Below are 71,140 nucleotides of genomic sequence, written 5' to 3' on the forward strand. Positions count from 1 at the left end.
GTCAGAGGTATGGGTTGCGCAGCAAGACCGTTTCCGAGGGCCAGGAGACAGTGATGCTGAGGGATACGCGGCGAGGCTACATGTAAGGTTGCATAGCAAGACCGTTTCCGAGAGCCAGGAAACAGAGATGTTGTGGGATACGCGGCGAGGCTACAGGTAAGGTTGCATAGCAAGACCGTTTCCGAGAGCCAGGAAACAGAGATGTTGTGGTAGTAGGTAGCAGATCCGTTGTCGGGATGACCTTCTTGCTGGAGAGTAACCTCACTATAGCAGGTTGTAATGTGGATAATACTTCATCGATCGTCCAAGCACAAGAGAACCATGATGACTGTGATAGAGGAAACACCGAGATCACGGTGTTAGACGTGGAATGCTCTTGTGATGCGCGACTTATGGTGCGCGACGATGCACGACTTAGGAGAATAGCTTGGGCTTAGTAGCCAACGATCATGGAGATGTTACGCAGGAGAGCATCGCGCGGAATGGATCGGGCTTGGCTGCCAGCGATCGTAGATACATCACACGGGAGAGCATCGCGTGGAATGGATCGGGCTTGGCTGCCAGCGATCGTAAGTACATCACGCGGGAAAGCATCGCATGGATTCATATAGGAAAAGGTTGGTATCCTTTGAGCCTCGTTGGCGGAGCATGCTGCTATAATGGAGTCGAGTTGAGAAGTCAGGCGACTCAAGGCAAGGGTGTTGAACCTTGCATGCGGAGCGTGCCGCTATAATGGAGTCGGGTTGAGAAGCCCGATGACTCAAGGTGGGGGTATTGAACCTCATATGCGGAGCTTGCCGCTATAATGGAGTCGGGCTGAGAAGCCAGGTGACTCGAGGCGAGGGTACTGAACCTCGCATGCGGAGCTTGCCGCTATAATGGAGTCGAGCTAAGAAGCCAGGCGACTCAAGGCGAGGGTACTGAACCTCGCATGCGGAGCTTGCCGCTATAATGGAGTCGGGCTGAGAAGCCAGGCGACTCGAGGCGAGGGTACCGAACCTCGCATGCGGAGCTTGCCGCTATGGTGGAGTCGGGCTGAGAAGCCAGGCGACTCGAGGCGAGGGTACTGAACCTCGCATGCGGAGCTTGCCGCTATGGTGGAGTCGGGCTGAGAAGCTAGGCGACTCGAGGCGAGGGTATTGAGCCTCGCATGATTGGGCGTAGCACCCTACAATTTATGTGTCTAGCTCGTGTGATCAGTCTGGGTTAACGCGGAATGGTACCTGATGCTTTGCTGCATCGCTAGTCGTACTAATAGTTGATGCCTCGGTGTCATACCCATGGGTATAAGGCACCAAGGCCGACCCATTATGTGATTATGTTGATGTGATTTGTTATGCTATGTGATTATGTGTTATTGCATGGAAGACCCCCGGGGGAGCCCGTGGCATTGGATGTAAGACCATGTGGGGTAGCCCATGACATTCCTAGGTAAAGACCATGTGGGGTAGCCCATGGCATTGAATGTAAGACCATGTAGGGTAGCCCATGGCAATCCTAGCTAAAGACCATGTGGGGTAGCCCATGAAACGAAGGTGTAAGACCCTGGGGGGACCCCACGGCATCCTTACAGGTTTATGTATGCATGGCTTATGTGTTATATGTAGCTTTTATAGCTAACAGGATATGTGATATGTGTACTGTGTGTGGTATGCTCTGGGAAACTCACTAAGCATTAGCTTACAGGTTGTGAATTTGTTTCAGGTACTTCAGATCCCAAGGGCAAGGGCAAGGCGTGATGGCGCAGCGTACAGTCTCTCTCAGGCATTTTCACGGGACACTCTAATGTTTGGAATAAAAGTTGTATTTGACTTATGTTTTGAAAAAATTATAATTGGATTTTCTTAATGTTGGAATTGTGTTGGTTATTCTAAAATGAAAAAAATTTCTTTGAAAAATTGGGTCGTTACAATTATCTTATGGTCAGTTACTTTGAACAACTGTGTTTTGTCATTTATCCACCGTTTTGTTGTACGTCGGTCAGTGTTGTGTCGGCTTGGGTACACCATCAAGCCCCCCAGTCTGAAGGGTAAATAATGGCGTGATAATTGTTTACCATTTAGACTTTATAATATTCCTTGGTCTACGAAACGTCGTGCATGGTGGAGGTGCCGACTTCATTGAATGTTCTACTGCCAGTTAGTTACGTCGGTTATTTGATTGGATCGCTTAATTAATGCTTAACCGATTTCTGCCTTTATATATCGAATAATCGTCATTTTAGAATGTTCAATCTCTTGTAGTTTTCTCTCTTTTTGTACGTCGCAATCTGTCATGTCTTCTGACAGGTCAATTGTTCTTTCCCATACTGAAAACTTTATGTTAGATCGACATGTGCATGAGTATCAACTCTCTTCTATGCATGGCGTTGCTCTTCCTTCTTTGTCTTCACATATTCTTGATGCCCCTGCTGGTAAGGTCGGGTTTTACCTTAGGCATCTTGTTTGTGGATTGAGGCTTCCTCCTACTTTGTTCTTTTTTGGAAGTGTTGTTGTTTTTATGGAATCCATTTGATTTATCTTTGTCCTAATGGTGTTTCGAAAGTCATTGCTTTTAAGGCTTTCTGTGTGTCCTCTCGCATTCATTTGTGTGTGTTGTTGTTTTGATATTTTTATCGTTTGAATAAATATGGCGATTGGTTCTCCTTCAGTAACCGTCATTTTCCCTTTTCTCATGATCTTCCTGGTACCAGTAGTGGTTGGAAAAGTAAGTTTTGCTGGGTAGATTCAAGCACCGTTTGTCTTCCTCCGTTTCTTGGGTTTGTATGATGAAGTCTTGCTGGTGGTAGACTTGTGTAAATACATTTCTTTGTTTTCTCATTATTGCATAAAAATATCTTTCTTCCCGGAGGTAGTGCTTGCTTTGTGTCATATGAGTCCAATTTGGAAGGCTCAAAATCAAGTGTCGATTTTATCAGTCAATCAACCAAGTTAGTAATAAATGCTTTTATTTCTTGATCTGGTAGCCTTGTTTTTTCTGTTTTGATTTCATATGATATAAGTGTCCTCAGTTTCCCTTATTCTTTGCATTTATGGTTACAGGTGAGAACAAATGCACCTTTAATTTATCGGCCTATATGTCTGGTGAAATATCCCCTTGGGATATTATGTTGGAGAACGTGATTTCCAACAAAGTGTCTGATCTGCCCTTACTATGTATGTTATATGTAAGTGATCTATATAATGGTAGAGTTGTGTATGCTCACTAAACGTTTCGCTTACCCGTTATTATTTAACATTTTTCAAGATCGTCATGTACTAATAAGAGAAAGAGACAGGTGTGACTGCAGGCGACATTCTCATGAAGTTTTATGAATTACTAAATTATATTTTAAACCTGAGATGTTTTTTGCTCCCGCAATGTTTTTAGAAATATTGTTTTATAAAAGTGGTTGAATGTTTTTGAAAAACTTTAATTATATTTTTAAAAGGGTAACGACCGACTTTACATTGTTTATATATATATTTTTTAAAAAATTTGGGCCGTTACAAAATAGCTCTAAAACTTATGACTTATGTGCTGTTTGTTTTTGCGTGACCACTTCTGTCTGCGCCGTGTAGACCATGCACAAATATATGCCCTCGTAGATTGTTTATTTTTTGGAAGTGCACAGACCTAAAAACGTTTGCGCAAGGTCTTCTTTGCGCAGACATGGAACGATATCTTCTAAGGTCTTCACAAGTCCTTTAAACCTAAAAAAAACATACACTTTCTTTTTTCTTTTCTTTCAGGGCCTCCGACATCCATCGACACCTCCTCTGGTTTTCTTCAACCTCCCATCTCCTTCTCGTGCTACTGTCACCCATACAAAAACCACCATCTTTCTCCGGTTCGATCACACCACCAGACGCACTCCAAAGTAGTGCCAATTTTTCCCCTGAAAACGAAAATAGGTTTGCACTTTTGTAATCTCCTCCAACGAATCCCACCTCCGAACAGCTTCGCCAACGTGGTTTCTAGGGGTTGGATGTTCTTATAAAATGATTACTGCATTTTAATTGTTTGTGAAAGAGTGATTTCGAGATAAGACTCTAACTTTCTGATTATATAGTTTGAAACTAATTATTCACAATAACTCACAAGAATCACTTTATGAACAGTGAAACACACATCCACATACTCATGGCTTCAGTTAAGTAGATGATTAACATGTAGAAGACACTGGAATGTTCTTACTTTTTCCTGTTCATTGAATTCAATTGTAACAGAGGAGGAGAATGTCTACACCTGCAAGGAAGAGGCTAATAATGGGACTATAAGAGGTTGCAGCAGATCCTCCATTTGATATCAGTGACGTACATATAGATAACACTATAATACTATGTAATGTTGTCATTTTTGGGTATGTGGGAGTGTAAATTCATCTCTCTCTCTCTCTCTCTCTCTCTCTCTCTTTAACATCATATGATATTTTTTTTTCTTGAAAACAAATGATAATTCCTTGATGACTTCTATTTTCTTTGCACACCGGATGGCACTCCTTGGGATGGAGGTAAGTTTGGACTTCATATTTCACAAAATACTAAGGTGCTAGTTTGTGTAAATGGGATGTAATTTTTTTTTTCTGATGTGATTCTATATGCTTGAAAATGGTATATTATAATTGGTTATAATTTATGTAAATACTGAGATTGTGAAATGGCAGCTTATCATCTTTTTGAAATGGAACCAATGAACACTAGTAATTATAATGCTTTGTGTAGCTTGTAGGATTCTTGTGGTTTGTATGCTAATTTTCTCATTGTAGCTTTGGATCTTATGTAATGATTGTCCCTTCTGCTCTTCCTCGAAAATGATTATAGCCCTCTTCAACTGGTTCAATTGTTTGTTGTAATATTCATTTGACAAAAACATTCACCATAATTGATGTAATTCTTTCTCCAAGTATGTGTAAAAAAGTTCTAGTTAAATCAAGGGAAAATGACTTATCAATGTAATTAACTTTTCGGTATGTTTACATCTGGATAACTATCTTTTGTTTGTACACATCTAGGTAACAAACTTGTTGGAAGTGTTCACATATGACCATTATGACCTGCTGTAGCAGGTTACATCCTAGATGTGAACACTTTTGACAAGTTCGTTACCTAGATGTGTACAAAAAAAGTAGTTACCCAAATATGAACAAAACGAAAAGTAAGAGTAAATTACACGAATGGTCCCTGTGGTTTGAGGGAGTTTGTGTTTTTGGTCCCTAACTTATATTTTTAACTCGGATGGTCCCTAATGTTTATTTTTGTTGCACGTTTGGTCCCTGTCTTACCTAAAAAGACTATTGTGCCCTTATTAATTTATCTTTTAATTAATTTTCTTATTTATGTATTTATTTTTTATATATTTTAAAAAATTAATAGACCCCACATATCTGTATCTCCTCACCGTAAATCTGAAACCACATTTTAGAAATTTAATTTGGGTCTCACCGGTCACCATCCTGTCTCTCATCCTCCTCAACTTCTATTTCTTTTCCATCTTTAGTGACATCGACGTTTTCACCATGCTTCTTTTTTTGGTCATTCAACTCTAGCGAACCAACACCATAACCCACTGTCTCTTCATCTTTAGTGGGTTCACTAGGTTGTGGTGTTAATTCGACGGATTTGAAGGACCGAAAAAATAAGGGATGATGAAGACGTCGATATCACCAAAGATGGAAAATAAATAGAAGTTGAGGAGGATGAGAAATGTGATGGTGAGGAGATACATATATGTAGGGTCTATTAATTTTTTTAAATATATAAAGAATAAATACATATATAAGAAAATTAATTAAAAATTTTAATTAATAAGGGCACAATAGTCTTTTTAGGTAAGACAGAGACCAAACTCATAACAAAAATAAACAGTAGGGATTATCCGAGTTAAAAAAATAAATTAATTAAAAAATAAACAGTAGTAATCATCCGAGGAGATACATATATGTGGGGTCTATTAATTTTTTTTAATATATAAAAAATAAATACATAAATAAGAAAATTAATTAAAAAATAAATTAATAAGGGCACAATAGTCTTTTTAGGTACGACAGAGACCAAACGCGCAACAAAAATAAATAGTAGGGACCATCCGAGTTAAAAAAATAAGTTAGGGACCAAAAACACAAATTCCTCCAAACCACAGGGACCATTCTTGTAATTTACTCTTACTTTTCGTTTTTTTTCATATTTGGATAACTATTTTTTGTACACATCTAGGTAACGAACTTGTCAAAAGTGTTCACATCTAGGATGTAACCTGCTACAACAGGTCATAATGGTCATATGTGAACACTTCCAACAAGTTTGTTACCTAGATGTGTACAAAAAAAAGATAGTTACCCAGATGTGAACATACCGGAAAGTTAATTACCTTGATAAGTCATTTTCCCTTAAATCAATGGTTTTACTGTACACATGCTTGGTTTATTTTTAATACAACCCAACAATAGCAATAATGTTTTAATAAGAAAATTTTTGGAGATACAATGTTACGATTGTATAGAATTGTGGTTGTCTGAATTTAATTTTTAAGTATTGTAAAACTATAATTAATGAAATAGACTTTTATCTTTTGGAAAAATTAAAATTTTATATAGATGTTTAGGATTTCATCTAAAAACTCTTTTTTAACTTATTGACTTCTACAGTAAATTAAAAAAATGTTTGATTACCTAATAAGGAACTTTTAAAACAACTTTTGGTTTAGTCTTTGAAAATAAATTTTGAAGAAGTTACAGTTTGTGACTTCTTGGAATGACTTATGACTTATTAGAATAAAAAACAAACAAATGTTAATAAGTTAGCCAAACACTTTTCAACTTATTAACTTATTGACTTTTGCTACTAAAAAACTAATCTAAACACTTTTTTAAAATCTCATTTCATAAATCCTTTTGAGTAAAAGTCTTTTAATTTCAAAATAAAATCCCATACATTCTTATAGTTTATAGACTTTAAAAAACAAACAGTCTACTTGTTACATACTGCAGACGTTTGGTCCACCTCTACCTCTTCTACGCAATATAGTCTACATACTGTAGAATTCACCTCCCATTGTCTTCTCTCTCGTGCGACTTCACCAAGTGCTGCTTTTTCACCCTCGGGCCTCAACTCACAAAAACTAATTCTTTTTAGGGTAAATTACACCATTCGTCCCTCGTGCACATGCCAGAAAGCGTGTTTAGTCCCTATTTTCAAAAATTAACTCGGACCGTCCCTCATTTGGTTAATAGTTGCACGCTACATCCCTCATTAGTTTTAATTTGCTAGCTACATCCCTTGCGAGAACTAAAATGACTATTATGCCCTTTTATATTTCTTTTCCATTTTATTTAATGTTATAATTATTATTTTTTAATTTAAAAATAAAAGAAAAAACAATATGGCCCCATTTCATGCCCCCACCCCAACAAATCATCGGATGAACACCACCTGCGTCTCTCAAACACCATACATCCATCGCCAACTTCCCAATTCAACCCTTCTTCGTCAAACATATACCTTATAACACCTTAAAACCCATCACCAACTTCCTACCTCCTCCTTTTTCGGGTTACATCACCATCGGACACCCTTGTTGCACCCCTGTTCATCATCACAAACCGCAACCAACACCCAATTTAAACCATACCTTCAAAATTGGAAAACCCGCCACAGTCGGAACCACCTTCGTACAACCTTCACCATTCGAACAAGGTATGATAAGAATGAAAATTCTGATTTGCACCAATTGTGTTTAGATTTTTTTGGTTCGATCAGAACCCGCTTCTCATATCTGAATCTCCATCATCTTCGATTTATAAGTTTAGGGTTTAGTTTGGTTTCATTTGCAGGTTCAGGTTTCATTTTTTGAGGTTTGAGTAATGACCGGTGGTGATTGCAGGAGGTGTTGGCAGTCTATGAGACAGAGTGAGAGAGATGACCGATTAAATTCTAAGAAGTAGAAAGGAAATTGGGGAAAGGATAAATCGCAACTTACTTCTCTCTTTTCGATCTTCTAATTTGCTGCAAATTGAGAACAATTAAAACGAGAGGCAACTTAGGGTTAAGTGGAGATATGAGATGGTGGTGGTGATTGTGGTGTTGTTGATGATTCCACCGGCGATGGTGGTGCTGTTGATGATTCCATGTACAGTTCCTTCTTGAGTTCTAGGGTTTGACAGAGGCGATTGGAGGAGGATGAAGATCGACTGGTCCGATTTTGGTTTATCACATTTGGGTGAAGGTGAAGGTGGGGCTGATGGGGCTTCGTCGGCGTTGGGAGTGGCCGAGAATGGGGGACAAAGGTAGAGGAATACGTAGGAGGGGGAAGCGGTGAGGGGTGGTTCATGTATGTTTATTTATTGTTTTTTTTTTTTAATCTAAAAATAATAAACAAATAAGAAGAAAATTAAAAAAGAAATAAATAAGGGCAAAATGGTATTTTTATGTCTAGAGGGACGAAATGTGCAAGTTTTAAACGAATGAGGAACGGTCCGAGTTAATTTTTGAAAATAAAGACTAAACACGCTTTCTGGCATGTACACGAGGGACGAATGGTGTAATTTACCCTTCTTTTTACTTAAAAGTAATTATAAAAGATGTTTGTGAATAAAGAATTATTAAAGAGTTGATTAAAAACAAATCATCTCGCACAAGTCACAACCACAATAAAAGGGGCACAACTTAAAATACATACGTTTTTTTTTTTTTTTTTTTTTTTTTTTTTTTTTTGTTTTGTTTTGTCTAGCAGCATCGTCTTATTCTAAAAAATATTAACAAAACCCTTCAACTGACAACTAACATTATTATTATTATACAACCTATAACATACAACTTTCAACAAATATAACAACAGATGAACAATTTTATTTACAAATATGGGTCGTTTTTGTCTTCATTTCCCAATTCCAATACCATTCAACCAGGTACATAATAATCCATGCGTTCCACAGGCAGATTTAAAACCGATGTTTCCGCCTATAAAAAAAATAAATAATAAAAATAACAAGCAACATAAACATATAAAAAAAACAAATTTGAGGTGATATATTAAAATATATATACCTCTTCAAATGGAACAAAGACAAAAGGTGTTAGGCCTCTTGTATGAGAAATAGCAGGAACATCTGCATTGTGTGTTTCATCATCTTCCCAGCCTTCAACCACTGCAAGAATGTCTCCATCGGGTCCCGTTGGAACCTCATTCTCGTGGACCCCACTTGTCACAATTGATAGAAGATCCATCCGATTGTTTGCCCCTGCTATTGTACCTCGTAACCTTTCCAAACAAAAAACACCTTAAAATTTAAATCTATCTTTCTCATATTCCAATTATACCCTTCAGCTACCATACCTCAATCGGATCCTCCAAATCGTGGGACGCATTCCAGGATACAAAAGAGCCCCTTCCACCTGCAAAACACACACATTCCATTCATATTATATTTATATGCAACAACAAATGATGAAAAAAAAAAAAAATATATTGTGAAGTAAAACCTTATCTTCAGACATTGTGTAGCGCCCACTATGACAAATCTCAGCTTTAGTAGAACGCAATTTCATGAATTTCACAACATCCTTTATTTTCTCAGAAGAATTCTAATCATTTCATAACAGAATAACATGGTCAAATACATACACTACCTAAAATAATATTTTTATAAGAAAACTGGCTAACCTTGTACAAAAACCTTCCAGAAGGATAAAATCTGAGGTATCGATAATAGCATACCTACAAATAAAAAAATAACAAAAAACATAACATTTTATAATATATTTCCATGCTAATTGTGCTTGATTTAAGTAGCAAACATACCACATGAACTGGATTTGTGACTTTCCACTCTGCAACTCCAGCACGAATATACGTGTTCCTACTCACATAGATACCTGCATCAAAAGTCAAAAATCAAAAATCAAAATAAATAAGTTTACAATCTTATTTATTAGTATGCAAATATAATGTTATATGATATGATAGTAGTGCTGAATCAACCAACAAACATTCACAATTTACCATCCATGCGGACTCTTGGCCTTGAAAGCCACATCTTCCTCCATGAGGAATCATAATTGCATTGCATAAGCTTATAGTTTTCCACAACACCAGAGATCTTGAAAGAATTTGATACACATACACATATTTTAGAGTATTATTATCTCAAATGAAAATTTAAAAATGTAGAATAACAAAAATACCTGCCAGGCTTTTAAGCATGCATTGCGCCAAAACACAGGGTTACGAACGGTATTTCTCCATTTTCGACAAACACAGGCTGCTTTTCCCAAATTATATGGAGTCATTCTTGCAAAAATCTACATAAAATTGTTTTACGATTAAATAATCATGGTTTATTATTCATGTACTACTATGTTGTCCAAACAAGATATTACTAAATGGTTAACATTTACATACCTCAAACAGTAGTTCATCTGGCAAGCTTCTATGGATGAGTGACAAATCAACCACTGGTTTATTACATGTGCTACCAAAAGGAGCAACTGGTCTTACATTAACCCCATATAGATCTGTAGTCATTCACATGTAAAAAACAAGTGTGAAAAACTAGGGTTTTTTTTCTTCACTTGAATTATCTTTTAGACAAAACCGCCTACATATGGAAACTTAATTGACATTGATTGATTTTGTTTCCGCCTTGAAGTTAGAAAACCTAAATTGAAACGTAAGGTCCACAATTTTTATGCTAACTAACGAAACGGAAAATTGTCGAGAAAAAGCAAAAACGACTAGGAATAAGCAATCATAACATTATAATGACATGGAACGATGGGACTAAGGTTTAAGGTTTACCAAGCCATGGTCTTCGTGTTATGAAGAACCCTGCCGCCCTTAACTGCGACGCAGATTCGAGTTCAGCGACAATATTCTTAGCAAAATCTGCAATTTGATTAATATCTCTTAATAACAATCATAACACACCAATTTCAAATGTCAGGATGCGTCTTCAATTAAACAGGGTAACCCACGATTTCAATTTTCAAACGAAAGATATTTATGTGTCGTGTCATAAAAATCCTGGTTTCGGTGCAATTATTTGAAAATCTTAGATTATAAGTGTACCTGAAGCCATGATCAATGATGATCTTAAAGTCGATGAAGAAATGAAGCATCGAGTTGGAGAAATTGGAAAGGCTTCGTCATTGGGTATGCAACAGCCTGATATACGGGATTCGTGTGGTTGGTACTTGGTAGACCGACTTCATATATATATCTCAGCGGGTTGACCCGGTTCCAATTGTCGACATGCTCCGTATAATAATACTTTCCTACGTTTCTATAAGGGATATATACACTAAAGTCCCAATATTTTCATCGATTTGACAAAAAAGTCCTAAACTTTATTTTTTTGACAGTAAAGTCCAAATTACCGGCAGTTTTTGACACTTTTACCATTTTTTTCCGGTTAGTCGGTAATTAGGACTTTTTTGTCAAAAAAATAAAGTTTAGGACTTTCTTGTCAAATCGTCAATTAGGACTTTACTGTAAAAAAAATAAAGTTTAGGACATTCTTGTCAAATCGTTGAAAATATTGGGACTTTAGTGTATTTTCGTAACCCAAAAACTTTTAATTGTGACTTTTGTTGCAGCACCACTGTTTTTCTTACCATCATCATTTTTACACTGACACAATCACGATCAGGAGAAACATATGCAAAAGAGAGAGCGAGAAAGGGTGAAAAGACTTGTAAAACTTTATTCTTGCTTCGCCGTCAAATCTTGAACTATAAAGTGGGGACAAATTATACAAACATAAACAACACATGCCTAGTCAAAAAGGTGTGAATGTGGAGAAGGGAAAGAAAGGCAATTTCGTTTTTTTTTCGGTTTCTTATTTCTCCATTTTTGGGACTGCAAAAAGCCAACACAACCGTTGTTCTTTCTTTCTTTCTTTCTTGATTATCTCCTTTTTTTTTCAAAATCGGTTTGTTGAGATTAAAAAACGATTTAACAAGAAGCAAACATTAATGATTTCAATAGGATCTACCTGACTAGAGAAGATTTCAATAACTCTTATGTTTAAAGAGTATCATACCATTAAATTTCTAACAAAAAAAATGGATATATATAAACTAAAGTCCCAATATTTTCAACGATTTGACAAAAAGTCCTAAACTTTATTTTTTTGACAGTAAAGTCCTAATTAACAATTTGACAAGAAAGTCCTAAATTTTTTTTTTGTCACAAAAAAGTCCTAATTACCGGCTAACCGGAAAAAAAGTGTAAAAGTGTCAAAAACTGCCGGTAATTTGGACTTCACTGTCAAAAAAATAAAGTTTAGGACTTTTTTTGTCAAATCAATGAAAATATTGGGACTTTAGTGTATATATCCCTTTCTATAAACAATAAACTTTCTTTCAATAGAAATAGATAGGGCAATCTATACGTTATTTGATTTAATTTATCGACTTCAATTGACTGTTTTATATTGAGGGGTGCCGGAATATGTTAGTAAGTTTATTATATCTTATTCTAATTTTATAAAAGTATCACAAACACAAGACGTGTATGTTAATCATTCACAAAAAAAAATCTATTTTAAGTAATAAAATAGTTGTATTTGTAAACTCTTTCAATTTGTTAATTTGAATAATGAATTTATTAAAATCTAATGAATTCATACACACATATATATATATATATATATATATATATATATATATATATATATATATATATATATATATATATATATATATATATATATATATATATATAGGAGTAGATCAAATGAGAACGCCTAAAAGGTTGAGAACGCGAGAACAAATCTGGACCATCTAAATACTAAGATCTATGGTTAATATTAAACGGGCGATTTATGAAAAACTCTAAAACTACTGGCATTTAAGTGTAACTTTTAAATGGTCAGAAGGGTATTATAGGAATTGCAACTTACCTATTTCTTATAATTTCTCACCCTCTCACCTCTCTCTCACCTCTTACCTTTCTAATTCTCGTATCTATATCCTCTCTATATCTCTCTCTAGGGTTTCATAAGACGCATCGACTGAACAATTGACATTCACTCCCCATTTCCCCTTTATACGCATCATCGCTTCCATCGCCGAAGATCCCATCGGCTGGACGACTTCTACTCACCGGCGGACGGCATCATCTACTCACCAGCGCAAGGCAGCGAACAGTGGCATACCCCAACGATGAATTTCGTTCTTCATCGTCATCGTCGCATACAGAGTGAGACTTACAGCCGACGACTCTTTTTCTTAACCTTGTTGGCAATCTGGTGAACTCGACCGCTACTCATCGGCGGTAGCAAGCAGCGGTACACTACCAGACTTCGATCCTCCACTCCGAAGCAGCAGGGTAGCGACGAAGTACTCTGAATCAGGTAACATTATGTTTTTTTTCCTTGCAAATGTTGTTCGAAATCCACCTCTTCTCTTGATTTGAGACTTACAATGCTATATACTATTCGAATCTATACATGGAATCTGTTTGTGCAGGCTATGTGAATCTATCGATAAATATTCAGTTGTAATCTTATATGAATAAAATGTCAGATATCTCATTTGCAGTTAATCATCAATGAATACTCCATGAGGCTGGTCCGAGAGGAGCAAGGCAAGCAGCCACAACAATGCAGGTTAAGGGAAAAAGCCAAGGGGTTGCTGCCTCTTTTGATTTCATCAGAAACACAACCCCATCCTGGTGGTTATTCTTGGCATGTAACGAAGAAGAAGAAAGGGAAAAAAGGAGCAGAATTCAGTTCATCAATTTCAACAGCAAAAAGTGGGTTCAATGGAGGTTTTTTGGGTCTTGATTTACTCGAAATTCAACAACTAACGATGACTAGAAAGGTAATTTCTTGTAGTTGTTCTTGGTCTTTGATTTCACCAGCAAATTAAGCATTAAAAGGGTACTTTTGGTGTGGTAATACTTGATAAAAAGGAATGAGAAAATAGATGAATTGAGGGCTGAAACGAAATGGCAACAACTATTTTCTTATATTCATTTGTGAATATCAGTATATTTATGTGTGAATTTATGTTTGAATGACTGTATTTATTTATGAATAGCAGGGTATTCATGTGTGATGAATAAGTGTATTTATTTATGATCAGGGGTATTCTTTTTACACTATTTTTATTTTGTATTTATTTATGAATAGCAGTGTATTTATTTGTGAATATCAGTGTATTTATGTGTGAATGACTATATAATTATACATAATTGTTTCTTTAACATTTTTGCAGATACAATGAATAAACATGTATATAGTGGGACGTGGGAGATTTACCAAATGAAACACCGATACCAATACCTCTTTCGGAAGGAGCGCAAATGTGTTTTATTCATTTATGATTGTAATTGTATTACTAGTTTCTGTGTCAAAAATATATATATATTGTAACTTATTCATTTACTATTATAATTATATTCTTATATGAATAGAAATATGTTTTATTTATTTATATATTAGTACCATTTTAGTTGATTTTATAATCTTTTTTCGGGTTTTATTTATTTATGATTTTACAAGTGTATTCATAAATACAGCTGAGTTAATTCATTTATAATTTACAATTTTATTCATTTGAAAATGAAATGTATAAATCATTATTTATGAAGATATTTGTTTAAAAAAAATAAATAAGGCAAACCGATAAATTATTCATTCTCTTGATATTTGATTGCTAAAAATGAAACATAAAAATAAAAAATGAACTGAAAAAAAAAACGTTTTCTTAGATAGACATTAAATCATGATTTTATTAATTATTGGTTCATTAAAAGAATAGAATCTAAAAAATGAGATATTTTGGGTAATTGTCATCATAATCACTAAAATTTAGGAAATCATGGTAAAATTCTATTCATGCCCTCATAAAATGATTGGTCTACAACTGTTCTCGCGTTCTCAACCTTTTAGGTGTTCTAATTTGATTCTCTCCCCTATATATATATATATATATATATATATATATATATATATATATATATATATATATATATATAGAGCGTCAGATAATTTTAGTTTCTTCAAAAGAACTTTTTACACAAAAATCAAACGAAAAACATTTATATCATTTATATTTGTTCGGGAAAATATCATGATACTATTATATTTTCATATTTTTATTGAAAAAATCATTGCTTTTTTTTTTAAAGATAAGTTACTATTTTAATTAGAAATAAAAAAATAACTTTAGATCCATATTTAAATTCATAGAAAGATACTATTTTATTTTGCATAAATATTTTCGGCCAATGTTGTCGAGTTCTGGGTCTAAGTAAGATTATTTTTGGGTTTGTAAGATCGGGATCCTAAGATCCCACAAAATAAAACATAATTTTATCTTATAATTTGAAAACATGAAAATTATATCCAAGGTTGTAAAAATCGTTCGGCGGTAGCTCGGGGGTCGACTGACGATAAGCGATTAATCGGACTAGGCGGTGATTAATCGGAGATTAATCGGGGACCCTTAATTATTAATAAAATTATTTAAAAAATAAATATTCCCTAAAAAACTAAGTATTTGAAAATTTAAAATTTTAAAATTTTAAAATTTTGAAAATTTTTGTTTAATATTTTAAAATTTGAAAGTTTAAAATTTTGAAAATTTAAAATTTTGGTGTAATATTTGAAAATTAAATTTTTTTGAATTTTTTTAAAAATTCCCGCCTATGACCGCCGAGACCGCCAAGGCCGACTTTGACCGATTTTGACCAATTTCCGCCAAACACCCTAATCGTAATCGGTTTAAGGCCGCCAAGCGATTAATCGGCCGCCAAGGCCGATTTCTGCAACACTGATTATATCAAATATTTAGTTTTCCGTTCAAAAGGTATAAACACTTCAAAACATTAATCACAACTCACAACACAAAATGATAAACGGTAAATTGGTAAATGGTAAAAGACATAAAATTGTAATTTTTTTCATTTAAAGAAAAAAAAAAGGTAGGATCAGATCGGATCTCGATTCTCTGATCCTACAATCGGATCAGATTGCAATTTTGACAACTTTGATTTCAGAGATTGATTTTGTTTGATCGTCCACTTAAATATTTATATTATATATATGTTATAAAATAAGAAATTTCTAAAAGTAACATGTATAAGAACATAGAAACATATTCTTAAAAATGGAAAAGTTAATATGTAAAATATTCAAAAATATCAATGATTAATCTATAAAATTTTCAAAATGATTCTTTAAAAAAAAAACATAAATAAAAAGTTGGGAAATATTGTGTAAATTGTTTTTTCTTTAATAAAAGATAAACTCATATTAAAAGTTTTAATTTTAAATTGAAAATTATATTACATCACACCCATGCCGCTTTTCTTTTTTCCACTTCTGCTTACTACTCCGCAGCATTGCTTCTCTCTCGTCACGTCGACTCCCTCCCCTGCTCGCGCCCTGTGAAGCCACCGGCTGGAGACCTTCGATAGCCATAGCTACTCCTTCACATTCCACCCAGGTTCAATTTTCTTCCTTTTATTTTCTGCTTTCTTTCTTCCATTTTTTCTTGCTTTCTTTAGAAATCGCCAATCTTCATATCAATTGATAGTTTGATACCGATTTCAAGGTTATCAATTGATGCCGGTATTATTATCAATTGATTTTGGTCGATTTCTTCCTTTTTTTTTCTGCCTTCGATAGCCACAGCTACTTGTTTGCTGCTACTGATTTGCGACTTGTTTGTTGTTCATATATGATATCTGTAAAAAAAGGAATGTGTTTGCTGTTCGTATATGATATCTATGTCTCTTGAATTAGATGTTTGAATATGTGTTCTTAAGGCTTGTATGTATGATGGTTTTTTATCTGAGTTGGGATGGTTGGCCTTGCACGCAAGCTGTTTGATCAAATGCCTGAGAGGGATTTATATAGTACTTTCTTAATATGCATTTTTTCACTTGTTGCACCTCATCTTCCATAGGCTGATCCTTAACATCCATGCCTTTAGTAGTTGAAGATGGGTAAGACAAGAGACTTTGAAAGTGAATAGATTTTTCATTGAGTAAAAGCTTGATGCATTAATTTTATCGCTAATTTCTCCCTCTTAAATCCAGGATGTAGCTGCTGCTGGTAGACATACATGTATATGCAACATGTGGTCTGGATGTCTACCAATGATTTGCAGGAGGAAACTTATAAACAGGACCACAAATGTTCATCTATGTTTTCATCTCATTTCTGCCAATCTATTAACAGGTAATCTCTCTTTTCCTTTTCTAGCTCTTCACTCAATAATAATCCACTACAGGCATCCATAACTTGGATTCTTGTGTGTCCTTGCAGGAAAAAGATATATCAGTCATTCAATTGATTCATCTCTAAAATCCAGTAACAATCGAAACAACAGTAACATTGACACAACGTCATTAGCAAGCAACTTAGCTTGTTTGGTTGAAGAGTCTTCTTTGGTTAATGAAAGGAAACCAAGAACCCGTTTAGAGCTGAAAAGGTTTCTAGAATCCCGCATAAAGAAATCTGTAAAAGATCACTTCAAAGATGGAAAATTTCATAATCTAATTGAGAAAGTAATTGCTAATCCATATACCCTTCAAGATGCTTATGACATTATTAGGGTCAACTCAAACATCAGTTTACTATCAGAATCTGATAATATACACTTTGACTCTCTAGCACAAGAATTATCTTCCGGAAATTTTGATATCAATTCCAATGTCTATTCCATTTCAACAAAAGGAGCAAAAAAAGAAAAACAAAAAGAAAAACTCGTGCTTCCAAATCTCAAATTAACCATCATTCAAGAAGCCATTAGAATAGCTTTAGAAGTTGTTTACAAGCCTCATTATTCCAAGATTTCACACGGGTGTCGAAGTGGAAGAGGACACTCATCAGCTCTGAAGTACATCCGTAAACAAGTCTCCAATTCCAATTGGTGGTTCACGGTGATAGTCAACAAAAAAATTGACAATTCTACCCTTTCTAAGCTCATATCAACAATGGAAACCAAGATCCAAGATCCCAAATTGTATTCTTTGATTCACACCATGTTTGATGTTGGAGTCTTGAATATGGAATTTGGAGGCTTTGCAAAAGGCCATGGTCTTCCACAAGAGGGTTTGCTATCACCAATTTTAATGAATATTTACCTTGACCTCTTTGACCATGAAATTCTTAACTTGTCAATGAAATACGAAGCTCTTGATAGTCAACACGACGGGTCAAAGACAAAGTCAAAGTCAAAGCTACGTGGCTGGTTTAGAAGACAAATGAGTCAACAAAACGAAGGAAATAATACATCAGGAGTTAGGATACATTGTTGTAGATTAATGGATGAAATTCTCATTGTTGTAAAGGGTTCCAAAGAAGTGAGTTTGACTTTAAAGTCAGAGATTGAAAACTTCATTCAGGAATTTCTACACTTAGAAGTCGACAATAAGTCGGATATTTTTCCATGTAATGATCCTCGAGGGGTTAGATTCAGTGGCAATATTGTAAAAAAGACAACGAGAGAAAATCCTGCAGTTAGAGCAGTTCACAAGTTAAAGGAAAAAGTCGAGTTATTTGCATTACAAAAACAAGAAGCATGGGATGAATGTATGATTAGAATCGGGAAAAAATGCTTAGGTCATGGATTCAAGAAAGTCAAAGAATCAGAAATCAAACATCTTGCTGACTGTAATTCAGTTTTGAGCCAGGTGTCACGCTTTCGTAAACCCGGAATGGAAACCGATCATTGGTATAAAGTCTTACTAAAGATCCGTATGCAAGACATGGACTTGAAATATACCGACACCGAAGAATCCATCTTATCAAAGTTAATTACCGAAAACGCCCTTCCCCAAGACCTAAAAGACTCGTTTTACACTTTCCAAAATCACGTTAAAAACTACGTTTCTTCCGAGACCTCATCTGTTCTTACCCTTCTCCCGGAATCGGAATCGGAATCGGTTTCCATTACCGAAGTTCTTGCCCCGATAAAGGCTATAAGAATGTGTCTCCAAAGGTACGGAATCACCAATTCCGAAGGAATCCCACGCGCGTGTCGTATGCTTATTTTACTAGACCACGATCATATAATCGATTGGTTTTCCGGTTTAGTGTCACGTTGGGTTAAATGGTATCATTTATGTGACAATTTCAATGAAGTGAAACATATTATTAGTATACAAATTAGGAAATCTTGCATTCGTACATTGGCTACAAAGTATAGATTACATGAGACTGAAATTGACAAGAAATTTGATTCCGATTTGAGTGGAATCCCGTCAACCGAAGAGATTGAAAATGAGAGATTGGAATGTGATGAGGGATTGATGTATGGGATTCCTTATAGTGGTTTGTGTTTAGTGTCTTTAGCAAGAATTGTGAGTGAATCTAGACCTTGTGGTTGTTTTGTGTTGGGGTGTAGGGTGGATGCACCATGTGTTTATACAATCCATGTAATGCAAAGACAAAAGTTTCCTGTTTGGAAAACGGGATTTTCGACTTGTATTCATCCGAGTATAAACGGGAGGCGAATTGGGTTATGTAAGCAGCATTTGAAGGATTTGTTTATTGGTCGAATATCTCTTCAATCTGTTTCTTTTGGTGCATGGAAATGAATTAGTTCATCCTAATTGTATTTTCAATTTTGTTGTTATTGGGACATTATGCATATGAAAGTTTGTCAAATTATAGCAGTGAAAATTGATTTGTCATATGATTCAATGTAATTGTTATAAGGACATAGATATTTGAAGAGTCAATTCATTATTAATAAGGATGTTGATATATGAAGAGACAATTCACTATTACTAATTCACTATTACTAAGGACATCTCTACAATTCACTATTACTAAATACATCTCTTCAATTTAAAGACAAAAAATAATTTACATAAATGGTCCCTAAAGTTAAAGATAATTTATATAAATGGTCCTTAACGTTAAAGTCATTGTTATTAACAAAATTACATAAACTAATGAACATCATGTTTGAACACATGATGACATTAATAACTCGTGGTCGAATGCATTCAGTCAACAACAAAATTGTCAAAGACGAAGATAATAACTCATAAAATTTAAAATAAAAGACAAAAGACAAAAGACAAAAACAATAATAATTGAAATGGTCTGTAGTACGCCGATGTTTTATAATCGTAGATAAAAAAAATATATGGTTAGTCCGAACCAAAAAATAATACATTATAGTTTGAACGAAAAAGTAACGTATGAATAGTCCAAACGAAAAAAAATAAAAAAATAACACATGGATAGTCGGTACGAGAAAATAATACATGGATAGTCCATGTTAATTATCAAACGACAAGAATTATTACCAAGGGGTTGTTTGTTTTTTAAGAAAACCACTTCTGGCTACGATGTACAACACAAACGCAACAATTGGTCTTTCGCAACTGTTTGTTTTTTTAAAAGACTTCTGACTTAAAAATGGTTGCGTGTGTGTTGCATGGCGTAGCACTGGAAACTCCTCTTAAAACCACTTTCCACTTTACTTTAAATTATATTATTCAACATTGATTTGTTTTAATTTTTTTCAACAATATGTTTATTATTTTAATAATGTTATGAAGGATATTATGAACAATTCAAGTCTATTTTATATAATTTCAAAACCATTAGTGTAAATTTCATATAAATATTTTTTTATGTTACATTGTCTGTAACCAAATATTAATAAACTATAAAGTTAATCACTAAAATTACCAAATTTATTGAAGCTAACCAGAAAAACAATCATCGCCTTCGAAAATTTAACAAAATAAACACGTTATTCGTTAAATTAACAATTTTATTTATTGTTATTTAGCAAGTATTATGTTTAATTATTTTATATAAACATCTTTAAAAATCATATCATCACAAATGATCTTTATATTTAATTTGCATATGATTAAGCTAAATAAAAATTTGATTTAGAATTATTTTTAACTATTGTATAGTTAATTTCAGTTTATTGTAGCAACCTACAGACGGTAAAAAACAAACAAACTTCTTATTACATGTTTCAACCGTTTGGTCAACATCTTCTTGTTTGATTTAAACCAAAATGATTTTATTTAAATCAAATCAGTAGATTTTAGTATTTAAGTCGAATCAAAGGGTATGTACAACAACATCTGATATGAACGGCCAAAAAATATCATATGAAGAAGGTATAAAGATTTATATCAAATCAATGATAGCAATCAAGGTTATAAAAAACTCACCATAACATGTCATGGTTCTAAGGTTTATATCTGTCATCATGCTTTAACAAAATACCATCTTAGATCATATATGTATATACTACATAAAAATGAATTATATTAGAATATATATATATATATATATATATATATATATAATTATAAATTATATACAAAATTATCGTGTTAAGTCACACTTTACAAACAACATGACTGATTATCGTAAAAGGTTGAGGCTTAATATTGTTGTTAAGTCACGTTTAATGTTATTTAGAACATTGATAACAATATAACATGAAAAGTCATTTCATTTTGTTTCTCAAAAGTCAATGAATTTGTTTTTGAAATAAAACATATGCGACCAGATTACTTTCATCGGAACAATCAAAAAATGACTAAAATCACTTTCCATGACAGACTTCTTGGTTTCCTTATTCTTTTTTTATATATTTTAGCAAATAAAGGCTTAATTTGCACCAAATATAGTTAGAAAAACTACACTTGTAACCCTAGAAGAAATGAATAACTTGACTCTAATTATTAGAATATATCTAAGGACCCATTTGTTATGCACTACATATTATAACAAAACACATTAAACTACACTTGTCATGCATTAGACTTAGACTTGGATTGACATTAATGTTAATGAGGCAGAAAGTGAAAGTTTTTAACACCCAAAAAAGTTGGAACATTGCACAACAGAGACTCATTTTCAATCTAAATGAGTCTATCATCGATACAAAAGACATAAATACCCTCATAAAAAATAACCCCTAATCAAGAAATTTAAGTATGAAATATCTATGATGCTCAAACATATAATGACTTCAATTTTGAAAAAAAAAAAACAATATAAGAGTCTAAAGAGGTAGAGTCTAAAAACCTTTCAATAAACTCACATTTTCACTAAACACAATTTAATCCACAATTATTACACACTAAATATGTTCTTACTTCTTACCCTTGATGACTTTCACCTTGAACTCCATTCTTACTCCTCAAAAACAGCTTTTCAAAACTGTTGTTACTTTTAGAATGACCAGATGAAGTTGAAGAAGAAGAAGAAGAAGATCCTGGTGACTCATCATCCATTGAAGGACTGCAATTGCTTTCATCTTCTTTTGCAGGAAGTAAAGTCTTTTTAGGCATAAAAGTATCATTTGAATGCAATTTCCATAGCTCAACTCCAGTTTTTGTGACAGATGATCCATTAGAAAAACCAGGGAGATTTGCAGTGTCAATCAAAAAGTCTTCAAGTGTCGCTAAAGATTCCAACTGTCGTGCAAGTGATGATATTGTTTTTTGGCATTCAGATAGTCTATCAGCTGCTGCTACTTCAAGATCCTGTAAAAAAAGAATCTTTTTTGTAAGTTTTATATAACTTGCCATCAACCAACTTCAAGAACATGCAAAAAAAAGTTTTCTTTTAGATATAATTTATCATCAACCAAGTTGTAGATAATGTAAAACAAATATAACTTGTAAACAACCAACTTCAAGATCATGTAAAAAAACAACTTTTACTTATTTTCAATATAATTGGCCATTAAACAACTTCAAGATGATGTATAAAAAACATCTTTATCCTATTTTCAATATAATTTGTCATCAAATAATTTCAAGATCATGTAAAAAAGGCATCTTTTTCTTATTTTTAAGATAATTTGTCATCAACCTCTTTCAAGATCATGTAAAAAAAACATCTCTTATCTTCAATATAATTTGTCACCAATAAACTTCAAGACCATGTAAAAAAAGCATCTCTTATTTACAATATAATCTGTCACCAATTAACTTCAAGATCATGTAAAAAAACATCTCTTACTTAAAGAGAAAAAGAAACAGGCATAAGAAAGCTTACTTGTTTCACTTTTAATTCACCATTTGAAATGGCAGATTGCTGAAGCTTAAACTCCTCACTTTTCTTCATAACTTCCTTCTCTAATCTCTGACATTTAATTGTCATTTCAGATGACAAAATTCTTTCCTTTTTAATATCTTCCTTAATTGAATCATTTTCTGAAGACATGATTCGGGTCTCCATTTCCACATCAACAAGTCTAGATTCAACCGACTTCTTTGACTCATTCACCATCATCAGCTCCTTTTGCAGGTCAACCATTTGACTTTTTGTTTCATCAAGAGTTTCTTTACTTGCATTCAAAGCATTCTCAAGTTCACCTTTTTCAGCCTCTAACTCTTCTAATTTCTCTTCCAATTCACACACCCTCATTCTCAATACTTCAACTTCACTTTTCATATCTTCAGTTTCAGAATTGCAACGCGATGTTTCATTCTGAGCCTCTGATAAAGAAGCAATTCGCTCCATTTCCAAGAAATCATCCATAATATTACTAATTTCAACGCTTTTTGCCACAGATTTTCCACTTTTGAATTGATCCAGCTCAGCAATGAGTGCCAATGCCCATGAATCATCACTTTCATTATGCTCAGATTTGTTGACTTTGAATGAGTCAACATCTAACTTTTCTGATCTGTCTGATTGACTGTCTGTGAGAGAGTCAACATAAAAAGAAGAAATCGAAACAGCTTTATGATTATTATTATTATCATTAACAGAAGGTAATTTTCGAGTCAATGAAGTCAACTTCCTGCATTCTGCTTCAAGTTTTGCCACTTTCTTTATGCTTTCTAGCTGCTGTTTACTAGCAGTTTCTGCTGCTTGTGTGCTCAAATCCCTTTCTATGGTCCGGATTTCTAGCTCTTCTGATTGGATGATGATCTCAGACTTTAGGGCAGAATTCTCTTTCTCTAAAGTTTCAAGCTTTAGGATGATTTTTGGGTCAACAGGGGAGTATTCGGATTTGTTGACCTGTGATTTTGCTTTGAGATTACAAATTTGCATTTCAAGATTCTTTTTTGTTAGTTCCCATTCGTGTTTTTTCTCCTCTAAAGCCTCGTTGATCCTTTGTTCTTGCTCTTCTCTTGCTTGCCTTAATTGTTTCACACATTCTTTAAGAGCACCATCAAGATGATTTGTTCGAACCTCAAGAGCTAAATTTTGCTGCAAAGCTGCTTCAAGTTGTTGTTTTAATGTTGTAACTTCATTTTCTGCTTTTTCCCAACCTAAAATTATTCATAAATTAGCATAACAAGTTAAGATAAGTGAATATATACATCGATTCATAGGCATAGCCACATAAGTTTAGTATGTAGACATTAATTAATACCTGCAACAGCTTCTTCTGCAACTTTGGCATGTTGTTTGACTAAATCTTCTTTAGCACCAACATTAACAAGAGCAGCAGATAGCTTTTCTGTCAGATTTTTGAAACTGTCATTAGTCTCTGTGTTGGGGGTTGAAACTCTTGAGGTGACTTCAGATGATTGTGATTTCTGTAAGCTGTCATGGTCCACCTGAAAATGGAGATGATAAAATGAAGCAAAACCATTCGATTGTGTAAATGGTAGATGGATTTGAAGGGTTTCTTTACCTTTTCATCGGAGTTACTCTCGGAATGTGAAGATATTGAAGTGGAACTTTCTGTCTCACCAGGACTCCGGTCAGAGGACTTCCGCTTCCACCAACTCTTCTTCTCCATCTCACTCGACCTCTAAATTTCAAACCAGAATCGCATTTGCTTCTGCACTACTAGAATCACGGGTATATTCCGATTACCAGAAGTAGTGAATACAGCTTTTAAAACGAGTAAGATCTAACCTAACATAAACAAATCGCTTGTAACTTGTAATGAAAGCAAATATCAGATTAAGAGATTGGAAAGAGAAAAACGAATCTCTAATTCAAAATCAACTATACAGAGTAAGTATAGATCAGATTTATCAATCAATTAATCAATAGAACAGTGTTTAGTAACAAGGAAAGGGGGATTTAGCTGAAAATCATGAAATACCCAATCCGCGAACGTTTAACCGATGGTCAAACGGAAGAAGAAGGAACTGTGCTTCTAAAGTTACGAAAAGTACCCAAAAAATAAACTAAATTCTCCGAGTATCATCTTATTATATCTGGGTAATTCGTTGAAGTTAATTTAAGAAGAAGAAGAAGGATTGAAGGCAACACCATAGATTTACCCTATAGAATAAGAAAACAATAAGAAATTGAGAAGAAAACAAATCTGAATCGATATAATACCTTTGACCGGAGACCAGATAAATTGAAACTAATGTCGAAGCTTGAAACCCAATAGGAAGCAGCAGTGCAAAGATCTGAGGAATGTCAGAGGCTCAGAGCAATATCTGATGTAAAGAAAACAACCCCACAAGTTTGACAGAATAATTAATGGTTTCTATTTTATGAAGGTTGTGGTACTAGCTAGTGCTACCATGGCAGGTATAACATGAGCTAAAGACAGGGAGCATGTGATGGTGAGTGAGTATCGAGAGAGACTTTATGAAACCCTATTTTTATAGAAAAAATATAATCAATTTCAAATGTTTAAGTTTTGAAATGAAGATAGCGACTTCATTCCCGCCCATGGGTGTTGAAATTGAGCATTTAAGCTACCATTTTTGGTGTTAGTTGCAGTGCAGACGCTCCCACCTGTGTTTCGGGCTTTTGGGCTCATATTGTCTGACATTTAAGACATAGGATTCGTTTCAGCTCCACCATCAACTATGGAGTTTGACCTTAGTCAAATATCCATTTTTTATTAATAAATAATAATTTAACACAACTTACATTTAAAATAATAACTATTATTATTTTTTAAGTGGAGGATAATGCATACGAAATCCTTCGGATGCATGTATACAAAAGGGGGACCATGGGTGGAGTGTGAGGTGGTGAAATGTTTATGTGAATAGTACAATGAAGTCCTTTTAACACAACAAATTGAATTTTATTATCAATTTAATAATTTATGTAGTCATATTTTAGTAAATTATCAAGTTTATATAACAAATTTATGTGTTCATAGATTGGTAAAAATTGGATAAGAAATCAAAATATTAGTAAGGTGCTGTTTATTTTTTGGAAAAAACCTTTTCAGACCTCTTATTGCTGCGCGGCGCAACACTTTTCATCTCGCAGCTGTTTGTTTTTTAGAAGTCTTCGGATTAAAAAACCTTTGCGCGTGCTCTTCTTGGCGCAGCACTTGTTTTGTCTCTTCCTACCTCTTCCAACCTCTTCTTCTTCTTTTTTTTCTTGATAAAATATTGATTATATATTATTGAAATCTTATTTCACAATTTTTTTTTCGTTTTTTTTTTTGTTTATTCTTGTTGATTTTTTTTCTTTTTTTTATATTGAATAATAATAATTTGTTGATGAAATATCATTATTTTATGCTAAAATATCTTTATTTTTTGTTAAAATATCATTATTTTTTGCTGAAATATCATAAATTATTGCCGAAATGTCATACATTATTAAATTTTCGGTATTAAAAAACCATATTCGGATTATAAAATCAGTTTATTTTAATTTTTTAATATCTGCAACAGTATGCAGATGTTAAAAAAATAAACACGCTTCTTATTACAGTTTGCAGCCGTTTGGTCCACCTCTTCTACTGCAGAGGGCTGCAGAGGTGGTCCGCAGACTTTATGGATTTTTGCTTCAAAAAAACAAACAGCACCTAAATGAATTAGTAAGTAATTCACTTTGTTATATAAATTGCTAAAAACATACACCTTTGTTATATATATATATATATATATATATATATATATATATATATATATATATATATATATATATATATATAAATGTAAAAAATCTACTAGCGGTTTTTTTTCCTTTAAAAAATGTAAAGTATTATTACCATTTGAATAAAATGTCAAGTTTGTTAGATTAGATAATCATGAACAAAGATAATATATATATATATATATATATATATATATATATATATATATATATATATATAAAGAGTGAGAGACAATTTTGCAAGATTTGAAAATTTAATAAATTTTCAAAATTAAATTTAAAATTTAAAATATCATGGAATAAGACTTTTGACCATACAAGTTGAACATAAATCATCCAATTTTCCTACTCCCACTATCTCCACCAAACATATCTCAACGTTTACATAGAAATGAAAGAAACCAATGTCAAGAAAATAGAGCAAAAGACTCAAACGCCCTCCACATCTCGAAAGTTTGCCTCAAAATTCTTGAAAACGAGTCATGTCATGTGTTTTCATAGTAATGTATTAAGAAAATGTTGGGACACCACTCATTAAATACGATATATCAACCATATGCAACAATCACCAAAATTTAGCAACATTTTTTTTTAAATCCTTGAAAAGGTAAAACCTAACCTATATATTCAAATCTAACTCCCACCCCACCAACACAAATTCTCAACATATCCTCCAAAGTCTGAATCGTCTGTATAGCTAGTTTCCATTGGGATCGTCTTGTGGATTAACACGCAATGTTGTTCCATCAGACAAAACCTCAAACACAGATCTTAGAATCTCCTCGGGCATTTGCATTTGTTCTCCTCCAACATTCACTCCTACTCTTATTCCTGGCTCACTGGAATTGGAATTGGAATTGGGAAATGGATTTCCCATTCCACCCTGAGCCATGTTCCTAAACATGTTTGCCATGTCAAAAGGTTGACCATTCACATTCACATTAAATGGCATGGATGGAAAAGGTGGAATTGGCACACTCCCCCTTGCAAAACCACCACCACCAGAATTATCTTCATTTGAATGACTTGTTGAATTTGAATTCTGTTTTTTTATAAAATAAAACTTACAATCAAACTCACGTTTCTCAAAAAATGTAATTTTCTTTTTCTATTTTATTTTTTTTCATACCTGACCACGATTGGCTCTTTGTTCTTCTTCTCTGAGTTTCTGTTCTGCTGCCTGAAAATATCAACAGTGAAATAAATATTATATGAGAATGTTGAAAAAAACATCACACAAAATAAAAAAAAAATGAACTCACCTGAATATTTCCTCTTACAGATTCATTATTTGGATCCAATTGCAAAGCTGCATCAAGCCCAAAATAAATAAGGCATTTTTCTTTCTTATTAAGGCATTTACTTTATAATTACAAACCTTTTAGAAATCCTTTATCAATAGCATCCCTGTAGTTCCCTTGAGCATAATAAGCAAACCCTAAACGACTATAAGCCTTGCTGTAATTTGGATCAATTTCAATTGCTTTATAGCAATCATGAATTGCTTCTGTATGCTGGTTCGTTTGGGTGTAAGCTGCTGCCCTGGTTTTATATTTAAAAAAAAAAAAAAAAGTTTTTATAATCCCAAAAACTTAATATGTAAACTCCAATTATTATAGTAAAGTAAATAAATCACCTGTTGCAATAATAAACAGCATTATCATCACAAAGTGCTATAGCAATGGTGTAAAGCTCAATTGCACCAGAATACAACTTTGATTGCATAGCCTTGTTACCTATGCATAAATAAATAAATATCCAGTCAGCATTTATATATATATATGATTAAAAGTAATAGTGATAATAAGGTTTGAGTAAAACTTTACCTTGTAATTTGAAGGTATCAGCTAATTTTTTAAGATCAAATTCTTCAGATCCAGAATTTTTCATTTCCTTGTATCAAACAAGTGTCAGAAAATGAACATGATATTGAGATGAGAAAAAAGATTTGATTTTTTTTTTTAAGTTAATATATTATTATATACCGTTAAAGCATTATGAAACAAATGTGTAGCTCTATCGAGTGCTTGTTCATCATCTCCATTTGGTGTAGTCCCAAAATAATGAACCTTTTCAAGTGAGCTAAAGAATTGACCAAAAAGTTCATCCTCACGTTCACGTACACCTAACAATAATGCAATATGAATTAAGTTATGGAGTAAGCCTATAAAAAGATCTACATAAAGATAAACGTAAAAAAAAATAGATGTTTTTTTTTCCCAAAAAAGAAATGAAATAGATGATGTTAAGCTAATGTTTGTTTCCTATGGTGATTGCTTATAGATACCTCATAGATATCAAGTACTTCCATAATATCATTCAATTTTACCCTAAATTATCATCTTGTATCACATAATTGCAGGTCTACATAAATGCAAAATATAAGGTATGCACATAACTCAAAAATATATATATTAAAAAATAAACAGAGGATTTACCTATGGTTCCAGTATCCCCTTTGTTGGTGTCATTCTACATAAGAAGTAAAGCATCAAAAAGGGAAAAAAAATGAATATCCATCACCACTTAATAATAGTTTTAAAGTATAAAGACATTAAAAAAAGATCATTAAAGCAGCATCAAAAGCATTTGGCAACCAAACACAAACTTATATATAATATTCCAAACTTATAATTAGTTCATAAGTTGTAACATGCTTATGTAACTCATACATTTTTTTTTATTTAACAATAGTGGTGGTGATAACATTAAAAACAATCAATACATAATCAACTAATTTAACAAGCAAATTTGTGATCATGAAAAAAGAATGAAGTTATAAACCAAAAAGATTCATCCTTTTATGGATCCCAACAGAACAGGCACATATAATGCATAACACTAGTGAAAGATCATAGGGAGAAGACAAAACATGAATACCAGAGATTGTGATGTCCCAGGAATTTTAGTATCCACATTATTATTTGTGCACGATGTATGGGATGTATCTGCTTGAGGTTCCTCATGGTTTTTATCTGACTTAATCTCATTCTTTCCTGTTTGTGATTTGAAAATCTCAATGAGAGAATCAGATTTTGGCAGACTAGAAGTAGAGGATGAATCAATCTTGAAGACCTCAGATAAGCAGTCCTTTGCAACCTCAAGACTTTCAGCATCACTATCGGAGGTAGGTTCAACTGTAAAACAGGTTTTGGTGGAACTGTCAATAAGAGCAAGAAGCCACACAAATGTTCAAGCATAAAAATGGCAGAATATATAAAATTTTGCGCAGGTCACCAATAATATCTCTGCGTGAAAAAATATGGAGTCGATGATCTCTTCCTTTGTAGGAGACCAAGCTCTTACAATTATGCGCACAATATCAAACTAATGTCATCTCAACAAGCATGTAAGCCTCAATTGATATAGAAACCCTAATTCCCCTAATGTCCAATGCTCTACAGTTATCATCAATCAACAGAAGATGGTAAACCTAATAACGATCTTTTATCTGAATGGCATCCCAACAGGGAAATTGAACTAAACGTCAAAAGGATATCAGTATTTAGCATCAGTATCTCCAGTTCTATCGAGAACGATTGAAATATATATACACCCGAAAAATGCATAAACATAAACACAGAAAGATACAATAGATAATCGCGTATAAGAAAATAGAGCCAGGGACAGGTAGAGCAAAGGAGCTAACCAGAATTGAGGAAATCGAGGAAAGATAGGACGATGCGACGAAGAAGAGGAGAATCCGGCTTCAAGTTCGTCATTGAAAATCGTCGCCTGTAGCAGTAAGGTGAAGAAGCAAACGAGTCGAATATTGAGAGTGTTTGGTTCCCTTGTGGAGATGTTCACGTTTGGGTCAGGAAAAACGTGATGTTCCACTTTGTATTATTGTTTACTTATGATCGAATCACCATCTAAAACCATAGTAATAGGTTTCATATTGTCTCATTTCCAAGATAAGAGAACATTCTTGAACACAAAAAATACAAAAGGAAATGTGAGAAAAAAGTGTCTAAAATTCTTTATTAAAAACTTATGGGTTAATTCAGGGGAAAATACCGTTAATAGACAAAAAAAAGGGGTCCAATTTCAAAATTTAGTCATAAAAAATGACTTTTCCACTTATAGACACGCATTCCGCGGAGGACCCTCTGCGGACTTCCGCGGATCGATTTTACCTCCGCGGAGAGGGGTATTTTTGTCATTTGCCCATCTTCTTTTTGACAAAATTGGACCCTCCTCTTTGGTCCCCCCACTGGTCCCCCGATTCCTCTTTCATTGGCGGAGCTTTATTAGGGCTAGGGGGGCTGTGGCCCCCCTGAATTTTTTGTTATAAATAGTCCTTTTAGTTTCATTTTATACATTTTAGGCCCAAAACTATAAAATTTTGGCTGTGGCCCCCCTGCTTACCAATTTTTATACATATTATATTCCCCCCCCCCAAATCAATCGTTGAAGCTCCGCCCCTGTCCTCTTTGACAAAGACGGTTCTCCGCATCGACCTACCACCATAGATTCCGGCGACACCGACAGCAACCCGGCGACCACGACAGCAAACGACGTCATTTTCCGACGTCCAAACCGGCGACCACGACTTCGATTACGAACTGTCATTCCGGCAGTAATGGAGGACAATCTCCCCAATATTTTGAGCGACGGTTTAGGCTCCCGGGTATTTCTCACATTCCTTTCTTTGGATTAATGTAGTATATGTATGAAATTTGTTGAAAACCGATTATATTACACTGAATAAATAGGCAAAATTAAAAAAATTTAGATAGGAAAAAATGGAGTTTGCCAGGTGGGTTCCGGAAATGGTGATGATCCATTCCGCGGAGGTGTATGTTACTCCGCGGAGGGTTATATCAGTCCGCATAGGACCCTCCGCGGAGTGAAGTATTTTCTCCACGAAATATAAAAGCGAGTCTCCGCGGAGGTTTTGGTCTATCCGCAGAGGCTTCTCCGCGGAATGACCTATAGCCTCCGCAGAATGACCTTAAACATAATTTCCTAATTTATTTTTTATGTCCTTTTATATTATATTAAATTAAATCTTATGTTTTGCAGCACTTAGATCTCAATCAAAAAGCGGATTTAACTTTAAAATGTATGGTGGGTACTATCATTAAAGACTATTTTCCGCGGCTAAAACAATCACAACGACAATTATTCAAAGCTTCGCCGTTTGGAATATTCTTAGGAATGCATATCCCACATGGTGATCCGTTACTTGTGCATTTGATGATGTTGCACGAAGTAAGGTCTCAAGAAGTATTTGAAATGGGGAGGTTTTTTTTGATATACAAGGGACGCATTTGGATTTTGGTGAAACGGAATATATTCTCATTTGTGGTTTAAAAGTTGGTCCTTATGTGGATTTACTCCACGATGAAAAAGCCCGGTCAAATTCAAGTCTTCGTGCTCGGTTATTCCTAGACATTTCTGATGCGCGTATGCGGTTGAAAGATTTGGAAGACTTCATTATGTCTCCAAAATATTTGGCAGTTCAAGATGAAGATGTTGTGATGCTTATCCAGCTTGTTTTTGTGTTGAAGGGACTCCACGGACGGGACGTTAAAACGTGCATTCCCGCTGCAATATACAAGCTTGCTGATAATAGAGATGATTGGAACATGTATTACATTTAAATATTGTGTAAAAATAGAATACAATAATAATAACTATAATATACAATATGAAAATTACAGGTTTGCATGGGGTACGTATTTTTGGAGGTATACTTCGCGGATGATGCGTGGAATGTTTAAGAAAATAGTAGAATTTAGACAATTCAAGGAGGCCAATCCCGAATCCAAGAAAATACACAAGTATACCGTTCCTGGTTTTATGCTGCCGTTTAAGGTTATTTTCTAATAAATTTAATTACTTATCATTGTTTTGTTTTTATACGATAATAACATTGAACTTCGGTTTGTAGTATAAAATATAATAGCATGATACTTAAATTTTCTTTCTATAGATCTGGATTTTGGAGACGTTCCCCGAGGCAACCAAATTTTATGTACGCATCCCGACAGAATTGCCGCGGATGAGGTCGTGGAGAAGTAAAACACCGTTATCTTGGGATAACTGTCGTCGAATAATCAACGTGCTTGTGGTATGCTTTTTATATTAAGGATTATTTATACTTACAAATTCCAACGTATTTTCATTTTAAACTAACAATTTGATTTTAATTTTTGTAGCCTAACAACGAACCTATTCCAGTCGTGGCAAACGGGACGGAGCTGATGTTGTCGTTTTATGTTCGCTACGTCAATTGGACTCTTAACCATGAAGAGTCTCCTCCACCGCAACATAGTCCGGTCCGAAATAGTCCACTTGTTGTTGCCTTGCCTCCTCGAAGAATTATGTACAAGTCAGATACATGTTCGACTGAATCTGCCACAAATGCTTCTTCCTCGCAACATCCTGAAATAGAAACAACTTATACGTCAAGCGACACATCAACGAGGGTCGTAAAGAAGAAGAAGAGTAGCACAAAGGCATTAGTGAAGCGTCTACTAGGTGTTGTGGCTGAGTTATCATCTAAAGTAGATCGTGTATTACATGAAAAAGATGAGCCAAACAAACGGTTTGTAGAGGAGGAGGAGGAGGAGATGATAAATGAAGAGGATGAAGAACCATATTACCATGATACACAGTTCGACTATGGTGGTTTGGAGGAGAAAGTTGTGCCTACACCTACGCATGGTGAGCCGTCACAAGACGTGGGTGAACATGACACAAAAATAGTGACTCCTATTGGTAGGCCGCAACGAAAGAGGGTTGTTGCATGGTATCAGCGGACTCCGTTCACAGTGGTAAAAAACTCATATTTTAAATTTGGTATATTTCTAAAATATTACATTATTGATAATGATTAAACATGTTGATTTTTTAGATGCAATCTACAGCAAAATTGAAGAAAATCAGCAAGACAAGGAAGAAAAAAATAGAGGAGGGTCCTAAAAAAACAAATGAGGACATTGTCAATGCAGAGAGTAGTGACGTTTCAAACCATCTCTTGTTGGACAGTATTTATACTAATAGTCCGATGAGTTTTTGGAAAGAATGGAGTGTGCTCTCTTCCAAACTCATCACTAAACATAGGCTGCATATTCTCCCACTAGATATGAATTTTTGGTCGAGGTTACTTTCTGTTACTGACAAAGGGTGGTTACTTTCTTCGGTAACATTCATTTAATTAAAATTTTAACTATTTTTTTAGACTAGAATTTATATAAATAATTCTAACATTTTTATCTTAAAATGTACAACATATTGCGATATGGAGTTCCTTGCTGATGGAAAGGCGGCCGACGAACGCTAGGTGGACGATATTTCCACAAGAAATCAATTTGGAACCCGGAAAATCATTATTTTTAAGGAATGTAGCAAATGGTTTTGGAGGTTGTCCTAAATGGAAGGATGTGAATATGGTTAGTTAACTTTAATAATTATTATTTTATAAATATAATATTACTGAAATTACGAGTATTTAACTTATATTATTTTTTGCAGGTTCTATTCGTAATAAATGTTATTAGTGCCCATTGGTTTATGGCGGCGCTACATTTAGATACCTGGAAAGTAGAAATTTATGATTCAGCACGAATTGCGGGTTACTTCTCAAAGTACTTAACTGGTGGATAATTCACAAGTTTTGGAGATAGTATTATCTCAGAGTTAGATGTCATTGAGTACTGGAACCATTTCCCCGTTGGACACAAAGACAAAGCAAAGCTGGAGTTTGTTGATGTTGTAGACGTGCCACAACAAGAATATAGTCTTGACAAAGGGGATTGTGGAGTATTTGTATGCATGTTTATGGAAATGATTGTTTCGGGGGTACCAGTGAAGATTTCTACGGCACGTAGAGATGCGGGATTTCTCTACAGAAATAAGATGGCAAATGTTATTTGGGATACTATATAGGCCTAACTATATAAGTTGATATTAGGAACTTTGTATATATATATTAATATTAAATACTTGTTTCTAGTATGTAATGTAATTTGTATATATATATATATATATATATATATATATATATATATATATATATATTAATATTAAATACTTGTTTCTAGTATGTAATGTAGTCACTTCTGCTAGTATGTAATCTGCTAATTATCTTTTATTTTTAAACATAATTCAGCAACAAATGTTACGAAATCATACAATCAAACACAATAAACATTACAAATAACATAAAAACATTACAAAAGAGTAGTCTATATGAAAAAGGTTTCTTACGACTAACAAACATTACATAAAACATTGGAAATAAAACAGTCGTCTACATGAAAAAAGGTTTATCTTTTACCAGATTCCAAACGTCCGTATACTCGAAATCAGTTCCATCAAACTCGCACAAGTAATACCCATTCACGTCTTGAAGAAGTTCTTCATCATTTGCTTGAGAGCGTCGCATTTTCTCATGATTGTAGCATCGATTGAACCATGTGACTTTAAAATTTAAATCCATCCATTTACTAACAATATCAGGTTTTAGTCGTTCTTGTCCTTGTCCGACCTTATAGTTGAACAAAGCTATTAGGCGGGACCATTCATCACCTACAAGGCAATGAGGGGGAGCCACTACTGGTAGACCCTCGTAAATGGTAATCCAACATTGTGTTAGGACCAACAACTCTGTTGTCGTCCATGGAGATGTACCATTTGTTGGAGAGGCTGCATTAGATGGATTTACTGCATTCAAAGAACTTGGTACATTGGACGCCATTTTGTAAATTGATCTCTATTATCAATTAAAGATTTGAATTTCCTATAGATACTACGTTTAATATATATAAAAAGTTTCTCTACGCGGACTGAGAAGTCAGTAACGCGGACTGACAAGTAAGTAACGCGGACTGACAAGTCAGTAACGCGGACTGACAACGTTTAATATATATAAAAAGTTTCTCTATGGACTGACAAACACTATTGCGGACAACGACTAGACAAACAACTCTGCGGACTGACAAACATTATTGCGGACTGACAATACAGTTCTGCGGACTGACAAACAACTCAGCGGACTGCAAACACCTCTCTGCGGAGTTGAAGGGACTATATATAGTCATGGATGGTCGTTGGATTTTTGGTATAGAGTTATAAATATTTTATAAATTTACAAATGAGTTCATCTTCAAGTTTGTATATTTGCTCGTGCAACGAAGTTGATTGTTTCTATTGTGATCCGATCGACCCTTTTCTTGCTCCATCACCAAATTTAAGAGACAGGTATATGTATGAGGATACTTTGCAACAACTACAATGGGCTGAAGAAGAAAAAAAAAAGATAAAGCGTCATCTCGAGCTCTCACTGAACGTCGTGACCTCATTGCGACGGAGTGCAAAGAGGTTGAGGAAAGGATGGCGAATACTAAAAAAGAAATCAAAGATCATGAGGATTGGATAAAAACAGCTAAGAAGAATATCAAATTGTCTGAAAAATGGCTAGCTGGCAAGGATGCGAAAATGATAGAACTTGGGAGGCAAAAGGACCGTATGGAAGATAAAATACGAATTAGGGACGACTACATAACAATGGAGAAAGAAAAGTATCCATTGCAATTCCCTTAAGTTAATTACTGTTGTTGTACGTGTGCAATTCCCTTAAGTTAATTACTGTTGTTGTACGTTTGCTATATGTTTCTGGTTTGTTGAATGTATTATCTTCGATTTTTAGTTAGTATTCTAAAACAAAACATAAATTAATATCCTCTAAAACAAAACATAAATTGATAATCATAATATTATCAATCATCTTTAAAATAAACAAACCATTTCAAAGTACACAAATTAATATCCTCTAAAACAAAACATAATTAATAATAAATACACCATCAATCATTCAAATCAAACGTTGAACAATAGTCTTATCTTTGCGTCCCACTCGTCCAGTGCGTCTCTTGTGTCCCGTGCGTCTCTACCGTCTCCTGAGTCATTTGTGTCCCTTTCCCTTTCCCTTTTGTGTTACTACATGACGGCGCACTATTTGTTCTAGCCTTTTTTGGTTTCATTGGGACCAATGTCGGACAAGTCGCTGCATTATGTGTTGTACTATCACATCTACTACACCTTCTTACTATAGGTTCCTCACCTTGTGACGGGATACGATTTCTATTTCTTGGTCTACCAGCTTGACGTGTATCCATTATCGGGGGTTTAACAACCATCATCTCAGAAGGAATCTCCCAATCACACGGTTCTGGAAGGGGGTAAACCGGCCCCTCATACGTACTCCGGTACGTTTCCATTTTGTAAGCATCTATAGCCAAATGTACGAAGTTAGTTTTTTTCAAGTGCTTTAAGACCATTATGACATGACCACAAGGCAACCCAGTTCCTTCCCAATATTTGCATGTACAAGTCTCTTGCCTCAGATCAACTATGCCACCATGTTTGAAATCATGCACTTGATATATTGCATCTGAAACACCAGAAATGGACCATCCTGTCGTACGCTCTTCATTTTTACTAACTACTTTTTCAGCCCACTCGGTTAGCACTGTTGAACCTTTCCCTGTAAAGAATATATTTTTACAGGAAATTATTATTAGAGATAAGTAAAGTCTAAATTAATTTCATACCTCCATCGATGCGACGCTTGTTACACCATTCCTGAGAAAGACGACGGAAGAACTCAAGAAGGGGTATTATAGGCATCTTCCTTGCATCTACAGATAAAACGTTCATGGACTCTGTACTGTTGGAGGTCATGTAATCGTACCGTTTCGACGGGGAATATGCTCTAGTCCATTTAGCACGCAGAATTTCACTTAGATACGCCGCTACTTGCGGCCTAGTAGAACTAAATCTAGACCACAATTCTTCAAAAACATTTCTTTTGTAAGCTTTCACAAGCCTCCAAAACAACACTTTTGTTTTGTCATTTTTCCCAAACTTGTGTACTATGTTTCCTAGTAGATGAAAAGCACACACGCCATGATGAGCTTGAGGGAAAACATTTTCAATACTAACCCGAATTGCATCGGCCCGATCAGTTACAAAAGTCAATTCTTGACAATCACCAACACATTCATACAACTTTTCAAGAAACCATGTCCAAGTAAGACCACTCTCTTTTTTGCATATTCCGTGCGCAAGGGGCACTATCTGGTTGTTCCCATCCATAGCTACTGCATGCAATATGGTTCCCTTAAAATCACCCTTCAAATGCGTGTTGGAAATTTAGTATAAATATTTATATTTTTACTAACTTTGGACATATATAAATATTACATATGTTGTATATATAACGAACTCTAAGTGGGTTTGTGTTCTCCTCCATGAGGACTTCGAAACGATTTATTATATGTCCAAAATAGAGTATAAGTGAATGAGATATCGATACTCAAAGATGGGTATTTGAGAATAAGTTTAGCAAAAGAGAGGAATGTGGGAATGAGTCTCACATTGGTAGAGAGACCAAACTCAACAAGGTTTATAAGCTTCATTGCATGGAAGGCTTACAAGCTTGTGTCTATGGTTATGCTACAATTCCTACCCGCGCGCAGGGGGGGGTGCAAATCTTGGTCCCGTAGACCAAAAACACCGAACTCGTGCATGGGCACGACCTGCGGACACGAATGCAGCTCCGAAAACTCGGGCGCGCGCTAAACTTGACAGTTTTGGTCCCTATTTTTGAATTTTGTAACGGATGCATTAATTGCGTAATTAATGACATTTATTGCCATTAAACGCTCAATCAATTAGTGATTTGTTTCCGTTTCAAGATTCCACTATAAAAGAAGACCTTGGCCGTCTCATTCAAACACACGGATGAAAATACTCTTCTTCTTCCTCCTTCTCTGTGCTCCTGCTTCCGGCGATTCTTTCAGGCAAGTCGTCATATCCGGCAGTACACAATACTGCTAAGGTTGTTGTACCCTGGGAACAGACGGCAAATCTGTTTAAGGGAATCGAGTCCAACTCGAGCCTCAGCCACATCGTTTGCTGCTAATCTTTTCATTACAGGAACCATTCTTAAGAGGAAAATGAAGACCCTATACTAACAATGCGCCCCATCCATAATTATAACTTTACGACAAAAACGTTTGAACGCTCGTATCTGCAATATATTAAAATGGAACACATAAACACTCTACAATTTCTTACAAATAATTATATATTAAATAACAAGTTTTTGTATTTACCGTGCTCCCAATGGCATAAAAACAACACTCGAAACAATCTTCAGAATCTGTTTGTATATATGCCACTGTACCGGGATTATGGCTCTTCAAATTATGAAAATAAATAGGAAGTTTGGAAAAACATTATTCAGAGGATCCCAACAACAATTCCATAGCATATTGTTTTGCACGCCAAGCTTGTTTGTAATTTACATTAATTTCCAACAAAGCATTCAAATCCCTTGATATTTCATTAGGCCTCCAAACCTTGGAACGAGTTTTTCCCATAATCTCATGCAATATAGTACCCATGACTTTTTTATTAGCATGCTTATGATTAGGGTGTATCTGTAATGACGAACATGTGTGCACGTTGTTGAAACTCCTGATTTCAAATTCATCAGTGGGAACAATGCGTTTTGCATATAAACGCCAACTACAGTTCTCAATTTCACAATATACCTCATAACGATTTTTGTTAGAATGTTTGGTCTTAAACTGAAACTTTTCTCTGGTAGCTTTAAGACTCAAAGCAAATATTAGTTGTTGTTTGTTATCATACGTTTGACGAACAAACATATCATCATTTGGACCTAAACTATGAAATGGTCCGGGTTCAACAATAGGATCAGGACAATCAGGTATGGGAGGCATACCGTAAAATATGTCTGAAGCTTTTTTCCCGTGTGTGAACTCATCTTCTGACCAGCCTTCATTTGACTCTTCACCATCTGACAAAGTTTTGTCACCCAGTCTTCCAAACTCATATAAATTTTCTTCTTCCACTGTATTCATTGCAACAGTTTCTTGTTCTGGACACTCTTCAACATTATCAGATACAATGTTTTCAACATTATCAGATACAATGTTTTCAACATTGTATGGTACAATCTTCTCAACCGCTTCTGTCGGTTCGACCCATCCCTCAAACACCTCCAAATACAAATGCACAATCTGCTTCGTTTCAGAAATTACATTTCTGAGTTGATGAACATCTGCTTCGTCTACAATATTCATAACATACCCATGAACCGGGTGTTGAAATGACAATGATATATTACTATTGAACAAATTAGCCTTACTTTTGACCAAATCAAACAATATTCGACGATCAATATTTGGCGGAAGCAGTATACCTAAGTTGTTAAACTTAGGTCTAACGTAGGTGTTAACCCCATTACTTATCTGCCAAAAACCCCCGGTACATAGAATAACAAAACTCATATTTCTTTTGGAAAACAAATCAGTAACACTAAACAAATTTCAACGCAAATGGAGATAAGAAAATGAAAAAACAACATTTGTATCAAAAAATCCGTCCAAAACCGTTCCAACCATTCATTCCGCGGAGTGATTAATCTCTCCGCGGAGCTCCTCGTCATCCGCTTTGCAGAGGGATTAAAACCCCAGCCAACCATCCCCTCTGCGGAGGAGTTAATGTCTACGCAGAGGACCCCGTGGAGCAATTTTGTAAACAATACAAAAAAGTCACTTTTTAAGAATCCGCGGTGGAAACAACGCTCCGCGGAGGTCCGCAGAGGGTCCTCCGCGGAATGCGTGTCTATAAGTGGAAAAGTCATTTTTTATGACTTAATTTTGAAATTGGCCCCCTTTTTTTGTCTATTAGTGGTATTTTCCCTTAATTCAGACCCCAAATCTCATATGAATGGGATATTTGAGGTAGAGGTTGGCTGGCACATACGCAACAAGACCTTAGACCAAACGATATTGAGCTTGACCGCACCCTACGGTGGGTGACGTGTCACCGCGGTGGTGCAGTGAACACGACACCAGTTAGGGCTTCCGTGGGTTGATGTTATTACAGGAGAAGACCACCACATGAGAAAAACAATCCCCCCTCCCCTTCAAAATGTCTTAAATTGCTAGTTTAAAAATAAAATTAAATCTCGCTATAAATACTCCAATACATATCACACATTTCACACAACTAAAATACTCTCTTTCACACAGAATACTACCATTTTCACTCCAAAAATAAATCAAAACAACCATCCTACAAATCTCACCCCAAGAACCGTTCGAAACAAATCGCATGCGAGAGGTTCAAGAACACCGATTGCAAATATTTGTCTTTTGGATACATCAGTTTACCGACCACAACTTGATCCCTCTACGATTTAGCCCCAACCCCAACAACTACCGCAACCACAAGGCTTTTACTACCAACAAATACTATAACACCATGCAACCCATTAGCCCAACCTTATTGGAAAAAATTTCCCCTCTACTGAATAAGTTTCGGGAAGCCAACCCCCTACACCAGAAGTCGAATTTATTCGGTAGAACCCAACCTGAATAGGAACCTGAACCCCAATTTGTTCATGAAACACAAACCGAACCATCCAACTCCAAAAGATGAGGAAAGGGAAAAATCGAAAAGTAGCGGTTAAAAAAAAGGCGACCCCTCGCCAATGGATATCAGAAGAATAGAAAAAATTAACAAAATCATGGGTCAACATCTCGGAGGATCCCAAAATCGGGACTGTGCAAAAAGAGGAACATTTTTGGTGATGCATTAAAGAGCGATTTCAGATCATTATGGGTCATGGTGACTACCGAATAAAAGACCAATACACTAGCAAGTTTCACGAAATGAACAAAATGGTCACAAAATCTAACGGGACGCTCGTTAACTTGCTACGTGTAACGTCCGTATTTCTAGGCTAGACATTAATATTGATGTTATAGTCTAGGTTAACCTTTGTAACTCATTTTGAAGAAATGAAAAGGAATTATGTGAATATTATGTGAAAATTATGTGTTTTATGCTTAATTATTAGGGTTTAATTGATTAAGAATAAAAATGAGCGTCGAAAATAAATATTAGATAAAGCCGATATCTATTAAGAAACTTGTAGTGGGCGTGACAAGGATTACGGATATATAAAGAATACCGAATCCGAGTTATAACGAAGAAGTTATGACCTGTCGAAGTTTCACGACAAAACCGGTACGGTGCCGAATGTCGTAAAAAGTGAGTTTTTTTGATAAACTACTTTTTAGCCTTAGTGATCTAAACGAAAGTCTTAGTGTTCGTTAAACCGAGAGTATGTATAAAAACAACGCCCAAATCTGACTTCGTATGAGGAAGTTATGATTTTTCTAAGTTTCAGCTTAGCAGTAGACAGCTAAAAACTCGAATTTTAGATCGAGTGATTTTTAGCCGACACAACCTAAACGAGAATCGAATGTCTCGTCAATAGTAGTACAACGGTAAAAAGACAGACGAAAACGGACGTCGGATGAAGAAGTTATGAATTTTTAACGGATTTCCTGTCCCGGTCTGTTAAAAATAATAATATAAAAATTAAAGTCAAAATTAGCCGACGAAGTCTAAACGAAAGTTGTAGAACATAATTTTACCTACGCGTGCATATAAAGAACGTCAAAAACGGAGTTCGTATGCGAAAGTTATGGATTTTAGAAGTTTTAGCACAAAAATCGAAAAAAATGCTAAAACAGAGGAATTTCGCATGGCTGGTGTTCGGCCACGTCACCCGGAATCTCGCATGCATGCCACGTGCTCGCTGCTGATTCGACCGAAAGGAGGCCCAACCGAAGCAGTCCGCGTGTCGCCCCGTGTCCGATCTCGGTGTGTCATCAGAAGCGTGTCCGAGCTTCGCAGGTGCCACGACCCCCCCCCCCCCCGGACCTAGACCTCGGTCCAATCAGAAGGCGACACCAGGACCCTCGCACGTGCGACCCATGTGCTCCTTCACTTCGGATCTGCTGACACGTGGAGGCTTCTCATCCCTTGGATCAGGAGCCTCGCCCCTATAAATAGGAGGGTGCGAGACCTCCCGGTGATACTTTGAAAACTTGTCATTTTTATCCCCTTTTTCAATATTTCTTTCATTCCAACATCCCCCAAAGCCCCGGTATTATACCAAACACCCGAAATACGCCCCGAAGTGCCCGAGAAGCCCGAGAAATTTATCTTTTCGGTTTCGAAGCCCAACCTTCGCAGAGCCCGGTTTCTCAATAAAACTCCTGGTTTTATTAGAAACTATCGTTTTAGGAAACGAAGTGCTGCTCGATTATCAATAAATCAAGTGAGTGTATAGTCACTTTCACCTTACACATATATATGAAGTATTTTCTTTAAAATACGTGCTATGTGTAATTATATTAATTGTTTATTTAAGGTGACTGTTGAATAGATGTTTTATACAAGTTTTAAACTGTATATGTATTTTTATCTACAAATATGTTGGGTAAAACATGGGTAGATAGTTGATATGTGATGAAATAAAATGATGAGAGGCCTCGATGTGATAGTGATCTAGTCATCTAGCGGAGTATGGATGACGACCACAGACTTTCTAGACAGTCCAGTGGAACGCTGGCAGGCTCGCAACCTGTAGATGTTAATGAGCTTGGGGTGTTCATTTGTTGTACTCCATCCCCCACATGGTTGCCTTATTTGACATAAGTTGCTGGGAAACCCCCAAAGCAGTGTTGTCGCCCCGATGAAAATCTTTAGGCTAGGTCCCTTGTGATAGGTGTTTAGGGACGTAAAGTGAGGATAACGGGAATGGGTAATCAGGGTTATTGTTGATTGATGAACTTAATAAGTTTATTATTATTGTGGGTTGAAAACCCTATATGCTCACCAGGCTCCCAAGCCTGACCCACTCAGCTTTTTATGTTACAGATAGTGGACCCCGAGCATAGTCGGAGGATGATGAGAGATTTTTGGATTATAGGCCAGTAGTTGTAAATAACTGTTGAAAGGCTTATAATGTCTTGTTTATGCTTTTGATCTGTATTGGAACATGACATCCCGAGGTTTTGATATGAAATGAAATTATATATTCCTTAAAGAAAGGTTTTGACAAACTTTTATCATGTTTTGTTTTGGGGACCAATTCCGCAACATCTTTTAAAAGGATTTCTCTGTCTTTATTTTAAAAAACATAAATTAAATCGGTCTTTTCTGGCCGAGAAATTAGGGGATGTCACACTACGTTAACAGAAAAATGGTGAATACGATAAAACGGTTTTGGAGAAGGTGCTTGAACTTTATAAAAAAGGAAATAAGAGACCATTCGAGTATATCGAGATTTGGAAATGTTTTGTCACTTCCCCAAAATGGCAGAAGGAGTATGGTAGTGAAGAAGGTGGTTCGAAGAGAACCAAAGTTTCCGATACGAGTTACACTACTTAATCGGATGCTCATTTTCGGGTTTGATTTGAATGAAGAGGAAGATGAGCTCGAACTTGAAGAGATAGTCCGCCCCATGGGTCAAGATAAGGTGAAAAAAAGAGGGTCTTCGTCGAACATATCGGGGAATCGGAAGAGGAGATGGGATTCACAAGGTCGCCAATAATTTCGAAATTTATAATTTGAATTTCAAAAAAGAGAAATTGGATGAGAAAAAAAACTCGATAGGATAAATAAAGAGCGGGACAAGAAAAACAAAAAACATTCATCATCTTACCGTAAACGAGCACAATATTGTTTTGAGGGTTAGAGAAGAAATCATGAAAAAAAAATTACAATTAATCTTAATTTTGTAGAGTTTTTATTTAATTATCATTTTTACTTTTAACTGTGTAATCGTTTTTAATTAAATTAATGAAATATTTATTTATTATTATTATAAATACTTATATAATCATTAAATTTAATTAAAAAAAGTTAAAAGTATGATTATATACATATAATTTTTAGACAAAATTTCACAATTGGTCCCTGTGGTTTACATAATATCGCACTTTGAGGACTTCCCAGCAAAAAATCACGCGAATGGTCCTTAAGGTTTCGTTTCATTGCGCGATTGGTCCTTGACCCTAACTCCGTCACTTTTGTACCGTTAGTGAAGGGGTAAATTTGTCTTTTCATCTTGTTGTGCATCAGAGTATATAATGTAAGCCCCACCTTCGTATCCTTTTACTTCTCGTTCTCTGTTCTTCCCTCCCCACTCACATTCTATTCCAAAAAAGAAGAAGATGGTGATATGCCACTGTGGAAGGCCGGCGATTTTGGTGACATCGTGGACTAATTTGAACCCAGGTCGTCGATTCTGGTCATGCTCAAGGTTAGGAGGAACATGCAGCTTTTTTGGACGGTTCGACCCTCCCATGTGCCCTAGGTCAACTGTTGTGATTCCGGGGTTGTTGCGTGGAAGAAACAATCTTGAAGCAAGATTGATGATGGTGAAATGGTTACTTTGTCTGAGTTGGTTGTTTTTCTTGGTGTGTTACTTTTTCAAGTAAAAAATCAAGAAGCTTTTGGGGGGAAATCTGTGATTTGGAATCTGTGTTTTGGTCCCATTTTTGTTTTAGCTTTTGAAGGATTTTCCCTGTGATTGTATGTAATGTTGGGACAAGAAAATGTAATGGATATTATATGTAATGTAATTTTAATGTTTAGTTTTAATGTGATGGATATTATATTAGCAAGGAAGCAAATTGTCAATTTGATTGCATGTTAGTGTGATGTTGATTATTAATGTGCAGTAACATAACCAAAAAACTAATTACCAAAGTGGCATTACCATTAACCATAATGCATGTAAGTGCAATATCATGTTACAAACATACAATGCCCAAAATACCTATCAAAAGTAATTGTTTTGACTGACATACCATAACCAAACTTAGTAATCATGTTCTAACTTTACTTAGACATAATAGCAAAAGATTACTTAAAACTACAAACTAAGCTACAACATGTTTCCCCTTCATCTGTTCACTCCCCTTTCCAGCTTCACTAGGACCTCCCTGCCCCTTGCATGTCCTGGCATTGTGACCTTTGTTATGGCATTTGCTGCAAGTGACTGTCAAGTATTTCCTACTTAACTTGGTACTTTGAGTTGGCTCATCAACTGCCCTTTTCCTTTTTTTCTTTGGCTTGCCAACCTATAAACAGATTTATATGGTTACATATCAACAAGTTTATTAAATAGTTTCAAGTTAAATTATACAAAACATGTATGAGAACAAACCTGTTTGTGATGTTTGGGTGGGAGAAGGGTTGTTGGACAATCAGATCTAGGCCACATGCTCCTTCCATTTATTGTGTCAATTGTGTGTTGGTACATAGCATTCCATGTACTAAGCCAGTAACATTTGCTCACCCAAGCCTCAGGATCTCCACATTCTGACCCATTCTGCATCTTATCATACATTGCAGCAATAGCATGCTGGCATGGAATACCTGTAATGTCCTATTTCCAGCAAGTGCAACTCCTCTCTTTCAAGTTCACAACATACTGCTCCATCCATAGACCAGTCACTTGATATTTATCAGCTCCACTAAATAGAACCCTCATCTTATTTGCCTCTATCTTATTGTGTTCTAAGATTGTTGTTGCAGTTGTACTTAAAGAACCTTTGCATTTGTCTAGCACCTTATGAACATTTACTATTCTCTTTGTGAGGTATTCTCTAATATATTCCAAACAAGTGATTATAGGCTTTTCCCTTGCCTCATCTAACTTGGAGTTAAATACCTCACACAAGTTATTTGTCAAACTATCAGTCAATGCCCTTCCTATATATAAAACCAAACAATTAATTTCTAAAATCAGTTATGAAATGTGTTAGTGAAAAGAGTTTGATACTTACCAGAGAAATGGGATCTTGCCCAGTGATTTGCAGGAATTTTACTTAACCACTCATGTGCTTCTGGATTAAGCTTTTTCAGTTTCTCCATAGCCCTATTAAATTTTGGTATGTTGTATACTTTTCCACAACACCATACTGCTTCCCTCAATTCATCTCCTTTGTGTTTCAATTTCATGTTGTCATACACATGTCTTAAACAGAACCTTTGCTCGGCTGATGGAAATAGCTTCTCTATTGCAGCCAAGATTCCCTGTGAGTATAATTAAAATAAGTTAGTAAATGAAATTAAAAAAAAAGTAAAAGTTGTTGAAGTTAGAGGGTACCTTTTGCCGATCTGAAATGAAAGTGAAGTTAGATGAAGAATTCAAATCTAAGTCATCACCCAAGTGTTCCAAAAACCATGTCCAAGAGTTAATATTTCCAGTCTCTACAATGGCATATGCAACTGGGTAAATGCCATTGTTCGAATCAAGCCCAACTGTAGTGAGAATCTGTCCAGGAAAGGGACCCTTCAAAAACGTACCATTAAATCCAAGAAAATCCCTCAAACCTTTTTTAAATCCCTCCTTCAATGGGCCTAAGCATATATATATATATATATATATATATATATATATATATATATATATATATATATGGTTGAAGATCCTTGTTTCAGAACACAAATTGGGTTCGGTTTCGACATCTATCTTCACAGTTGCAACTGGATTCTTTGACTTCAATTCCATGGCATATTCTCTCAAAATACCATATTGCTTTTCATAATCACCATAAACATATTGTTTTTCCATAGCTTTGGCCCGAAATACTTTCATCTTTGATATTGAAAGTGAATACCTCTGTACTAAGTCCTCCTGTAAAGCACGTGTAGGGATCTTGGGGTTACTTTCAACTTGATGCAATATGTTGTTAGCTAGAAACATAGATGAACAAGCCCTCACTGTCCTTGTTTGCAAACAAGAATGACAATCTTCGTATGTTTTGACTGTCTAAACGTTTTTTTTTCATCTGACCTAGAAATAAAAAGAACCCATGGACAAGTTGTTTTCTTGGAAAGTACTAAATTGCCCCTACCTTTATTACTGTCACCAGTCAATTCAGGGACAAGACCCCTACACTTTACCCTAACTCTTGTCTTGTCATTCTTTACGTAATATAGATCCCTCCTTTCTTTTACAGAGTAGTTGGCAATAACTTCTCTGATCTTTTCCTTTTCCTTGAATGTCTGACCAATCTTAAAAGCTTTAGTGTGAACCTCACCAGATGAACAAGCAACTGGTTTTAGAATGGACTTTAACAATTTCTTTCTAGGCTCTTGTTCACTAGCAAATGACTCAAACACATCATTATCTAAGACTTCTAAAGGTTCATCTTCACTGTTTTCATGTTCCTCTGTATTATTGTTTGTCGGATCGGGCTGCCCCAAGTCAATGTCTTCATCAAGTATACTAGAGAAGTCGATCATGTTCACATCCACATCATCTATCAAAGGTTCCTCATCAAACACTGTTTTTTTTTTGCATCTTGTTGACTATCAAATTCACTTTCATATGCACTATCCTCACAATCATATTCATCATCTACAACTGGTTGATTATTCATAACTGGCTCATCATATTCATCATCTATGATTGGCTCATCAGTCATAACTGGCACATCATTCATAACTGGTTCATTATTCATAACTGGCTCATCATCCATAATTGGCTCATTATTCTGTATCACTTGTTAAGGTCCATCAAATGTTCCATATGGCACAATGGACTGGGAGTAGTCTAATTTTTCCTAGAAGATCCAACAACTTTCCTCTTCTTTTGGTTCCTATCTAGTTCAGGGGAGACATCAGTAACCAACTCCTCAATAATAACCTTGGTGGGGGACAAAAAATAATTGTTAACCCTTGTATGCCCATGCTCTATGTAGATACTTAAAAGGTTATTTTTTTCCACATAATTTGACAATACATGCACATCCCCATCATTTCCTAAAGGTAACAGACCAAAGTCCAACTCTACTTCTGGAATAAGAAAATGATAATACAAAGTTTGCCCTTCTACGTACCCTATTTCTCGAACCATTGTATCCAACTCGTGCACAGAGAAAACGTCAATATCTACGAAGTCAACATAGTCTATTGTTCCATCTACGTACCTTCTCCCAGGGCTTTTCGTGAATATCCCACCATGATGGATTTTCAGAGTGAAGAAGTTGCTTGTTCCCTCTGAAATAAAGAATAACAAAAAAAATTTCAACTATTTGGGCGTAATATCAAATCGACACAATCAAAGATCACTTTAGTAAGTCACTTACGGTATATCCTTTCCAAATCATATTTGATGCTTTTGTGTGTTTGGAACGAACTGACCATAACGTTAACACCATTATCGTTTTCAATCGGAAGATGATCATCGCCTTGTGTTCTGTTGGAGAAGACGAAGATGAATGCGAAAGGGTAATGGGTAGCTGTGGAAGATGATCTTTGTACTTAATTGCAGAGATCATGCGTATATTATGTGCATAATGAAGGATTATTAGAGTGACTGCAAGATGAAAAGACAAATTTACCCCTTCACTAACGGTACAAAAGTGACGGGGTTAGGGTCAAGGACCAATCGCACAATGAAACGAAACCTTAAGGACCATTCGCGTGATTTTTTGCTAAGAAGTCCTCAAAGTGTGATATTATGTAAACCACAGGGACCAATTGTGAAATTTTGTCTAATTTTTATTAGGGCGAGAGAAGAATAAAAATATAATGGATTGTGGTATAAACCCACCTACAGAGAAAATAGACACGGACTGTAAACTAGGATCCAAAATCTTTGCTTGACAAACTCTTTTTGACTTGATGAACCAATGCGGATACAAACAATTGGGCCTCTACGAATGAATACAATCAACCCAAAACAGTAAGTAAACATGAGACCGAAATTTTATAATCCAAGTATCCAACTTTTACAAACTTAGACCCATATCTAGTTAGGCTTGCACAAAAAAAACGGTTTACGATCCGAACCGGTGGCCGAACCGAAAACCGGTTCACCCTTGAACCGGTCCACTGTTGAACCGATCTGATGTCGAACCGAACCGCCGGTTTGTAGTAATTAGGACTTCTAGCCATTCGAACCGGTTTTGAACCGGTTTATGCTGAACCGATCTAGAAAACCGGTTTTGAACTGATTTTGAACCGGTCTAGAGAACCGGTCTTACAAACTAACGATGCATATATTAGCCATGATATCCTAAGAAACAAAACAAACATTGTAAAAAAGAAGCAATTCCGTCCGATTTTTTTTGAAATGGTTCACCGAACCGGTTTTGAACCGGTTTATGGTGAACCGATTTGAGGTGAACCGGTTTGTACTGAACCGAACCGGTTTGTATAGGTTCGAATTATTTTGGTGGTGAACCGGTTTGAAACCGAACCGGTTTAGGGGTGAACCGGTTTTTGACTTCGTTGACCAGAACCGAACCGGTTTTTTGAACCGGTCCGGTTAAAGAAAAAACCGGTTTGTGCATGCCTATATCTAGTCATATTTGATATTCCTTATTATCCAACTTCTACATTTTTTACAAAACAATCATGTCACTTGTATTATTATAATATTACCAGAATTGTTAATTATGTATTAACTATGTGTTTTATTTAAATATGTATTGTATTTTAAATTATTAAATATAATAATTCAATTAACATTATCAAATAAAATAACTCGTACTAGTGAAACCTTAATTTAATATTAATGAATAATATAATATTATATTTGATATTTAGTTTTATACTATTTACCAATATTACATCTGGTCGTAAAGTTTAGTGTCGAGGTATCAATTTATACTAATAAAACTTAAACATTATATTTTATATTTGGTGTTTTAGTATTATTTATCAATTGTAAATAAATATTAAATATAGAAATAAAAATATGTTTTTTTATTTGAAAATTTTAATGAAAAAACTACACCAAAAAATTAAATAAGTTAGAATTTGTTTTTTTGTTTTACTATTAGTGAGGTGTCATGAAAAGCCTTATCCTACAATCTTGGATGCTGTAACAAACTTATAGGAGACAAAGCACAATTGTTTCTGCCATGAACACATCACGAGAGAGCAGATAACCAAGTAATTATACGCCATTTGGGAAAGACATTTGTTTCCTACCCATCCATCAACATCTGATTCGTAGTGCATGAAAAGGACACCACATTAGAATAATCACCTTCAAAATGAAAGCTTACTAGAAAGAAAAAAAAAACAGAACGAAACAGGATCGAAAACAAGAATAAGAGTATTAAATATTCAATCATCTTAACAACGAACATTGCGTTAATTAAAAAACCTGATAGCCGACTAATATCTTGGATGCAAACACCAGTATCAGTGTTCCTCGTAATACGAATCTATACTCTTGTACTCATATATTTCTTTAATTGTCTAGTACGTATGTTTTCTTATATATATACCGATTAGTTTACTGCTTAATTACTTGAGTCTTGATATATACCACCTCGTAGTTGTTGATTTTATAGTCAAATTAAAGCCAGTCGATTCTGTTAAATCTTTTCATGATGAATTGGTGCTCTATCTTTTTATTTTCTCTCTTCTTATACATGATCACCAAACATTTCCTTCATAAGTTCCATAGATTCCCACCAAGGCCTTTTCTTTCACTACCCATAATCGGGCATCTGTATCTCTTAAAAAAACCACTTCATAGAACCCTAGCCAAGATTTCCAACAAGTATGGCTCTGTTGTGTTTCTTGAATTTGGTTCACGCAAAGTCCTCGTTGTCTCATCTCCTTCTGCTGCTGAAGAGTGCTTTACAACCAATGATTTAGTATTTGCAAACCGGCCAAAGCTACTTGCCGGAAAACACCTTGGTTACAACTACACCACCCTTACTTGGGCCTCGTATGGACACCATTGGCGAAACTTAAGAAAAATTGCTTCGCTTGAAATTTTGTCCAACAATCGTATTCAGATGTTTACAAACATTCGTCATGACGAGGTTCTCTCTCTAATGTCTATGTTACACAAGAGCTCTAAAAACTCTGGATTCGATGTCGTTGAAATGAAGTCATGCTTTTTTAGCGTTACATTGAACACGATAATGAGAATGATCACAGGAAGGAGACGCTTATACAGCGACAACAAGGGAGAACCGGAGGCTGCAAGAAAGTTCCAGGAAATGGTGGAGGAAACTTTCCGGTTGAGCGGTGCATCAAATATCGGAGACTTTGTGCCTCTAGCAAAGTGGATTGGTGTAAACTCGACTGAAAAGAAGATGGTAAAACTAAATCAAAAGAAGGATTCCTCCATTCAAGACATGATTGAAGGGCACAGGAGGATGAGGAGTCATGATTCTTTGACTATCATCGATGTCCTGTTGTCCTTGCAAGAAACTGATCCGGAATACTATACAGATGAAATCATTCGAGGCTTGATACTAGTAAGTCTTCAAAACACATATCGTTCTGGAATATCGATCATATAGATTTTTAAGTAGGTTATGTTAATTAACCAAATTTTGTGGATTATGGATTCAAATTAAAGGTGATGATCTCAGCTGGAACTGATACTTCAGCAGGAACCCTAGAGTGGGCTTTAACTCTTCTACTGAACCACCCGGATTCCCTAAAAAGGGTTGTTGACGAAATAGACAAGAAAGTGGGTTCTTCAAGACTTATGAACGACTCCGATCTTCCTAATCTTCCCTATCTTCATGGAGTTATAAACGAAACACTTCGTATGTGCCCAGCTGCACCACTGATTCCACCCCACGAATCCACAGAAGAATGCATCGTCGGTGGTTTCCTCGTCCCCCCGGGAACAATGCTGTTGGTGAACCTTTGGGCAATGCAAAATGATCCGAAGCTGTGGGAGGAGCCGGAGAGATTTAAGCCGGAGAGGTTTGTTGATCAGGTTGAAGGGCAGAGGGATCATGGGTTCAAGTTTATGCCGTTTGGGTCAGGGCGAAGGAGGTGTCCTGGTGAAGATTTGGCCATGCGACTGGTGGGGTTGACCCTAGGGACACTGGTTCAGTGTTTTGAGTGGGAGAGAATTGGTGTGGAGAAGGTGGAGATGAACGAAGGACCTGGTCTCACGATGCCAAAAGCCCGACCTTTGGTAGCTAAATATAGACCACGTCCGCACATGGTGGATCTTCTTACTCGCATATGATATGAGTTTGCGGAAACAATGTCCAAAATTCAGCGATCTAGCTGGCTTTCAAAAATTGGGTTTGTAATAGGTGTTATGAAAAATGTTATTATTATATTAATTATGTTCAAAAGAAATATAAATAGAAAATCAATTTCTGAGATTATTTTTAGACAAAATTGCAAAAATGGTCCCTGTGGTATGCATTTTTTTGGGGTTTCAGTCCAAACCTCGACTTTTTTGGATTCATGGTCCTTTTGGCCTAGTTTGTACGTAGAAATGGTCTCTCGACTTAACTTCCGTTAAGTTATTGCTGTTAACCCCCTCATGTGCATCTCATATGAGGGTATATTTATCTTTTCACATATAAAGGACCATTTTTGCACCTCAAAAATATATCCTTTTTTTTAAATAAAAATTAATACATATTTATTTATTTTAATAATTAAAAAATAAAAATGGTTTCTCTCTCTCTCTCTCTCTCTCTCTCTCGTCTTCCTCACTCTATCTTCCCTTTTCTTCTTCCCAAACACAATTGTTGAAGAAGCATCACCCAAAATCCCCTGTCGAGCATCATCCCCTGTCGAGCATTAAACAAACAAACACACCCTTGGATGGCTGTTTCCGGTGAGATCAAGAGGAGCTATAACCCTTTCGATGAATACAATCGATGTTCAACACCTCCGCAACCCTCCTACATTCGAAAAATCACAACCCCAAACACCCCACCTCAATCGTTGTTGTTGCAGCTGCTCTGATTCCTTTCCGAATCGTTGCTATCGATGACGAGAAAGAAACCACGATGAGACTCGCCGGGGAGCAGCCTCACCACCTCATTCAGTTATTCATTGCATCTTCCCCCTTTCGCACATTTCCTTACCGAAGTTGTTGTTGAGGCAATGGGTCGACATCCACGGAGACTAACGACACAATTACCCCACCCATCTTCTCTCAACACACACCTAATTACCCCACCCATCTTCTTTCTTCTTGTTTCTCACCTGCACACACGATCACAAAAAAAACCCCTTTTTTTTGAGTTCCAGTTCCAGTTGTCAAAGTTCAACTCATGTCAATTGGGTCTTCTGTAAGCTTTAAAGAAGACAAGCTTTCCAGGCGAATAGGTGGTGACGAAGACGAAGATTTTCAAAACAAAATCAGAGCTGATAACCCTCCCCTTTCTTCTCTGTTTACCTAGGTTCCAAATCGAAGCTTGATTTGTCTCTATTTGCAAATCGAACCATGGACCCACTCGAACCCAGATTTTTAATATTTGCTTCCTGGTTGATTTTTAATCTCAGAACTTGATTTTTGGTTTTTGAACTTGATTTTCTGGTTGAAGCTGAATGTTCGATTCTCTAGTTGAAGTTGATTTTCAATTTCATAAGTTCAAATACAACCCACCATCGCAGGTTTGGTTTTTTGTATTTTGGGTGGAGAGAGAGAGAGAGAGAGAAAGAGAGAAACCTTTTTTATTTTTTAATTATTAAAATAAATAAATAGGTATTAATTTTTATTTTAAAAAAAAGATATATTTTTTAGGTGCAAAAATGATCCTTTATATGTGAAAAGACAAATATACCCTCATGTGAGATGCACATGAGGGGGTTAACATCAATAACTTAACGGAAGTTAAGTCGAGGGACCATTTCTACGTACAAACTAGGCCAAAAGGACCATGAATCCAAAAAAGTCGAGGTTTGGACTGAAACCCCAAAAAAATGCATACCACAGGGACCATTTTTGCAATTTTGTCTTATTTTTAACAAAAATAAGCTATTTTTTTTAATTTTTACAAAACAAGTTTGTAATGGTTCCTAATGCAAAAAAAATATTGAAAAATTAAGCATTTTGAAAATCTATCAAACCCCAAGTCAGGGTTTTTGTTTTTAAAAAAACCAACAATAAACCAAAACGGTTACAAAAAATGACGGTGTTGTTTTTAATTTGATAAAAACTAAATATAATCGATGCGGTGGTTTTACCCTAAAATCACTCTAAAAAACCGAATCGTATATATATATATATATACAGAGAGAGAGAGAGAGAGAGAGAAAGAGAGCAATGATCATTTGAGAACTCATAGTTTCCCGAGAACCCGAGAACTAAAAGTGGAGGGTTGGATCAATTATTTGGATGGCTTAGATGATCAATGACATATTTTGTAAATATGACTATCTTTAGTGGCATATTAGGTTTCTGTAAACATAATCATAAGGGTATTATCGGTATGAAAAAAAAAATCTGGAAATTAGATCATTCCCCCAAAATCCGATCGATTCTTTTTCTCCCAAATCCATCGATTGTCTCACCCAACGACTCTCTTTCTTTCAGAGCTTCATCGGCGATTGCTTCTAGATCAGATCCTTCCGCCTTCCATATCGATGCCCTCTGCCTTCCAGATCAACTTCGGTCTCCACAACGATCACACCTCGTTGATTTCTGTCTATTTCCTCCATGATTTAACCACGAACATGGAGGCACAAACCTCCTCGGAGCAACCCCTTTCAGAAAACGAAAAAAGTGAAGTTACCGATCCATACAACTAATAACATCCGTAAATCTCTTCACCTTCTTCTCTTTGATGCTAGACGTAAATCTATTCAGAGCTTTCTCAATCGATTTCCTTTCTCACATCCATCATTCTGATTCTAGATCTATTCAGAGCTTGTTCACTGTGGCTGGAGTTCTAATTATGTTCATCGGTGTTTTTGTGGTGATAGATGAGATCGTGTTTAAATCAATTTCTAGATTTGTCCCTGACTTTAGATTCTTTTTAGGTTCTTTGTGTTTCTAGTCGTGAATCGGATCATCATTCGCCTGCTCCGCCAAATCCTTCCACTGGTTCATCAGGTAATCACCCCTAACCACAACATTTTCATTCTCTTCCTCCCTAATCGAATCATGAAACTATAATTGTTCTCAAAGAGGATAAAAGGGAAGCAATCAAGCATTTGTGTGTGTGGATTGATTATCACCGGAGTCGAGCTAATTTTCTCACTAAATTACTTTCCGATCTCCTCGCTAGAAACCACAGACCGGTTTAATTTGATGTTGACGTTGATTGGACTAGGTTATTCACTGAAATTCGAATCCTGTAAGAAAGCAGGATACAAGAAACCTGTAACAAATTTCTCATCTGATCTCAAGATAAATCTTCGTTTTTCATTTGTGTTTTTTTTCATGTTTATTAACACCAGTGTGATTTGGTACATGATGTGTGTAGGATGGAGAAGCTTATGCTTACCTGCTTAATGTTCTTGCACCAGAACATTGCAGCCCAGGCACATTGGATACCAAGGATCCGGCTGAAAGGGCAAATCTGGTACTCAAGCATGCAGAAAAAATGGATTGCAAAAGATACTTGGCTCCTAAAGATATCGTTGAAGGCTCTGCAAATCTAAACCTTGCATTTGTTGCACATACTGTTCAAGATTCACTTGGTAGGTAAGTTATTAAAAAATCAAAATTTCAGTACATTATAGAGTAATTTACTTTATATTGACCTTTTACATAATTAACCTGAGAAATTTCAAAACAAAACAAATGAAGTGACACCAAGAAGATGGATATATTACTGCAATCCTGCCCTCAGTAAAATCATAACCAAGTGGACTGGTGGAGAAGATTGGGTACTCAACACTGAAAAATTAGCAGAATTGCGTAAGGTAATAACTAATAAATTTAAGTATATCTTTCCTTTTTTCTATATATTCATCACAATTCATATCATTATAAATTTTTTATCAGGAGCTTTAAAACGAGTCCACTATTAATTATGATGTTTCAAATCTTGATTTTAGAATTAAGAAATGACTAATTACACATTGTAAATGTTATATTTTAAAACAGTACAATAATAATATATATATATATATATATATATATATATATATATATATATATGTTAGTTTTATTTTTAGAATAATATGATATTTTTTGATGTGATATTTAAGTTTTAAGTGTGGTTATGAATAAATGATGTCTGTTTGGATAAAGACAAAGTCTGTGATCCAGAACTATTGACCTTTTTTTTAAAAAAAAAATTTATGCAGTTTGCAGATAATGAGGATCTACAAAGTGAGTGGAAAGCTGCAAAAAGGAGCAACAAAATCAATGTTGTGTCATTCCTTAAAGAGAAAACAGGATATTTTGTTAGTCCTGATGCAATGTTTGCTAATTTCCTGTATTTCTTCTTGCATTTGTAGATTTGCTCTTGATATTGACCTTGATGCTTCAAAAATTAGAATTCCTATAAGATTAAACGCCTCATCAAAGTATAACAATCATTTTCGTTTGAATTTTGGTCATTTTACATTGAGGAAAGAGGTATATTTTAATTAATCTTTGGGATATTTTCTGTTCCATCATTGATTTCTGATTCGGTGACCAATAAACTAATCCATTAGTATGATATATAAATGAAAATATAATTTTATTGAAGTATTTTGGTTGCAAACTTTACATATGAATTACATGTGATTCACATGTAATTTACATATGATTCACATGTAAATCATAAGTGAATCACATATGAATTACATGTGATTCACATGTAATTTATATGTGATGTAAATCACAAGTGAATCACATATGAATTACATGTGATTCATATGTAAATAACATGTAATTCACATATGATTCACATGCGATTCACATTTTAATCACATGTAATTCATATATGATTCACTTGTGATTCACATGTAAATATGAATTACATGTGATTCACGTGTAAATCACAAGTGAATCACATATGAATTACATGTGATTCACATGTAAATAACATGTAATTCACATATGAATTACATGTAATTCACATATGATTAATTTGTGATTCACATGTAAATTACAAGTGAATTACCTATGAATTACATGTGATTCACAAGTTAATCACATATGAATTATATGTGATTCACATGTAATTCACATATTAATCACATGTAATTCACATGTAAATCACAAGTGAATCACATATAAATTACGTCTATATGCACACATGCACTTTGTGTAAGCGTTCTTCGTTAATTATTTTTTTAAAATTTTCTTGTGAATTTCACATTTAAATCTTAAAAGATACAATCACATGTGAATATCAGATTATATAATCATATGTGAATCTTACATGATATATACATGTGCGTGTTCTTGCATTAATCAATTTTTTTTTTATTTTCTTGTAGATTTTGAAGAATTTTTGGAAAATATTGAAGAGGTGAAAAGTGATAAATTGAAGAAAATATGGAAATCTTGATATGAAGAAATGATAACACTGTGAATCTTTGTAGTTTTTTTTATATTTTATTTTGTATCGAATAAAATATTGTATTATGTTTATAAATTGATTAATAAAAATGAGATTTTTTATAATTTACTTACGAATATTATAGTATAACAAAATATGCATATATGCATTTGAAAAAATATGCATATATGCACCTAAAACATTGATTTTTTGTTAAAAAAATGCAGTTTTGAAAAAAATTACACTTTTTTATAAAAATCGCAGTTTTTTTTTTTTGAAAAAAATGCAGTTTTTCTGAAAAAAAAAATGTAGTTTTTTTTGAAAAAAAAATTCAGTTTTTTTCTAGAAAAAATGCAGTTTTTTTTAAAAAAAAGATGAAGTTTTTTTAAAAAATATTTTTTTTCATTTTTTTTGAAAAATTCATGTTTTTTGAAAAAAATTAAAAAATCTCCATTTTTTAAAAAAATCAAAAATTAATTTTTTTTAAAATAAATCCGAAATTTTGAGTTATTTTGTTAATTTTTAGACATTTATATTAATATATTAAATAACACAAAAAATTAAACATTAAATGAGATTGGTAAGATGATGATCATGTCCTTAACGAATTACTTTTGATCCAACGCTCCACTTTTAGTTCTCGGGTTCTCGGGAAACTTTGAGTTTAAACTCCAAATTTTATCTTGCTGTTTTCTTTAGCTATCTCCTTCACCCGAGAATCGTGTGCTTTCAGAATGTTATTGAGATTCGACAATGAGTAAGTGTCGAATTTCTCCTGAGTCTTGATCATCAGGCATATGTTCTTCCACTCCTTCTTCATCCCTAGGATGAAAGTGATATTGAACTCGATGGTGGTATGGACTACACCATGTCTGGTACACTTGTAGATGGGCTCATTGAACTGATCATAATAGGCTTCAATTGATTCACTCTCCTTTTGCTTGAAGTCGAATAACTTCGATAAGCATTGAGTCACATAACTTTTCTTGGTTCGCTCATTCCCTTGGTATTTCTCTTTCAGAGTGTCCTAGATTTATTTCGCAGTCTTGCAACCTTGAATATAGTTATACACAACTGGCGGAAAAGCTCCATGTAGTTGTCGAAGACATCTCTTGTAATTGGCCTTCTTCTTTTTTCCTTAAGCAATCATATCTTCAGTATCACCATCATTTCCAACCGCTTGAATAAGATCAACACAATAAGGACCTTTTTCAATAGATCGCCAAAGATCTTCATCAATCCCGTTGATATAGTCTTCCATACAATCCGCCCATTTGATCGTAATACTCTGGAAGCAGCATCAGAATCTTTTTTTAGATCCAATCAGATTAACATAGTTCATCACAGTGTTGATATTCAAGTTTGCCATTAGATCGAGAAAAAGAGGATAAACTTGAAAAGAAAGAAATCAGATACAAAACGATTGATAAAACGAATGCAAAATGTTTAATCACATAGATTGAACCAAGAGTTACATTTCCACTTTTAGAATGATTGAATCGAAGTGAATGATTGAATAAGATGAAAATATGAACAAGATTCTCCACTCGATGTGTGGATTTCTGCTCTGATACCAATTGAAAATATGTTTTAACTATTGTCTCAATTAATCGTAATGTACATCAGAGTAAGTAAGAACAACGAGAGTAAATAAGATTTTTCAATTCAGCATAAATCTGGAATAAGTACAAATATAGTTGCAGAGAGAGAGAGAGAGAGAGAGAGAGAGAGAGAGAGAGAGTAAGCTCAATGCGTAAGAATGCAAAAGTTACAACACACTTATGTACCTATCCTATTTATAGGATACTCACGTATAAAAAAAATACAAGGACTTCAACACTGAAATGCGAACCAATAAATATTCCTAGTAAATACATATATAACGAAGTCTTATGAACCCTTGTCATTTACATGCATTCGTTACTAAGAACACCGCCTAAGATTCGACATATCACAACAAAATTATACTCTACACATTGGGAGGTACCGAGGTCTCCATCCGAGATTCAAAGCTTCCTTGGTTTAGCAAGGTATTATCAAAAATTTATTAAGAATTTCCCAAGATTGCAATTCTTTTGAATCAGTTGATGAAGAAGAATGTCAATTTTTGATGGGAGCCTGAGCAACAGACAACATTTGAGACATTGGGACAGAAGCTGTGCGAGGCTCCGATACTAAACTTTCCCGAGGGTGTGGATGATTTTGTGGTTTATTGTGATGCTTCGATTATGGGATTAGGTGTAGTACTTATGCAGAGGGGTCATGTGACTGCTTACACTTTGAGACAGTTAAAGCCTCACGAGGCGAATTATCCTACTCAATATTTAGAGTCGGGGGATGTGATGTTCACCCTCAAGATTTGGCGGCATTACTTGTTTGGAGTTCTGTGTACCATCTACATGATTACAAGAGTTTGAGATGTTTGAGGGATCAACCGAACCTGATGTCACACCCCCAAACCGGAATAATATAGTTAATACAAGTGTGTTATGTGTAAGGTTGTAAGACACCAAAAATATGTAATCAAAATAAAGACGAGTCTTGAATATGCTCCGTCTTCTCAAAACGTGGTCATCTATATCTGTCTACTGGTAACCTGAGAATACAAGTTATTTTAAAAGAGTAGATCAGCATTAAAGCTGGTGAGTTCATAAGCATTTTTGTGTCAAAAGTTTGCATTAGTTTTATGAAAGTGTTTGCAAGGGTTTTGATGTAAATGTTTGTGTTCTTCCTAGAAAATCCTATATTTTCTACTAAAATGGAAAGTAGTCTTCTACCAAGACTCAACTGTTTTGTATGTTTGTTCTTCATAATAATGTATGTTTTCCCAAGTTTATGACTATCTTTACTAGAAAATAGTTTGCATTACTCGATGTGAGAATATCACTATATGAATGTAATGGGAAAAATGAAGATGTACAGTAGTATTAAATAAAATAACTACTGAAGTACTAACTACCTTAAAACCAATAAGTTAAATTAAGGTAAAATGTGATGAGTTTATAACCATGCTTGATTGACTAGTATAAAACACGACGATCAAAAGACGTCGAAATGGTATGACATTTGTCACCCGTAGACCTGCAGGTCCCACTGTAGCTAGCAGCAAGGTGTAGGATGGTCAATCCCGTATAGATCTATACACAAACTCACGCTCTCCCTCCAGGAGACTCTGGTTACAAAACGTGACACAACAAGTATATTGCTATGCCATGAAATAGTGGCTCATATTATTGTTATCTTGTTCTTGTTATAGAATATATGTTTTTCTGTTCCTGTTATAGTATGTATGTTCCTTTCTGTTCTGGTTATAGTATGTATGATCCTTCCTGTTCTAGTTATAGTATGTATGGACTGACTCATGTATGAACTGACTCATGTAAGTTTCACTGATCTAGAAGTAGTAAGTAGTAATCCTCTAAACTATACCTATTATAGTTTACTAGTATGATTGTTTGACTGTTACTGATTTGTAGAAAAGACTCAATTACTAACCATAAGCAACTAAGTTAAGTATGTACCTTAAAAATGGGTTTAATATTCATATATGTATTTAATAAGTATAACTATGATTTAACCGACATTCGGAGTAATGATCCTACCCCAAGCCCACAACCAAACAAGGAACAGGAGTCAAGGTATCTAGCAATAGTCCTACGTCTGTTAAAGCATACTTATACGTAAATAGATAGACGAATATGATTTGATATAGAGAAGTCTAAAATAATTTAAAAGAGTTTTAACAAGTTTTTGAGTATAAGAAATCCTTTTGGGATGTTGTTTTCACATGTAAATGGTTAACACAATTTCATTGTTTTCTACTTGTATTCCCCCCTAAAAGCATTTAAAAGCATTCAAAAGTGTATTTGTAGGGGTATGAACTCACATGTAGTGAGTGATTCAAATGAAAGATCGATATAGGATGCTAAGTATGCGAAGTGAAGTCCCGAGCACAAATAGGTCCTATTTAACATATATTAACATATATAGGCATACAATTAGTGTTTATAACAACTAACATGTAAGGGAAACAACCTTCGGATGTAGGAAACACTTTCTATGAAGTGTTAGAATCACAAATAGGAAGTTGAAAGGTGTTCACGGCCAAACTCTAGGAGTTCACGGCCTTTGTGGTGTTCATGGCCAAGAACACTTGAAGTGTTCACAGCCCAAGCTTGATCCTATGAAGGGTTTACGACCAAAGATGGAGGTTTCACGGTCCTAACTTGAATCTATGAAGGGTTCACGACCCTATGAAGGGTTCACGGCCGTGAACTCTTGAAGATCTTGCAAAGAAGTGTTGTAACAAGGGTGGAATCAAGTGTTTTCAAAGGGACAACAAGAAGAGGCAGTAGATTCTTACGTTTTTTAGGCCTTTAGAAGTGATCACGATTGAAGATAGTTGAGAGAGAAGGGAGATGTTCACGGCTGGAGTTCGAAGAAGTGAAGAAAAATGAGCCAACTTCATATATATGAGAGTTGTTCACGTCCTAAAGATGGGTTCACGACCGTGAACCTAGTTTGTGGCCGTGAACTCCTTTTGATGGTGTTTCCGGCTCGATTGCAACTCAATGATCTCAAGCTAACACACAATCCTTGAGTGTACTAGGATTAGAAACTCTCAAACAGACCCTCAACACAGCATAAAGGTAACAGAAACAAGTCTGACTTTTGATTGAATTGATTGACTTTACAAGATAGAAATTTTGGGATGTCACATCATCCCCCGTTAAAGGGAATTTCGTCTCGAAATTAGAGTTTAAGCAAATACAGATAGACTAAGGGAAAAGATGAGAATACTTCAGTTTCATTTGATCCTCCCGCTCCCAAGTGAATTCAGGTCCCCGCTTTGCATTCCAGCGAACCTTCACTATCGGGATACGACTTTGCTTCGTTTGCTTGACCTCCCTGTCCATGATTTCTACTGGTTCTTCCACGAAGTTGAGGCTCTCATTGATCTCGATTTCATCGAGTAGGATAACAAGAGTCTCATCGGATAGACACTTTTTCAGGTTCGATACGTGGAAGGTAGGGTGCACGTTACTAAGTTCTTGGGGTAGTTTGAGTTTGTAAGCTACAGGGCCGATCCTAGCGATAATCTCAAAAGGCCCTATGTACCTTTGATTTAGCTTCACATGCTTTCCGAAGCGTATCAAGCCCTTCCAGGGTGAGACCTTCAATAGAACACAGTCACCAACATGGAATTCCAAAGGTTTTCGTCTCTTGTCAGCGTAGCTTTTCTATCGGTCTCTAGAGGCTTTCAATCGTTCACGAATCTGAACAATCTTCTCTGTCGTTTCCCGAATGATTTCCGGACCCGTGAGAGTGTTGTCAGGAACTCGTCCTTTAGCTAACTGCGTGTCACCCACCTCAGCCCAACACAGAGGGGATCTGCACTTACGACCATAGAGGGCTTCAAATGGAGCTGCCTTTATTCTTGTGTGATAACTGTTATTGTAGGAGAACTCGACAAGGGGTAAATGAGTATCCCATGCCTTTCCAAAGTCAATCACATAGGCTCACAACATATCTTCAAGAGTTTGAATAGTCCTCTCACTTTGTCCGTCAGTTTGCAGATGGTAGGCTGTACTCATGTCCAGCCTAGTTCCCAGGGAACTTTGTAGCAACTGCCAGAATCTTGAAGTGAATCTACTATCTCTATTAGAGATAATAAATATGGGAACACCATGCAGCCGTACAATCTCCCTAATGTAAGTTCTGGTTAGCTTTTCCATCTTGTCATTTTCTTTGATAGGTAGGAAGTGTGCGGACTTGGTTAACCTGTCTAAGATCACCCAAATGGTATCGAGACCACCCGTTGTCTTGGGCAATTTGGTTATGAAGTCCATTGTGATCTGCTCCCACTTCCACTCAGGTATTTCCGGTTGTTGAAGTAAACATGAGGGTTTTTGGTACTCGACTTTAACCTTGGCACAAGTAAGACACTTACTCACGAAGGTAGCAATCTCTGATTTCATGTTAGGCCACCAGTATAACTTCTTGAGATCCAGATACATCTTATCTGAACCTGGGTGGACGGAATATCGAGTATTGTGCGCTTCGCTCATGACCACGTCTCTGAAACCACCGAACTTCGGTGTCCAGATCCGATCCATGAGGTACAAGGCTCCGCCACCCTTGACTTCTAAGTTCTTATCCATCCCTCTAAGGGATTCACCCGCCACATTTTTAGGCTTCAAGGCTTCCAGCTGAGCCTCCTTAATGTGTGTGTACAGATGTGAATGGATTGTCATAGTTAGTGATTTGACTCTACGACCAGAGTATTCTTTCCGACTTAGGGCATCAGCTACTACGTTGGCTTTACCGGGATGATAACGAATTTCACATTCGTAGTCATTGAGTAGCTCGACCCACCGTCGTTGTCTCATGTTAAGCTCCTTCTGGTCGAATATATGTTGAAGGCTTTTGTGGTCTGTAAAGATAGTGCTTTTCGTACCATACATGTAGTGTCTCCAGATCTTCAGAGCAAATACCATTGCTCCTATCTCAAGATCATGTGTAGTGTAGTTGACTTCGTGCGTCTTAAGTTGTCTTGAGGCATAGGCGATGACCTTTCCTCGTTGCATAAGAACACATCCAAGCCCTTAGTCGGATGCATCGCAATAAACCACGAAGTCTTCTATCCCTTTTGGGAGGGATAGTATCGGTGCGCTGCATAAGGCTCGCTTCAGCGTTTGGAACCCCTTCTCTTGTTTCTCTTCCCAGTCAAAGGTCACACCTTTCTGGGTAAATTTAGTAAGCGGTTTCGCGATCCTAGAGAAGTTCTGAATAAACCTGCGATAGTAGCCAGCGAGGCCTAGAAATTGACGAATTTCTGTAGGCGTCTTTGGAGCTGACCAGTTCTCAATGGCCTTCATTTTGGAAGGGTCCATGTGAATTCCCTCTTCGCTGACCACGTGACCCAAGAATTCGACTCTTCGAATCCAAAATTCGTACTTAGAGAACTTCGCATAGAGTTTCTCCACTCGTAACGTTTCTAAGATCTGACGTAGGTGTTGACTATGCTCCTCCTTACTTCGAGAGTAGATAAGCATGTCATCGATGAATACAATGAAGAACTGATCCAAGTAAGGACGGCACACCCGGTTTATTAAGTCCATGAACACTGCGGGCGCATTGGTTAATCCGAATGGCATCACTACAAACTCGTAGTGTCCATAACGAGTTCTGAAGGCTGTTTTGGGAACATCCTCCTCTAAAACTCGTAGCTGGTGATACCCGGATCTCAGATCAATCTTCGAAAAGTAATTCGTCCCTTGAAATTGGTCGAACCAGTCATCTATACGTGGTAGAGGGTATCGGTTCTTGACAGTAAGCTATTTTAGTTCTCGGTAGTCGATGCACATACGGAACGATCCGTCTTTCTTCTTTACGAACAAGACCGGTGCTCCCCAGGGTGAGAAACTTGGTCTAATAAAGCCCTTGCTGAGCAGTTCGTTTAGTTGACCGGATAGCTCCTGCATCTCAGCTGGTGCTAGTTGATATGGCGATTTGGCTACCGGGGTAGCTCTTGGGACTAAGTCGATTATGAACTCGACTTGACGTTGTGGTGGTAATCCTGGTAGTTCTTCGGGAAAGATGTCGGGAAAGTCGCGTACTTCTGGGATGTTCTTTATGTCTTTCGTCTCTTGGCTCATATCAACTACATGAGCAAGGAATGCATGTCATTCTTTCCGTAAGTACTTCTGAGCTTGTATACTAGAGATGATTTGAAGGTTCGTGCCTAGTTTGCCGTCATAGATAACTAGGGTTTCGTTAGACGGTAGATTAAGACGAACAGCCTTCTCAAAACACATGATGTCAGCACGATGAAGACTCAACCAATCCACGCCGATAATGACGTCGAAACTTTTAATTGAGACAGACATGAGGTCGATTGGAAATGAATGGCTATCTAGAGATAGGGTACATCCTACGTATATGTAGCTAGTGCTCTCAGTCTTTCCGTTAGCCATTTCTACAGTGAACGGTTCTTTCAGTGCTCGTGGTTGTTGTTTAAGTAAGTGTGAAAAATTTTGGTTCACGAAACTCCTCTCCGCTCCACTATTAAATAGTATGCATGCATAAGAGTTATCGAGGAGAAACGTACCAATGACCACTGTAGGGTCTGCTACTGCTTCCTCATGGCCTATCGCCAAAGCTCTTCCCACTCCGCCAGCATTTCCTGCCTTCGGGCAGTTCCTTTTTTAGTGACCAACCTCACCACACCCGTAGCAAGCCTGACCCACTCCAACGCCAGGGACCTAGGTGATTGGTCTAGCCGGAGCTTTGCAGAAACGGGCAACGTGCCTCTTCCTTTTGCAGTTTGCACACTGTATTTCCCGGCACGGTCCGTTATGGTGAAAGCTGCACTTGTTGCACTGTGGCAAGCTCCCCGCATACTGTTTCGTTGGCGCAGTGGCAGCTGGTGTTGTCGCGGCATGAACAACCACAATCTGTTGCTTCTTGGCAGAGTTTTGCGCTGCGTTGCTCTTATTCTTGTCCCAAAACTTCCGCTTGTTTTCGGCTGTTTTGGCTGGTTCTGGGACAGTAAGGGTTGTTGTCGGAGTGTGGACTCCATGATCGATGAGCCGCTATGCCAACCGCTTGGCACTGTCGAAGGTAGTGGGGTTTGAAGCTAATACATTCCCCTGAAATGGAGGCACCAGCCCCCCAAATATACCTCTCGATCTTCTTTCCCTCAGTAGGGACCATTCCTGGACATAGGGCCACCAGATCACTGAACCTGGCAGTGTAGGCTACTATGTCGGAGCCCTTCATGGTTAGGCTCCAGAGTTCCTGTTCAAGTTTCTGAACCTCGCCCCTCGGACAATACTCTTCAATCATCAGCTCCTTCAGAGCTTCCCAGCTCATTGCATTAGCCACTATTAGAGTGAGTGACTTGACATGGCTATTCCACCATGTGAGGGCTTTGTCCGAGAAGGTGCAGGCAGCAAATTTTACTTTGCTTCCTTTCGGGCAGGAGCAGATCTCAAAGATCGACTCAGTTTTCTCGAACCATTGCGATAGAGCAATGATCCCACCGCTGCCGTTAAAGGCTCTGGGTTTGCAGTTGGTGAAGTCCTTGTACGAACACTCCCTAGAGCGCCCGCGGACATCACCTTGAGTAGAATCAACCGCTGTTCCACCCCCGCTAGCACTGCTGGCGTTGAATTGAGTTAAGGCTACCGTAACAGCCGCAGCCACTGCAGCGTGAAGTACCGCAGGGTCGTATTGTGGAGGAGGTGGTGGTTGAGTTGGAGTTATTGGAGCATTGCGTCTCGTTGATCGATGGGGAGACATCTTTCAACTGAAAGTTTTACAAAGATGAAGATGATAGTAAGCGTTCAATAGTGAGAATAATGAGAGTGATCTATGAACTAAATCACCATAGTTCAACAAATAGATGAGAGTGTGATTGCAATAGAGATATAACAATAGAAGGATGAAAGTATTTGGACAAAGATTTCCCCAGAGGATTAGATGTCTATCAATATTACTGGTATTTAAAGATGCAATAAGTTCGGGAAAAATTGACCTCGGAGTAGGTCTTACATCACATCAGAATGGAGAAAATTTTGACAACACAAAGACCTAACAGACTGAAAGTTAAAGGTCTTTAACATAAGCAGGAAATTAATACTAGAGTCTATACATAGACCTAATTTATATCCAAAAGAGAGAGTAGAGTAGGCTCTACTCGCGAGGGGATTTGTTCTGGTTGGTACTTGATTCAACCCTGGATTCAGCCAGCTGCTGTTCCGTTTCCCATACACGCCTTTGCAGTGCCACCTGGTTCTGACGAAGATCCCTAACTTCGGATTGGTAGGCATTCAGCTCTACTAGTAGGGCGTCAGTGCGAGTCCTTTCCAAGTTCTGGTCATCGGTCAGATGACGGAGACGAACTATGTTGACTCCGGAGTTAGCACAGATCTCCATGCCTTGGTCGAAGTTTGCTCTTCCCAGCTCAGCATTGCGAGCAACACACTGCACCAAGATAGGAAGGACTCTGTCTGCTGAGCCTCCCTCATTCAGGTTGTAGAAGCTTCGGTCGCCATTGTAGGGAGGTGGTTGTCCCTGTTCATGGCTCCACCTTCCCAAGTTTACCGCCCACAGAGGCGTCGGGCCTTGAAAAGCCGGACGAGGGTTAGGATTTTGAACAACTTGGGGTAGATCAAAGACCTCTGGTTCTGAGTCCGAGTCTTCCTGAACTTCCTCTTCGTTCTCTTCGTCGGAACTTTCCTCGGGGTCTTCTACTGCTGGGACCACCAGGTTCTCTTCTTCAGGCTCCACTTCAAGCCATCCACCATTCCGTTGGTCGGGAAAGTACCGGTCACCAGGTAAATGGAATCCAGCCATGTTATCTAAGCGAGAAAAGGGATGTAAGAAACATATAATAGACGTACTACTTAAGATAATTATAGGATGATCCTTACCGGTTACTTCAATATTTGCGTAGTGCATACCAGTCATATGTAACCAAGATAGAATAGACCTTCGAATAAGTGACCCTAACTCTAAGTCCACAACCAAACAAGGAACATGAAGTAAAGCAAAGATCACAGATTCTAAGTCTATGACACCTTAGTCGCATATAACCTTAGCGTATCCACTCAGCAACTATTGACCTACTAGTAAAGACCTTTTAGTTTTCACATAAGTAATTATAGTATCACAAAATACTCCTATAGTATTTTAAGTTTATGTTATGTTTTAAAGTTTTCATTGTAGTAGAGTTGGTAAGTTTTTAGACTTGTTGCAACACCACAACCATTCGTAGGCACATGCTAATCACTTCTCGGAAAGATATAGTTGATCAGGCTATATCACTCCCAGATCTGATTATATGTCCCCAAGCCTGCTTGTGCTGTCCAACAACCGCAATACTTTTGTTCTGTTCTAGTATGACACTGATCCTAGTATGAATGCATGTATGAATACTTTAGTAAAATATTTTATTATTTAAAAGTATTAACCATTGTCAGAGTATTTTAACTCCGATATGTTTATAGTTTTATATCTTTTATGGGTTGATATACTCAATTCACTATAAACAAAGCTCAGATACCAATCTGTCACACCCCCAAACCGGAACAGCGGAAACGTTCGGGGGTGGAGGACGTCATGTACAGTATCATAACAATGCACAATAGTAAAACAAGCAACAACATCATCCATTGCATTAATAATATAGTTAATACAAGTGTGTTATGTGTAAAGTTGTAAGACACCAAAAATATGTAATCAAAATAAAGACGAGTCGTGAATATGCTCCGTCTTCTCAAAACGTGGTCATCTATATCTGTCTACTGGTAACCTGAAAATACAAGTTATTTTGAAAGAGTAGATCAACATTAAAGCTGGTGAGTTCATAAGCATTTTTGTGTCAAAGGTTTGCATTAGTTTTATGAAAGTGTTTGTAAGGGTTTTGATGTAAATGTTTGTGTTCTTCCTAGAAAATCCTATATTTTCTACTAAAATGGAAAGTAGTCTTCTACCAAGACTCAACTGTTTTGTATGTTTGTTCTTTCGTAATAATGTATGTTTTCCCAAGTTTATGACTATCTTTACTAGAAAATAGTTTGCATTACTCGATGTGAGAATATCACTATATGAATGTAATGGGAAAAATGAAGATGTACAATAGTATTATATAAAATAACTACTGAAGTACTAACTACCTTAAAAACAATAAGTTAAATTAAGGTAAAATGTGATGAGGTTATAACCATGCTTTATTGACTAGTATAAAACACGACGATCAAAAGATGTCGAAATGGTATGACATTTGTCACCCGTAGACCTGCAGGTCCCACTGTAGCTAGCAGCAAGGTGTAGGATGGTCAATCCCGTATAGATCTATACACAAACTCACGCTCTCCCTCCAGGAGACTCTGGTTACAAAACGTGACACAACAAGTATATTGCTATGCCATGAAATAGTGGCTCATATTATTGTTATCTTGTTCTTGTTATAGAATATATGTTTTTCTGTTCCTGTTATAGTATGTATGTTCCTTTATGTTCTGGTTATAGTATGTATGATCCTTCCTGTTCTAGTTATAGTATGTATGGACTGACTCATGTATGAACTGACTCATGTAAGTTTCACTGATCTAGAAGTAGTAAGTAGTAATCCTCTAAACTATACCTATTATAGTTTACTAGTATGATTGTTTGACTGTTACTGATTTGTAGAAAAGACTCAATTACTAACCATAAGCAACTAAGTTAAGTATGTACCTTAAAAATGGGTTTAATATTCATATATGTATTTAATAAGTATAACTATGATTTAACCGACATTCGGACTAGTGATCCTACCCCAAGCCCACAACCAAACAAGGAACATGAGTCAAGGTATCTAGCAATAGTCCTAATTCTGTTAAAACATACTTATACGTAAATAGATAGACGAATATGATTTGATATAAAAGAAGTCTAAAATAATTTAAAAGAGTTTTAACAAGTTTTTTAGTATAAGAAATCCTTTTGGGATGTTGTTTTCACATGGAAATGGTTAACACAATTTCATTGTGTTCTACTTGTATTCCCCCTGGAAGCATTTAAAAGCATTCAAAAGTGTATTTGTAGGGGTATGAACTCACATGTAGTGATTGATTCGAATGAAAGATCGATATAGGATGCTAAGTATGCCAAGTGAAGTCCCGAGCACAAACGGATCCTATTTAACATATATTAACACATATAGGCATACAATTAGTATTTATAACAACTAACATGTAAGGGAAACAACCTTCGGATGTAGGAAACACTTTCTATGAAGTGTTAGAAGCACAAATAGGATGTTGAAAGGTGTTCACGACCAAACTCTAGGAGTTCACGACCTTTGTGGTATGCATGGCCAAGAACACTTGAAGTGTTCACGACCCAAGCTTGATCCTATGAAGGGTTTACAGCCAAAGATGGAGGGTTCACGGTCCTAGCTTGAATCTATGAAGGGTTCACGGCCCTATGAAGGGTTCACGACCGTGAACCCTTGAAGATCTTGCAAAGAAGTGTTGTAACAAGGGTGGAACCAAGTGTTTTCAAAGGGACAACAAGAAGAGGGATTAGATTCTTACGTTTTTAGGCCTTTAGAAGTGATCACGGTTGAAGATAGTTGAGAGAGAAGGGAGATGTTCACGACTGGAGTTTGAAGAAGTGAACAAAATGAACCAACTTCATATATATGAGAGTTGTTCACGGCCCAAAGATGGGTTTACGACCGTGAACCTAGTTTGTGGCCATGAACTCCTTTTGATGGTGTTCCCGGCTCGAT

At 35.9% G+C, this 71,140-nt stretch overlaps 7 protein-coding genes across 9 annotated transcripts; 2 read left to right on the plus strand and 5 right to left on the minus strand.

The window, feature by feature from the left end:
• Positions 1–8,743: 8,743 nt before the first annotated feature.
• Positions 8,744–11,176, minus strand: FBP7 (F-box protein 7). Its single transcript, XM_079058208.1, has 11 exons — positions 11,044–11,176; positions 10,774–10,860; positions 10,378–10,490; positions 10,161–10,277; positions 9,979–10,075; positions 9,778–9,851; positions 9,640–9,693; positions 9,459–9,560; positions 9,313–9,371; positions 9,024–9,237; positions 8,744–8,936 (listed from the first exon to the last, which is right to left on the minus strand). The coding sequence occupies exons 1-11, from the start codon at positions 11,051–11,053 to the stop codon at positions 8,877–8,879; spliced, it is 987 nt and encodes a 328-aa protein (XP_078914334.1). The 5' UTR covers positions 11,054–11,176; the 3' UTR covers positions 8,744–8,876.
• Positions 11,177–16,299: 5,123 nt separating this feature from the next.
• Positions 16,300–19,626, plus strand: LOC145118559 (Intron maturase, type II family protein). The gene is made up of 3 exons (XM_079054249.1): positions 16,300–16,430; positions 17,026–17,167; positions 17,255–19,626. The coding sequence occupies exons 2-3, from the start codon at positions 17,065–17,067 to the stop codon at positions 19,528–19,530; spliced, it is 2,379 nt and encodes a 792-aa protein (XP_078910375.1). The 5' UTR covers positions 16,300–16,430; positions 17,026–17,064; the 3' UTR covers positions 19,531–19,626.
• Positions 19,627–21,930: 2,304 nt separating this feature from the next.
• LOC145119557 (filament-like plant protein) lies at positions 21,931–25,675 on the minus strand. 3 transcript variants are annotated; one of them, XM_079055230.1, is made up of 5 exons: positions 25,241–25,675; positions 24,579–24,733; positions 24,315–24,501; positions 22,985–24,210; positions 21,931–22,467 (listed from the first exon to the last, which is right to left on the minus strand). In XM_079055230.1, the coding sequence occupies exons 2-5, from the start codon at positions 24,684–24,686 to the stop codon at positions 22,081–22,083; spliced, it is 1,908 nt and encodes a 635-aa protein (XP_078911356.1). In that variant the 5' UTR covers positions 24,687–24,733; positions 25,241–25,675; the 3' UTR covers positions 21,931–22,080. The 3 variants fall into 3 exon arrangements, with proteins under 3 accessions (XP_078911356.1, XP_078911355.1, XP_078911357.1); XM_079055229.1 differs by having other exon boundaries at positions 24,579–24,736; XM_079055231.1 differs by having other exon boundaries at positions 24,579–24,805.
• A 1,614-nt stretch (positions 25,676–27,289) lies between these two features.
• On the minus strand, positions 27,290–30,601 carry TPR8 (Tetratricopeptide repeat (TPR)-like superfamily protein). Its single transcript, XM_079056795.1, has 10 exons — positions 30,405–30,601; positions 29,636–29,892; positions 29,194–29,227; positions 28,741–28,880; positions 28,582–28,648; positions 28,392–28,491; positions 28,134–28,297; positions 28,018–28,064; positions 27,885–27,935; positions 27,290–27,797 (listed from the first exon to the last, which is right to left on the minus strand). Exons 1-10 carry the CDS (start codon positions 30,475–30,477, stop codon positions 27,453–27,455), a joined length of 1,278 nt encoding a protein of 425 aa, XP_078912921.1. The 5' UTR covers positions 30,478–30,601; the 3' UTR covers positions 27,290–27,452.
• A 6,002-nt stretch (positions 30,602–36,603) lies between these two features.
• On the minus strand, positions 36,604–37,861 carry LOC145122498 (uncharacterized). Its single transcript, XM_079058094.1, has 2 exons — positions 37,318–37,861; positions 36,604–37,250 (listed from the first exon to the last, which is right to left on the minus strand). The coding sequence occupies exons 1-2, from the start codon at positions 37,859–37,861 to the stop codon at positions 36,604–36,606; spliced, it is 1,191 nt and encodes a 396-aa protein (XP_078914220.1).
• A 7,685-nt stretch (positions 37,862–45,546) lies between these two features.
• LOC145122499 (uncharacterized) lies at positions 45,547–48,156 on the minus strand. The gene is made up of 8 exons (XM_079058095.1): positions 48,021–48,156; positions 47,516–47,961; positions 47,151–47,444; positions 46,779–46,964; positions 46,456–46,705; positions 46,125–46,381; positions 45,834–46,031; positions 45,547–45,747 (listed from the first exon to the last, which is right to left on the minus strand). Exons 1-8 carry the CDS (start codon positions 48,154–48,156, stop codon positions 45,547–45,549), a joined length of 1,968 nt encoding a protein of 655 aa, XP_078914221.1.
• A 2,876-nt stretch (positions 48,157–51,032) lies between these two features.
• On the plus strand, positions 51,033–52,673 carry LOC145120634 (cytochrome P450 81Q32-like). Its single transcript, XM_079056436.1, has 2 exons — positions 51,033–51,906; positions 52,011–52,673. Exons 1-2 carry the CDS (start codon positions 51,067–51,069, stop codon positions 52,635–52,637), a joined length of 1,467 nt encoding a protein of 488 aa, XP_078912562.1. The 5' UTR covers positions 51,033–51,066; the 3' UTR covers positions 52,638–52,673.
• The last annotated feature ends 18,467 nt before the right edge of the window (positions 52,674–71,140 follow it).

Source organism: Lactuca virosa, chromosome 6, assembly GCF_052849685.1.
Source record: "Lactuca virosa cultivar CGN04683 chromosome 6, Lactuca_virosa_CGN04683_v6, whole genome shotgun sequence".
Lineage (NCBI taxonomy): Eukaryota > Viridiplantae > Streptophyta > Magnoliopsida > Asterales > Asteraceae > Lactuca > Lactuca virosa.

What these genes read in the sequence shown, in the direction of transcription:
- FBP7 (XM_079058208.1), bottom strand. An exon ending in GCCAAGAGTCCGCATGGATG is followed by an intron (nt 9,852 to 9,978) that starts GTAAATTGTGAA and finishes CTTTTGATGCAG; the next exon opens with GTATCTATGTGAGTAGGAAC. An exon ending in ACACAATGTCTGAAGATAAG is followed by an intron (nt 9,372 to 9,458) that starts GTTTTACTTCAC and finishes TGTGTTTTGCAG; the next exon opens with GTGGAAGGGGCTCTTTTGTA.
- LOC145122498 (XM_079058094.1), bottom strand. Translation starts at nt 37,861, where the DNA reads ATGGATGGGAACAACCAGATAGTGCCCCTTGCGCACGGAATATGCAAA. An exon ending in CAAGCGTCGCATCGATGGAG is followed by an intron (nt 37,251 to 37,317) that starts GTATGAAATTAA and finishes TATTCTTTACAG; the next exon opens with GGAAAGGTTCAACAGTGCTA.
- LOC145118559 (XM_079054249.1), top strand. Translation starts at nt 17,065, where the DNA reads ATGTGGTCTGGATGTCTACCAATGATTTGCAGGAGGAAACTTATAAAC. An exon ending in TTCTGCCAATCTATTAACAG is followed by an intron (nt 17,168 to 17,254) that starts GTAATCTCTCTT and finishes GTGTCCTTGCAG; the next exon opens with GAAAAAGATATATCAGTCAT.
- TPR8 (XM_079056795.1), bottom strand. Translation starts at nt 30,477, where the DNA reads ATGACGAACTTGAAGCCGGATTCTCCTCTTCTTCGTCGCATCGTCCTA. An exon ending in AGGGGATACTGGAACCATAG is followed by an intron (nt 28,881 to 29,193) that starts GTAAATCCTCTG and finishes CATTATTGTTAG; the next exon opens with GTGTACGTGAACGTGAGGAT. An exon ending in TGATACCTTCAAATTACAAG is followed by an intron (nt 28,492 to 28,581) that starts GTAAAGTTTTAC and finishes ATTTATGCATAG; the next exon opens with GTAACAAGGCTATGCAATCA.
- LOC145120634 (XM_079056436.1), top strand. Translation starts at nt 51,067, where the DNA reads ATGATCACCAAACATTTCCTTCATAAGTTCCATAGATTCCCACCAAGG. An exon ending in TCATTCGAGGCTTGATACTA is followed by an intron (nt 51,907 to 52,010) that starts GTAAGTCTTCAA and finishes TTCAAATTAAAG; the next exon opens with GTGATGATCTCAGCTGGAAC.
- LOC145119557 (XM_079055230.1), bottom strand. Translation starts at nt 24,686, where the DNA reads ATGGAGAAGAAGAGTTGGTGGAAGCGGAAGTCCTCTGACCGGAGTCCT. An exon ending in AGAGTAACTCCGATGAAAAG is followed by an intron (nt 24,502 to 24,578) that starts GTAAAGAAACCC and finishes CTCCATTTTCAG; the next exon opens with GTGGACCATGACAGCTTACA. An exon ending in TGCAGAAGAAGCTGTTGCAG is followed by an intron (nt 24,211 to 24,314) that starts GTATTAATTAAT and finishes GAATAATTTTAG; the next exon opens with GTTGGGAAAAAGCAGAAAAT.
- LOC145122499 (XM_079058095.1), bottom strand. Translation starts at nt 48,156, where the DNA reads ATGGATGATGAGCCAGTTATGAATAATGAACCAGTTATGAATGATGTG. An exon ending in ATAAAGGTAGGGGCAATTTA is followed by an intron (nt 47,445 to 47,515) that starts GTACTTTCCAAG and finishes AAAAACGTTTAG; the next exon opens with ACAGTCAAAACATACGAAGA. An exon ending in CAAAGAATCCAGTTGCAACT is followed by an intron (nt 46,965 to 47,150) that starts GTGAAGATAGAT and finishes ACGTTTTTGAAG; the next exon opens with GGTCCCTTTCCTGGACAGAT.